Source organism: Uloborus diversus, chromosome 8, assembly GCF_026930045.1.
Source record: "Uloborus diversus isolate 005 chromosome 8, Udiv.v.3.1, whole genome shotgun sequence".
Lineage (NCBI taxonomy): Eukaryota > Metazoa > Arthropoda > Arachnida > Araneae > Uloboridae > Uloborus > Uloborus diversus.
This window is the reverse complement of record NC_072738.1, coordinates 136354731-136426819: the sequence shown is the minus strand read 5'-3', so window position 1 is coordinate 136426819 and position 72089 is coordinate 136354731. Positions and strand designations below refer to the sequence as shown.

General features: G+C 33.0%; 1 protein-coding gene and 5 non-coding genes across 6 annotated transcripts; 5 read left to right on the top strand and 1 right to left on the bottom strand.

Annotated features, from left to right (window-relative positions):
• Positions 1-18295: 18295 nt before the first annotated feature.
• LOC129227946 (neuronal acetylcholine receptor subunit alpha-7-like) lies at positions 18296-60461 on the bottom strand. The gene is made up of 7 exons (XM_054862568.1): positions 60330-60461; positions 41899-42008; positions 40621-40877; positions 35199-35393; positions 24248-24334; positions 21004-21113; positions 18296-18712 (listed from the first exon to the last, which is right to left on the bottom strand). The coding sequence occupies exons 2-7, from the start codon at positions 41907-41909 to the stop codon at positions 18296-18298; spliced, it is 1077 nt and encodes a 358-aa protein (XP_054718543.1). The 5' UTR covers positions 41910-42008; positions 60330-60461.
• Positions 27096-27168, top strand: Trnat-cgu (transfer RNA threonine (anticodon CGU)). Its single transcript has one exon. It is a non-coding gene; the product is annotated as a tRNA-Thr (tRNA).
• Positions 27678-27750, top strand: Trnat-cgu (transfer RNA threonine (anticodon CGU)). Its single transcript has one exon. It is a non-coding gene; the product is annotated as a tRNA-Thr (tRNA).
• On the top strand, positions 28278-28350 carry Trnat-cgu (transfer RNA threonine (anticodon CGU)). The gene has a single exon. It is a non-coding gene; the product is annotated as a tRNA-Thr (tRNA).
• Trnat-cgu (transfer RNA threonine (anticodon CGU)) lies at positions 28873-28945 on the top strand. The gene has a single exon. It is a non-coding gene; the product is annotated as a tRNA-Thr (tRNA).
• Trnat-cgu (transfer RNA threonine (anticodon CGU)) lies at positions 29468-29540 on the top strand. Its single transcript has one exon. It is a non-coding gene; the product is annotated as a tRNA-Thr (tRNA).
• Positions 60462-72089: the final 11628 nt, after the last annotated feature.

The following is a 72089-nucleotide window of genomic DNA, read 5'->3' as shown; positions in this document are numbered from 1 at the left end:
TTAGTATCAAAATGCCCATCTATAAAAATTTGAGAAAAAAAAACACTTGATGTAGTTCAAACAAAGGTTATTAAATATATTCCAAAGGTCTTTGAGTATGTCTGCACCTCGGAGTTAGGTTGACGTAAGGCCAAACACTGCAATTTAACGTTTTTTAGTGCATTGTATGTGAATCGTTTTCCGTATGACTGATGTGAACGTAATTCTAAAAAACAAAATACTTTTTCCCATTATTTACCAGTGTTAAAAGTGCATGCGTCTCATCCTTTGCATGAACCAGACAAACGTTTTCCTTCACTCCTGTAGAGAAGCGATTACGTTACTTACCTCAGTCTGGCTCTGAGAGACAGATATATTCCAGAGCCCATTCGATATAGTCTAGAGCAGAGGTTCAAACACTTTTTCGACTCGCTTCACCCTTTGAAGAATTGGAAAGTTTCTTACGGCACCCTAATCCTTCTTCATTACTTGAGGTAAGTGCGTAGGTGTGCAAAATAAGGTTACCTCTCGGTTCAAATCCCAGTATCAGTCCAACTTTGCATCTTCATCAGGCAAGCCATACAAATTTCAAAAAAATTAATTTGAATTTTGACATCTTTAATTCAAATTATGTTTTTCGTAATCACGTGTTTTTTTTGCGTGTGTGCAGGCATGTGTATGTAGACGTGTGTGTTTGTGTCTGTGTGCAGGCATATGTGTATATGTGTATATGTGTGTGGGTATTTGTGTGTGTGTGTGTAGGTATGTGTGTTTGCGTCTGTGTACAGGTGTGTGTGTTTGTGTCTGTGCGCAAGCGCGTGTGTGCGAGTTTGTGTGTGTGTGTAGGTGTGTTTTTGTGTCTGTGTGCAGGCATGAGTGTGTGTGTATATGTGTGTGGGGGGTATGTGAGTGTGTGTGTGTAGGCATGCGTGTGTGTATGTATGCGTGTAGGATATGGACGCAATCTGGAGAAGAATTTCGCTAGAGGAGCAGCATTGTGAGGCCGGTCGACTGTGGTGCTTCAGAGGGAAGCGGGGGGAAAATAAAATCATAGCATGCCAGAAACAGACAAGCGAGAGCAATAAACAATCGTGATTAAAAAAAAAAAAAGATTTCAAAAACATTCGAAATATCAAAATTTAACTTCAATTGTTTCCCAGCAGTTTTAGCAAAGAAAAGCCTTACTAAAAACATAGACCTTAACAAGGGCAAATGCTCTGGGAAAAGATTACTTCACATAGAGCAGAAGCCAAAAATGCCCAAAGTAGCATCAAACTAAAACTAATTGAAAGCGTCTTTAATATCAGTATAAATATTAAACCACATTTAAAAACATCGGATGGCCTTATTGGTCTAAGTAACTTTATTTGGCACTCACCTATCATAAATATATTGATAACAGGAACACATCGCGGTACCCTTGACCTCTTCCTACGGCACCCTAGGGTGCCGCAACACCATGTTTCAGAACCCCTGGTCTAGAGGAATTTGTATTATAAGTATACTAGTTGTACCCGCACGGCTTTGCCCGTAATAGAAAAATTAAAAGGTCTTTTTATTCGCCTGTATATTTACAAATAATGTATGGTGAATTTTCCCGCCAATTGGCTTGTGCCCATGTTATGATAATTTCGCAATTTACTCGTCCATTTTATGATAGTTTTGTTCTTAAAATTGGAATAGAAAAAGAGCCACATCGAATTTTCCAAAAATCGCTTTGAGGTGCACACCCCCACGCTACAAACTAACTTTGTGCCAAATTTCATGAAAATCGGTCGAACGGTCTAGGCGCTATGCACGTCACAGACATCCTACAGACATCCAGACATCCTCCGGACAAAGAGACTTTCAACTTTATTATTAGTAAAGAAAAAACAAATGGAGCCAGAATTTAACAAGTCAAGTGAGAAAAATAATCAATTCGTGATTGTTCAAAATTTTTGGATATTTAAAAAAGAATACGCCTTAAGTAAGAAAAAAAGAAGCTTACTGACACTTCAACTACACTATTTTACTGCAGCAAACGTTGTACATTATATTTAATGGAACTTGCGTGGATAAAATCACTATAAACATTTGTTTATTTTTCAGAAAAAGTATTATTTGTGCTATTTTTCTTTTTGAACCTTACTGTTTCTTTCAGGAAAACACGTTCGAATCTTCGACCATCTTTTCAAAGATTCCCGAGATAAAGGAAATCTTATTAAGTTTACATACCAAGTTCAAATAAGTAAATAAAGTTCAAGTCAAGACTGCAAATCTTTGTTTAGAGTAAAAGCAAAAATGCTGTGTGTTACTGTTAAAAAAGTGTTTGACGCAGGAAGAAATGCTTTGTCCTTTTATATTCTTTTGTTAATGGTTTCTTTATGCATTTTAAGGTTTTTTATGTACCTTTATCGCATTGATTTTAAATATTGATGTTGTTTTGGTTGAGTTTTTTAACAGAATACTTCTAGCGAGGTTTAATATTTCATTATATATATTATTTATTTAAGAAATAAATATCTATAGTGTTAAAAGAGTTTTCTTTTTTTTTTACTATTTTGATGATAGTGAATGCTTTAAATTCTTGCAAACGCTAAGCGAATTCTCAGAAAACACTGATTTATAAGTATGCAGTATAATTCTATGCAGTTGTATGCATGTATGTTTTCACGTAGGCTGTTATCGGTAAGTCCCCACGCTTACTCCGCTACGAGTCAAACACCTTACCGATCAGGTCAATACGGCTCATTTTCGACAGAGAAGGTCCTTGATAAAGATTGATCCCAGAGATATGGCACGTTTGCTGCCAGTTCAAGCACAGTATCTTCGTGGTCAAGATTTACCAATCGAAGTGTAACAGTTCTTACTTTCCGAAATGAGGATACTGTGCAGATGTTGCGTCACGTGTTCTACTACTCCATATGTATGTTGTGAGATTTCCTAGTTTCTCTTTTGTTTGATACGAAAAGACGGAGCACCCACAATTAGAGTTTGATTCACTGAACTATTTGTCTTTTGGTCAGGCACCAGAACAGTAGATACCCAGGTGACAAACTTCGTTTCAAAAATGTTTTATAACGGATGTCAACGTTGTGACGACCATTTTCAAACTTGTAATCGACACGTGTGTTACCTGGATCTGTGTGCTATCGTAAAACCTTTTCGTTGGCTGAAGAAGGCAGTTTTGCTGTCTCTTGTGTGGTCAGGGTTGACGATGAATAATGTGGGTAGGAAACTTCAACATTTTCCTAAAAAAGATTTTTCTATACCAAATAAGCTTCAATAAACGCAATAAAGTGTCAGTCATGACTTTCAGAACAAACAGAGCTATGGTATGACCAACGAAGAAGTAGAAAGAGGAACGTCGAGTTTACAGGCGGAAACGAACGCATCTATTAGTTTTCAGGGATGCCAGCTTTTGCAGATGTGTATTGTAGTGTATTAGTTAGGAACACGAGCACCAAGTTTTTTTTTTATATATTTTCCTTATGCCTGATAGACTTGCCTTTAGTTACCAGTTGCCAATTCCATAACAACCATGGACATGCGGTACGCGGTTGTCGCATCACGTTATTTTCAACTGATTCAATTGTGTCTTTGGTGAAGAGATGCCTTGGACGAGCGTATTCATGCTCAAAATGATCCAGGATAATTTTTTTACATTAGCTCAACGCTAATAGCTGTTATGGACAACGCAAGGCCGCAGTTCAATAAAAGGAAAGCTTGAATACGAAGTGATGGCGGATGAACTGGAAGTGCAAACGGACCGCTTCGTTTTGTACTCAAAAATACAAATGAACAGATATAGTAAATCAGAATGAATAGATAATTTGAGCAGGATCTCTCTCATTAAAGAATGCGCGAGCAGTAAAGGTTTTACTGCTAGCGCGATCTCGCTGATCTCATCTTTCTTTTCTTCTTCTTTTTTCTTTTTATTAAATCGGTCTATTTGAGCTTCCAGTTCTTCCGTCTTTTTACTGTAGTCAATCTATAATAGCTTTCCTTACCCCTGTTGTATCAAATGGAATAGTTTAAACTGAAGTTTTAGCCAATCGAAAGTAAACTCATAAGAACCAATACATATTGGAGAAAAAAATACGGGGAAGCCATACTTAAGCTCTCAACGATCATTGATTTTCTTGAAGAGTTGCTTTTCACTAGAAAAATAATTAAACAAATCTCTATCAACCTAATACTTTTCGTTGGGATTATTCCACCGTTTAAAACAAAACGAAAATAATCAAAACCAGATATAATACATATCTGAATGTTCAACGAGTTTAATTTCTTTACCCTTTCCAGACAATAGTCAACAGTTTCAGCGTTTAATCCCCTAACCAGTTATTATTCCTTGAATAAAGATCTTTTCATTTCCTTCAATGCATTTCTGATAAAGGGAAAGTATTTCACTTTTCTGCCATTATCCAATTAACATCGTTTAAGTATTATGTAAATTACTCTTTTCCTTTTTATCTTTTGACACAATTTCCTTTACCCCTGTTCATTGAAAGGGAAGAACAGTTCGCGGGGAATTTAAATGTTTTGAGAGCAAATGCCCCTGCTAATAATGAAAAATGAGGAAGAAAAATTACCCGCTATTCTTAGGAATTAATCATTGCGTGCTTGGAATATCTCTCCGTTTAACAGAAAGAGCTAAAATTCTTCAGGCACATAAGCTGTACTTAGTGAAAAGACTGTATTCAAAGGATTTGTTTTACTGTATTACTGAGAATAAAATGAAATAAAGGTATAGTATGAGATGATGACGTATAGAATTTTGTACATTGCAAAATAGGTTCTGCAGTTTTAACTTCATTTTATGTCAATTACACAAAAATGACAACTAAGTTATACTTTTGTAGCTCTAGAATTTCTCAGGTTTTGTCAAAATAATACTTTAAACTGACTACGTTAAAAAGTTTTACAAGGCTATTTAAAAAGGCAAAAAGCGGAAAGTAACGGTTTAAAGGTGTTTTTTTTCCCTTTAGGTATTACAGAAAAGTTGCGTCTAGGACAATGCAATCACTACTGTTCCCAATAATTCCATGAAATCTTCAGAACATTCAGTTTATATTTTGTCTTCTGGAAAAAATGAAATTTCGAAGCTAAATGTGTATTTGACACTGTTTGGAAGTAGTATTTGTGTTTAATGGTACCTAGCTAAATCTATAGTCATGCAGGTAATAAAATACTCAATAAACGAAGTTATTTCATGGCTGATTGAGTGACTCAGTAATAATTTTTGCACATTCAGAAAATATTCTGTTTGTGCGAAAACACATACACAAGGGCACTAATCGTTGTAAAGGTAAGATCAAAACAAATGTAGGTTTTTATTTTTAAACATAAAATATACCTACTTTTTTATTTAAGCTTTTAAACATTTTTATACTCCAGCTCAGCAGTCAATTACTAGCTTGAGGTCAACTACTGACCATTCACCCTTTTTGATTCAATAAACTTATTGTTAGCTTTTTTTTTTTTTGTATATTTAGAAAACATTCTAATTGTGCGAAACACACACATACGCATTAGCTCTGTTAATTATAAAGGTATCAATAAAATAAATTTAAAAAGGACGAAAAACTAAGTACACAGTAAGAAAGTTTCTACTACGAGCAAAACTATATTGAAAAGATAAAATCAATTTGAAAAACTTATCTCATTATTATTCAGTTGAGCTCTATGATAGCTGTAACTACAAGTAACTGTAAATAAAAATATACCTACCATAGAAATAAGTGCAAAAATTTGTTTTTAAACTTTAGAAGACCTCCTGAATTTTGTATTACATTGCAAACGTAAAAATGAGACAAATTAAAAGTTTTTAACTAAATCTAATTAGGTTTATCCTTTCATGGCATAGTGTGGCCACTAGTCCTATCATTTAATTTTAATGATGTAAAATCTTCCATAAACGTGATCAAGTGAATAGAGATCAGCTTCATTTAAAGACTTTTTTCATAGTTCCCATTCACTATATTCCTCTTAGGAAATGCAAAGAGCGCAGCTGAACTATCCTAGTGCATATGAATTTATTTTATTTTCCTTTGGACGCAGTGAAGATTTTGGGTTGAATAAATAAGTTGACAGCTATTGGTATTTGATCCGTCTCAGCTCTTGCGTAATTTAATAGCTTTGGAAGAGTACACACTCACCATCCACACACATATGTGTAGGTATGTGCTTTTGAACGCGTGTGTGTGTGTTTGGGTATCTATGCTTGGAAATGCTACACACACACACACACACACACACACACACACACACACACACACACATATATATATATATATATATATATATATATATATATATATATATATATATATATATATATATATATATATATATATATATATATATATATATATATATATATATATATATATATATATATATATATATATATATATATATATATATATATATATATATATATATATATATATATATATATATATATATATGTTGAGCTTTTTTTTCAACCCGACCACGCGTGGATATGTGCCTAGGAACGTGCAGACACCCGAAATATCCATTTTCCCCGAGTTAATTACAACGAGTTTTTTCGTGACGTCTGTATGTACGTATGTATGTGCGTATGTGCGTATGTGTGTACGTATGTCGCATAACTCAAGAACGGAATCTCCTAGAAAATTGAAATTTGGTACGTAGACTCCTAGTGGGGTCTAGTTGTGTACCTTCCTTTTTGGTTGCATTCGTATTCCCAAAGGGAGTTTTTGCCCTTTTTTGGGGGGGGGGGGGCAAAAACTCCCCCCCGGGAGTTTTTGCCCCCCCAAAAACGCGAAATCATTGTTAATTTCGATGTAAAACTCACGTGGTGTTATAATTTGGCGAACTTTTGGCGATATATCGCTTGTCTTTCGGTCGCCCAGTTTTGTCGCCAACTCAGCGACAGATTTTTTCGATTTTTTTTAAAATCTAATTTGAATTCGCCCATTGTTTGTGATATTTAGAGAGTAAACTATTGAATCACATTAAAATTGCCAGCAATGGAGAAATTACATTAAATTGGAGTAAAAGATATCTTGTGATGCACACATCAGCTCGTTTTCTTTTACACTGCAATACATTTGAAGCAACGTAGTTCTTACAGTCAAAGATGAAATTGTGATATTTATTTTATTTTATTATTATTATTTTTTTTAATTTTAGGGAACGTTGTTGTGAACCTGAAAATAAATAATCTCTCAATACAACTAATAAGTCAAATTTGAATTTCTTTGCAATTTTTTTTAACTTGTTTTTGACCAGGAATCAAGACATTTTGGGGAAAACCGTTCTTTATTAAATTAGAATATATGCGACTTGTAAAATAGGCGAACGGTCAGTCTGAATACTTCTGACAATGAATTACTGACGGTTAAATGATGAAATTGGGGAAGCTGTTTTAAAAGTATGTGGGGAATGTGAAAAATGCGGAAGAGCTTAATTTTCGTTTACCAGTGTAAATTGCGGGATACGCAATGAGAGAGTAAACTTAAGCCTATCTAGGGTAAAACTTTAATAAGTCAATTTGTATCCCTTTGCTTCTTAGTGCCTCAAGAGTATCTTAGTGTGTGGTTAGAATGGGGTCGTTTCCGAAATTTTAAAAGTATTTTTTTCTGAAATAACATGCTTAAAAACAAAGGATATGGCCATTTTTTAAATAGTTTGACTAAGTTAAATATTAAAAAAAAAAAAACTTTAATCGTTCATTGTTTATGCATCTGCCGATAACATCACAAATGATGAAATGCCATTCACCGAAGCCATTTGCAGAGCACAATATTTAATTCGCTTCTTTACTCACATGTGTTGGCAACGATATGGTTAATAGCAAGCGTAGAGCGCAATATTTAATTCGCTTCTAGATTATCATAAGGTGGAAAGGCGGTAGACAGATGCATCAAAGTACGTCATTTGTGACGTCATAAAGACACGTCTTATTTTCAAAATCGGACACTTCAAAAAATTAATTAAAAATGAAGCGTTGGGAAAATGAAAGTATTTTTCCTCGCTCCATGTTTTTTTTTTTTTTTTTTTTGCTTATTCTATCAACTTCAACGACTAAAAGTAGTGCTTCTGACTGAAGGAAACAACCCCATTGAAGTAAGTTTATGAAAACAAAATGAAATAAGAGCAAAGATAATAAATAAATAATTTATTTAAGCTCTGAATACTATATTATTTTTTTCGTACTTAACATTTCCAAATAATTGTGCAAGTAATATTTCAATGAGCAAAAACATTTACAACAAAACACATATTATTACAACAAAAATTGCGTCTAAGTGCACCTAAATTTTTACTTAACCAATCAGGTCTTTAACGAGAGTTAAGGAAAAAAACCTAAATATATCTTTTAAAATGCCATGAATTATACAAAATAAGGAATCATACATACATATATAAATTTTCAGTAACTGCAAAAGTACTTTGGTAAATCTTTCCCATCACTTCATCATATAAGTATATAATATTCCAAAGTGTTATAAAAATTTCAGTTAACATTATAGTTTAGGTATAAGTATATTATGCACCAGTACTTACGAGGTTTTGAACATATACATTTGACTACAAGTTTCTTCTTTTCTCTAAGTTTTAATCTAATTATGATATATAATACTTCATATATATATTATACCCATTATATAATAAATATATATGATTAATTCTTTATAATGTTACTCATATTATAAATGGCAGACATCAGCATTTGTGCATACAAAAACATTAAACAAGCGTATCAACAATCGATTGCTTAATAAGTGAAGAAACCAAATTCTAAAGCTTTTAAAATCTATTTTCGTACTCGTGATTATTGAACATATTTGTTTAAAATTTAGGGTTTTGTATTTTCTTGAAATTTTCTAAGCTAATGATTTTGTATACTGTGTACTGTAACTAGTGAGCTTCATGCAATTAACTAATAAAACGTTATACTATTAACGTTTACCCTACAATTTCATTTCACACATTTTTTTTTTAAATTGTTCTTTTCATTACTTTTTTTCATATTAATCGAGTTAATGTTTCATTTGTATTGAAGATTAGTTTATTGTTATAGGAAGAGGTTATTAAAAGTAATTAAAAATCAAGTTTCCTTTTTTTATTCCGTTTTTGTTGATATTGCGTCAGGCAGAGTCATGTAGGAATTTCATGAGCTTAAGTCGAAAAAAAAAACCTTTAGGTATTTATTTTAATTACCTTCTGAAAGCTCTCTGTAAAAAACAACTTGTGTTTAAATGAAAAATAAATATTTTGGAGACCGTATAGATTATTTTTAACAAATCTTTGGGGCTTTTTTTTCTGCTTTTTTTGTTTCTATTTCATGAATGCAGGAGCTAGAGCAGTGTTTTGTAAAAATTGCTGAGATGTAAGTGTATTAATTTTATCTGTAGTGATGAAGCGCTTATTCTTTGATTCCTAAAGTTTCCAACCCGCTGTAAGGTTTTTAAGCCTACTGAAAGGTTATAAATACATTTAAGGAATATGTATCGAAATTCAGATGCAAAAGGATGATCTATAATTGGGTTGTTTTCGAAATTTTAAGAGTATTTTTTTCTGAGAGAGCAAATTAAAAAACATAGGATTTAGCCCTTTTTTGAACAATTTGACAATGATTAATATTTTTAAACGATTATTTTAATCGGTGTGCAGATTCAATTTCATTTTTTAAGCTTCTGCACATGATGTCACAAGGGATGAAATGCTATTTACTGATGCCATTAGCGCAAGGCGCAAATTATCATGTCTTGGCAGCACGGTTGTCAGCAATATTTTGCGCGCCAATGGAGTAGCGCTTGGTGGGTAAGTACATTACCTGTGCGTCATAAAGATCACGCCTTATTTACAAAGTCGGACATTTAAAAAAAAGTAATTAAAAAAAAACTGTTGGGAAAATGAAAGTTTTTTTTTGTCTCCATGGTTTTTTTAAATTATTTTATCAATTTCAGTTATTAAAGGTAGTACTTTTTACTGAAAAAAACCACCCCATTATAATAATGTGTATATTTCAAAAGCTTTAGAAATAAGCTTCTATCAAGCAGCACTATCTATTCTTTAAGTGATTTATAAAAATGTTGCCTTAGAAAGTTTAACAAATCTAGATGCTTTCAATATTTAACGCAATGGACATTGAGTTATTTTCACACGAGCAGTCACAACACATTTGGCACGGGAAGATTACAAATTTTTTTATAAACTGTCATAATGCAAATCTTGTTTTGTGTGTTAGTTTTATCTGCGGAAGTACTTTTTTCTCGTGCTTTATTTCAATCCTAAAACCACTGAAAATAACATCATTCTTATGCAATATTGAGCAATCTTTAAATTGATATGCTCATTACTCAGGTCAATTGTTCAAGTTTCATGAACAATAAATTACTGAAAATCATTCATATACTTGCTAAAATGATATGTAATTCTACAATGGTTTTGTTCGGAATGTTTTATTATGATAGTAAAATAAAGTTCATTGTAAGAGTATGTTAAATCCTTACTCTAAATTTCAATTTTAAAGACTATACGAAAATCATGCAATCATTGCATAAAAAGTTGAAAAGTAAGCAACATAAAAAGCACCATATCAAAACTTGACACTTGGAGGATATAAAGGCAGTACTGTAGTTGGGGGAAAGGATAACACCGTTTCCCGAAATATATGGTTTGATATTGCAAAAGGGATGCAAATTTTAAGTAAATTTGTTTGAAAAGAGCATTTTTAATTTTAATTAATATATGTCTTTTTTAATGAAAGTAGCGCATAAGTATTCTTAACTCTCCTCTTTTGGCCAAACATTTTTTTTACCACGAATCCCTTAAAAAAGGCGCCCTCACCCCCTCTTCAAAAAAAAAACCCCTCGTCCTTTAACTACAGTACTGGCTATAGGGACCATGTTGTTTTGGCTAATTATCCAAATTATCTCCACATTGTCATTGTTTGGAGATAAATTTCACTGCATTCAAATAAATCACCATTAAAGGGTTGCCATTACTTTTAAACAAGCGCCACCTATTTTCTATAACAATTACAGGTATAGAATTAGGCGCAGTTCGTAGGTGTTGGCGTAGTTGGTTTCATGGTTCCTTTAACCGAAAGAATCCAAGGTTTAGTCGTTTCATCTGTTTTACCATCTTACACAATGTATACTTTGATAAGTAAATTACAATGTTTTGTATTCTATATGCTATGTAACTATACAATCCTACATTCTGGCATAAATGATTATTATGTACTAATTTTCTATTCAAATATTTGAAATTAAATTTCTAGTGCTATACTACGTGCTTAACATATATGATCCAAGAGCATCCATCATATATCGTTTCCAGCGACGACTAATATATGTTTTTTTCTCTTCTCAATGAAATATTTGTATTGCTTTTAAAATCAGCATTCTTTAAAATCTTTTTTATTACAACTCATTTTTCTAAAGTTTGCCTTCATGAATAGACACATTCTAAAATCAAAATATCAAGAATAATATCTAAAGGGATCTCATTGAGAATAATATTTCAAGGGACTTTATGGAAGTTACATCTGAGCTAATATTTCAGATGATGTAAAACTTCGTTTGGATATTGCATTTTACATTTGTCGATCAAAATATCCAATACTAAATGCCCTCCAAATGAAAGTTGGATGAATTGATTTGGAATATTAACAAGACATGGTTTGGTGAAGTTATTGTGAGACATGTTTACCAACTTTTGGGTAACGGCTATTAGAAATAAATTTGTTTAATATTACAAATAGTTATGTCGAAGTAAGTGGCAGAGCAGGTAGAAATACACAGGGAAATTAACTTTAAATCACACTTTAAGTTATATTTATAATTATCTTGCGTTTTTAAAAACATGACTTGATTGGTACAACGCAAGCGAGAGACAATATATATTTTATTTATTTAGTTTTTGAAAAATGCAGCGAAAGCAGTCTGTTTCTTACAGAGCATTTCGTGAAACAATAATAATGATGAAATAAATAAATAAATGAATAAATAAAACAGTAAAAGCTTTAAAAAATCAGCATCAGATTATGTAGTTCGAAACACAACAATACTTTTCTGAAATTTCAAAAATGTGGAAATCCTATCTTAATATTAAAATCAATATTTCTTTCCGAAAATTTTACAAATTTACTGCTTGATTACAGATGTGACGGGAAAGTGATCAACTGGTTTATTGGCGGAAATCATCGTACCTGAGTGATTTCATACCAACTCAACCAATGGATGTTGCATGACCGACTCGGATTTCCTTTAAATTTGGTACACAGATTGATGATATAGAGGCATAAAAAAGTCCAAATTTTTAGGTTCCTGCTCCACTTATTTTTTGAGATACGAGTCCTCGAATTTTGTCCACCCGCTCAAAATACCAAGAAATTGGTGTCATATATTTTTTTTTAATTAAAAATTCTACTCATGCAACATATAAGTGTTTGGTATGTATGAAAATTAGTCACTAGGCATTCAAGAAAAAAGTATTACAATGTTTAAAATGAAAACGGTTAAGGTGCAGTACTCTTAGAAGTTACTACCACAAAAATTTGATTTTGCCGAATTCGCTGAAATTGAGATGTTGATTCCAAAAAAAGGGAAACAAACAGATGGTTTACTCACTTTCTGGTAGTCTACTGGTGTTCCCTATAAATAACTACACAATAAATTATTTGGGTTTCACACTCCTTCTTGGAAATATTTATGCTGAAAGACAACCCAAAAGGCAAAAAAAAAAAAAAAAAAAAAACGCAATTTTGATCATTTTGGCAGCCATTTTTCTCCTAAAGGGAGAGCACTAGGAACTTATCTCTTTTTTTTAAGTAGGCTACTCATATGTTAGCTATTCAAAGGAAAAGAGTTTACTTTTGGTTATTATTTGCATAAAGAGATATCCCGCTGATAGCATAAGCATGTTTTGCTCGTAATACCATATGCTTGTGTTCGTCCCATCAGACTTTACAATAAAAAAAAGAAAAATAATGCATTTATTAATTGTACTATATCTGGAAGAATTTTTAAAAAAAGTAACATTTTACTGCATATAAGGGAACCGGGACGTTTCATACGTTCAAAAAATCGATTTTTCAATTTATCTGCATAAAATAAGGGACACTTCCCTGATTCCAAAAATGTATATATTGTGTGGGTATCAAATTCCGAAAGCTAATTAATTTACTATTTAAAATGTAAACAAAAAAGCCACGCCCCTTTTAAAGGACGGTATCTAGATTGAATGTTGACAAACAAGTTTTCTTTCATCAAATATTTCATCATTCACACAGTTACTTTTATTCTTTTTTTTTCTATTAACATAACGTTAACTTAGAAAATGCCTCGTCGTAAGCAGTTCTGGAAGCGTATCGCATGCTTACCAGCATTGTCAAGGTCAACACGTTGTCTCGTTTTTCAGAAAATACATTGTTTAAAACTTTAGGTACGCTTGTATAAAATTCATATTAATCAATGTATGATTATAAAACTTTGTATTATACCATATACAAGCATTTTGCATGTGTTAAACATATTTTTACTTTTGTTTGGGTATTATTGTATTTTTAGGAGGTTAATTTTAGTGAAAAATATCGTACTTTTTCGGGATTTTATGAATTACTATATTTTAACATGTTTTGCTGTTTTTAATTTGAAGGTAATTGAAAAATAATAGGCTTAGTGTTTGTAAGCTTTTGCCTGTATAGTGTTGAAGTTTAGAGTGATTTGATTCAGAATTGTATTTGCTAAGCGTACCTATTTGCAGTCATAAATTTTCAAATTATCGTGCAACTATATATTTTCTATTTAATATTCAAAAATATATTATTTAAGGAAAAAAAATATTTGTACTGGTTTACAATGAGAAGATTATGTTATTTCTATACACAATAGTTTTATATAAATAATAAAATGACTTTTATTACTATAGTAATATAGAGACTTATATTACTATAATATAATAATAGTAATATAAGTCACACTTGATTTTAAAACGAATAAACACCTCGTGATTTGCAACTAAAAGTTTAACTCTTTTCGTTGCCGAGAACGTCCCGGTTCCCTTAAAAAAATATTATAAAGTATTATAATATTTTTTTTAAATATAATAATTATAAAGCAACTAATATTTTTTTAATGAGTTTTAAAAAAGGAATTATAAATATCTCACAAGCAATATAAGTTGAATTTAGCAAAATATTGAAAATTGATACACAAATAATTTTATTTAGCTGCAAGCGTAAGTTCCTGTATTTTTTTTTTCTTCTCTACAGCAGATACTTTAATCTGATTAGATATGTTTGCAGCCACAACAGATACCAAAAGCATAGATTTACTAATCGGAATAAATTTATGGTATTCTCTTGTACACTCATTTGTTGCGGTAAAAGCTACTTTTTCAGAAAGCACAAATAGGATTTAGAAATAAAGAAAAATTTGTAAAGCATAATGAAAAGAACGAAAAAAAACTTATTAATTTCAGACACTTAAGGATTATGGTTTTAGAAGGAAATATGCTACACAATAAAGCATGATCTACTTTTGTAAAATTTTAAATTTCACTTTAGTTAAAGTTTTTATCGTTCAGTTCCTGTAGCATCTTTAAAATTACCACTTCAGCAATGCTTTACGCATTTGGTATAGTTTACTAGAAACAGCTGTTAGATACAACTGGGTGAGCAGTTTTAAGAAGGGTTCTTAATTTTCATTCCGGATTGATAAATGGACCAAGACTAGCCTAGCTGGGCCCAGAGCCTGTTTCTTGTCGTCACTTTTGTATTTGAATAAAATATATTATTGTGAAGGCAATTTTAAAATGATCAACTTTTTCTTCGCATCTGAAGGACATGTAGCAAACACAAAAGAATTGCTTTCTGAAAGACTAGCTTTTTCCGCAACAATTGAGGCTACAAGAGAATACCATACATTTATTCCGATTAGTAAATCTATGCTTTCGGCATCTATTGTGTCTGCAAACATATCTAATCAGATTAAAGTATCTGCTGTATGGAAGAAAAAAAAAATACAGGAACTTACGCTTGCAGCTAAATAAAATTATGTTTGTATCAATTTTCAATATTATGCTAATTTCAACTTATATTGCTTGTGAGATAAATATTTATAATTCCTTTTTTTAAACTGATTTTTAAAAAAATATATTTAGTACATTATAATTATGAATACAAATTGTTCAGTTTTGGGAAAAAAAAGTCTATTTTCTGTTTTTATCAAATGTTGTATATTGTCTATTGTTATAAAATACAGAATTTTTTTAAAATATTTTTTTAAATGCAGTAATATGTTATTTTTTTTAAAAATTCTTCTAGACATAGTACAATTAATAAGTGCAGTTTTTTTCTTTTCTATTAGTATAAAGTCTGCGGGAACGAACACAAGCATATGATATTACGAGGAAAACATGCATATGCTATCAGCGGGATTTCTCTTTATGCAAATAATATCCAAAACTAAACTCTTTTCCTGTGAATAGCTAACACATCAGTAGCTTATTTTTAAAAAATAAACAAGTTTCTAGTGCCCTTCTATTAGGAGAAAAATGACTGCCAAGATAGTCAAAATTGCGTTTTTTTGCTTTATGGGTTGTCTTTCAGCTTAAATATTTCCCAAGAAGGAGTGTAAAAACCAAATAATTTATTGTGGGAACCAGTAGACTACCAAAAAGTGAGCAAACCATTGATTTGTTTCCCTATTTTTGGAATCAATGTCTCAACTTCAGCGAAATCGGCAAAATCAAATTTTTGTGGTAGCAACTTCTAAGAGTACTGTACCTTAACCGTTTTCATTTTAAACATTGTACTATTTTTTCTGCAAGTCCGGAGTGATTAGTTTTCATAGATACCAAACACATCTATATTGCATGAGTAAACTTTTTAAGAAAAAAAAAATTAAATGACATCAATATCTTGGCATTTTGAGCGGGTGAACAAACTTCGAGGACCCGTATCTCAAAAAATAAGTGGAGCAGAAACCTAAAAATATGGACTTTTTCATGCTTCTATGTCATCAGTTTGTGTAAAAATTTAAAGAAAATCCGAGTCGGTCATGCAATCAACTTTTTTTATTTTGGTTGAGTTGGTGTGGAATCACTCACCTATTAGTTTGCAGTTACAGTAGCTCCCAAAAGTGTTCGCATACCTACGACTTTCAATGAAATAGGACCCTATCCATTGGTTAGAATTAATCTTTCGGAATAGGTATTTAATTGATGTATGATCAATTTTCAACAAAACTACATGAAATATTTTTAAAAAATATTAAAACTTATTTTTTTAAAAATCAAAAACTAAAAAGTGCTGGTAATTTTATGTCACAAAAGTTTACATACACTTTAATAAATGTCTATATATCATTGAATAATCTAACTTTTTATTTAAGTTAGTATTTAATAGAATATCATGCAGTATCAGCAACTCCTTTTAAACGTCTGGGAATAGATTTAATTCTTTTTTTTTCTTGCGTAATTTCTGAGTAAGTGCTCAATCACACTTCGAGTTTTGCTGTTTCTAGCTCTATTTTCGTTTCAGTGCCGTATTTTCATAATCTAGACTCCAGATTTCTCTAAATATGTTACATAAGGTTCAAATCTGGAGATTTATGGGGTGTTTTTCAAACCTAGGATAATTTTTGTGGCACTAGGCGCAAACGTTGAAAACCGTGTGCTTTTTATCGTTATTTTGATCAAAAAAAAGTTGTTTCCGATTACCAAATTTTTAGCTAAGAGTTTTAAATTGTTTTTTAAAATATTTAAATGAACGGCATGATTCATTATTTCATCAAAAAATTTAAAAGTACCAAGTCCTGATGCTGATATGCACCCTCACACTAGAACACCTTTACCATCCTGATTAACTGGTCCAACTTAGTTCTTAAGATTAAGTTCCTAATTTTTTCTTCTATTTGAAATTATACAACAATTTAACCAAAAATGTTGAATTCATTTTTATCTGTAAGAAAGACATAATTCCAAAACGTTTTGAGCTTATTTATCATTGATTTTGCGACGAAAAGCGTAAGCTTTCTGTTTTTCGCATAGACAAGAAAATTTCTGCGGGAAGAGGTCTCATTTAATCCAGCTAATCAGAGAACTTGGCGAACAAATTTAGATGAAAATTAAATGTAAAGAGTTTCCCTTTATTCTGCAGAAACTTTTACAGAACTCAAATGTGTATTTTTCATAAATTTTTTAACTGTAAATCTTCGATCACGCTTTGTCAACTTTGCTGGTTGACCTTTTCTTACCTTGTTTTCGGTCCGATTCTTTTCTTTAAAGTATTTTATCAAGTCTTTACTATAGAATGGAATAAATTAACTAATTTAGAAACATTTTAAACCAGTTTACCGCTACAGTCAGGAAAAAATTCAAATTTTTAACAGTGTTTGTGGTTTATTACGAATACCAACCATTTTAAAGTAATAAGCACAATATTATGGACTATATAAACAAAAAATAAAGCCAAATGATATTTAAGGGTCAACACAATGCAAAAATAGTAAAAAAGCGACATATGATAATTTCTATCATGAGTTAATTAGAAAATATTTTTGTGTACAATAACTTTTGTGGCGTATTATTTCTCTGTCTCTTCGTTTTTTGACACATTTCAAAAAGAAGATCCGTTAATATTTTTTAAAAAACTACAGGGTTTTATTTAGAATGACATAGGAATGATGTAAAAAAATATCGGACTTCATATTCGAATTCAGTTTCGCGTTGTTTTGATTTTACTAAAAAATTTCAAAGTGGGCGAACACTTTTGAGAGCCACTGTATGTCAAGTTAAGCCTTTTGTGTTTACAACTCTAAATTAATAGAACAATTCTTTTAATTTTGTTGTTTCCATAGAAACTCTTTTTATTTCCACTGATTATCAACTCGATGAAAACAATTAATAAATAGAGCACTCAGTGGCATTATAAACAAAGTGCACCAAAATCCCATCGCTATTTTCTCTTCTCCCCTGTTGGATTAATTAAGATACACTTGTCCTTACTTTTCAATTTCAACGCCTAATATGGGCAGACAGTCTCTTATATTCCCAAATAAAACGGACCTGTATGAGAGAATTCTTTAGTAAAATACTTATCATTAAGAACATTTTTTTCATTATTCCTAATAACTAGGAAGGTTATGAATAATGTAGTTTGATTTTTTCTTAGATTATATCTTTTGAATACACAAATGCATGGAATTTCCACTTTTTGAGTCTTCTAGATACCACATAGCTTAAAAACACTTAAGTCTTAGGATGCCTGACTTGGATCACTCATTACCATCAGCAGCATGTGCGGTTTGGGCTTCAGGGATCTTTCTCAAGCTACGAGGTGCGGTGCTGAAAAAAGGCAAATGCAAGTGGAGAGCACCGTGAAGGCTGTGAATACGATCAAGCACACCCTGTCCACCACCATGGCGGCGTATTTCCACTCAGAAATGATGTCGCCGGTGCGATCTTCCCGCCTCATGCGATTCGTGATGTAACGTATTTCGCGCAAAATGGCGGTCAGTTCTTTGCTGGTAGTGAAGCACCCTCGGACGGTTGCCGGCTGCTCTTCGGAGGCTAGGTATTCCTCGTCTATGTCGAGGACGTTGGCCAGAAGGCTCCTGGAAGACCTCTGACGCATTTCTAGTTCTTTTTTGGAACCGAAGAAACTTCTGCGTGGAAGAACCTTCTGCGCTGGACGCTGCATTCTGAGAATCCATGGAAGCCAGATGAGGAACAAGCTTCTTACCTTTTCGGGGATAAAAAGGACTTATCAGATTAAAATCACATGTGCCATTACTATTTTCTTAATATTGTCTGGTTATTACTATTGTCATTCCTCTTCTTCTTCTTCTTACCATTATTATTTCTTTTGTTATTAGTATTAACATTAATGTTATTATTACATTGCTACTGTTTTGCTATCTTAATTAGTACTGTTAGTTCTACTAGTAGTATAAATATTATTTTTTTATATTGTTATTGTTTTGTCATTATTATTATTATTATTATTAGTAGTAGTAGTAGTATTTATTATTTATTATTTATTATTATTATTATTATGACTATTGTTATTAGTATTGAAATTTTTTTATTATTATTGTTATTATTATTATTATTATTATTATTAATATTTTTATTATTATTATTAATAATATTATTATTATTATTATTGTTTTTAGCATTAGCATTAATATTATTATTACATTGTTGTTGTTTTGTTGTATTATTACTGTTATTATTGTTGGTAGTAGTCGTAGTATTAAAATTATTACTATATTGTTATTGGTTTGTCATTATTATTACTAAATATTATTATTATTACTATTATTATTATTATTATTATTTCTAATGTTATTGCCAACAACTTTAATTTGGATGAACATGGGCCGGAAACATTAGGTTCTACTCTACTTTCTGCACGTACCTTCAAAATCAAATAAACCTAAACTGTTACTAAATGTCAGTGTACAGTGACGTATATTCTTCTAGACAAGTTTTAACGTGAAATAATTTTTCTCTTTTTCTGTTACAACGCGTGCATCTTAAAAAATCGGAATCAAAGTAGAAATGGGTTAAATTTAAGCAACTCGTTTTTATTCAAAGGTAATATTTTTATTCTTGATTTAGTTAATAACATCCCATTAATGCATTTTTTTTTTCGAGTCAATGGTTGTGCAAGATAGATAGTAACTAGATGATATGTATTTCCCATTTATAAACTATTACTTGCGGACTTAATTTAAAGTCAAACAAAAATCAAAAGAAACAACAAATTCTTAAAACGAAGTAATTACAAACTGTTACAAAGTGTGTATGAAAATAAAGAAATAATTCTGTAATAACGCAATGGCTATTCTTAAAGGTTTTCTAAACCTTAATGAATGTAAACGAAATCCAATCTTCTGTTTTTAAATGTGCATATCTTATTTAAAATATATTAAAAAATTAATTAACTTGATTTCCTTTTTCCAAACAGGTATTCGACTTGTTTTCATCTAGAACAGTTTTCCCATAACTGGCTGCACTTTATATTAAAATAAATTTTGCGGAATACATGTTAGCCTAAAATGTTGCTAATGTATTGTTCAATATCATTATTCGATTATATATTAATGGCGTGGGAAAGCGTGGAAAAGGAAGGAAATTTACAAAGTATTATATTGTTATCATAACATTATTACTATTTTATTAATAAGAAACCAATGTCTGACAATTTGGCTCTAATGATGAAAAAATCGTTTTTGAAACTGAATGAAAATGATCTTTCATTTGGTAGACTCCAGAATATATTTTTCGATCTGTAATAATGAATATAACAATGGATAAGCATCGTGGACTACCGGGGCCGCAGAGAGCCACAATGGGCCACTTGTGAGTTATGTCACCAGGCCCCTCTTGTCCCCCCCCCCCATCCAAAAAAAAGGAAGAAGAAGGGAGATAACAAGAAAAAAAGAGGGTAGAGAAAAGAAAAAGGGGGTGGGCGAAGAAAAATCAAAACTGCTTACTGGAAAATAAAGAAATCTATTTTAAGTGCCGGTAGGTTGATTTGGCTTCACGTCGGGCCTGCAGACATAATGGCCCATGGACTGCAGATTGAGCATTATTGATCAAGAAGAAGTAGAAAAATAAAGAACAGGTGTTGAATTTTTTTCTTCTTCCTTAGTCTCTTTTAAAGGTTTACCCCCAGTTTCGCTGGCATTTAAAATCCCCCCTGAACTGTATTAAAAGGTATGTTTGAAACTGAGAAACAAGGAGGAGGAACTTTTCGTGTCCGTGAAACTGGCGGGACACCACTTTAAATCTGAAGTAATAAAAAGTAACAATCTCGCTGGAATAGCATTTTGCTTATTTTCTGCTAAAATAAAATGAGATTATATATATATATATATATATATATATATATATATATATATATATATATATATATATATATATATATATATATATATATATATATATATATATATATATATATATATATATATATATATATATATATATATATATTGCTTTACAAGGTTAAATAAATGCACTTACAAAAGGAGGCATTTCGTGTGTGTCTGCACTTCTGTGATGATAATTAAGTACCACCACAGTCATTACAACGGAAAATGCAACCATGATCATAATGCAAGCAAAATATGTACCTGGAAGAAATTATTAAATAGTTTTTTTTATTACGCTAAAGGAAATGAAAATAATAAAGGTAATATGAAATTTGGTAATAATAATTGCAAGAATATACTTAATTACAATAATAACAGTATATTTAGACTTCTTAATTAAATTGTTTATAACTAATAATTATCATACAAAAAAAAATATTTAACTTTAGTCTTACAGTGGATTCTCTCTATTTGAACACTCTCCAATACGAACACCCTGATATTCTTAACATATTTTGATGGTCCAGGGGAACACATATGCATTATCTATTATCTGTCTATGATGAACAACCACTATAATCTAAACACGTTTGTTCGGGTTCAAGAGTGTTCAGAATACATTTAGTCCACTGCATCTTTTTTACTTTTTGAAAAAATTGCCCCATTAAAATAGGTGCAAAAGTTTTTAATAAGTGCAAAGCGAGTTGAGTCAGACGTAGTTGAGTCAATTGAGATGTAAACTTAACAGAAAAAAAAACACACTAAGCTTTTTTGAAAAAACTCAATGACTCATGTCTTAAAAACAAAAAAAAGTATTATTAATTACAGCAAGCATTTTCATAAGATATTAAAAGCAGTATAATTTTAAAAATCATATTAAAATTATTTTTTGGAAATTCGAAAACAAACGTGCACTTTTCAAATTTTTTGGTTTCTGTATAATATGCTGTATTACACTGATGAGTCAAAACAGTATTATCACCCAGTCAATAACGTATTTTGCCACCTTTGGCCTGCAAAACAGCTACGACTCACCTTGGCATGAATGCCACAAGCTCTTGGCAGACGTCTGGAGATAGGATAGTTTGTACCAAATGTTAATGCAGAGATCAAGAAAAGATGATGTATCTTGACATGATAGTTTTTCAGCTCTGAGTTGCCTTTCCATGAAATACTAAACGTGCTCTATATTATTCAAATCTGGTGAATTTTGTGGCCAGGGCATTAATTAGAATTCTTCATAATGCTCCTGGAATCACTCCAGCACAATTCTAACCTTGTGAAATGGGACATTGTTCTGTTGGAAGATGCCATTTCCAGTAGGGAAGATCGAAGTCATGTAAGCGTACACCTGATCTGCCACAATGTTCAGATAGTCCACAGCCTTCATTGTATGTTCTTCCACATTTAAGGGTCCCAGAGTCAGCCAGGAAGAAGTCCCCAAAGCAAAATACCACCTCCACCAGCCTGTGTACTACCGACGGTACAAGACGAAAGCAACTGTTCGCCTGGAAGACGGCGAACCAAGACACGACCACCACGTGATGAACGAGAAATCGCAAATTTGTTAGACCAGTTAACTCTTTTCCAGTCATCCAAGGACCAGTCCCGATGTTCTCTGGCTCACTTTAGGAGAAGTTGGCGATGACGATTGGTCAATAGAGGCATAATGTCCACTGAACTATGTTTTTAGAAACACTTCTACTCGCACCTGCAATGTACTGAGCTGTCAGTTGATCAACTGTCTGCCTCCGATTTTGCTTTACCAAGCGGCCTAGTCTCTGATTTCCCTTATCTTTGATAATGTCTGGCCGTCCAACACCTTTTCGCCTACTGTTGTTTCACCGTTCTTTTTCCACTTCGCATAAGTACTGACAACGGCAGATCGTGAACAACCAACCGTTATTGCAGTTTATGAAATACTCGTTTCAAGTCTTTGGGACCATCATAATCTACCCTTTTCCATTAACTTGCAAAAGAAAGTGCTCGAATGAATGCTGACTTTCTCCAGCCTCAGTTATATACCGATCCAACTTCATCACGTGGTCTCCACGTCATCCAGACGAGTTCATTGAAACAGTTAGGGATGGTCATAATATTATGTCTCTTCAGTGTATATGACTAGAAAGACGTAAAAGGAAAATTGTCTTTAAGCTACGTTTCTTAAAAAACATTAAGTGTTAATTTACAAAGTTAAAATGTTTGTAAAACGTATGCATTACTGAATAGATTATTTTCTTCAATTATCTATTTTCATTTTATATTAAAAATACTCAGAATAAAAAAAAAAACTGACATTATTATTTTAATGACTCATGACTATGAAATTAGAATGCACGAGATCCTATATGCACTGAAAATTTTTAAGTACTCTTTGTGCTTCAAATTTTGCTCCAATTTGTGCTCTAAGTGTCCACTTTAAATAGATGATTATCTACTTAATGTGGACACTTGTCTCCTTTTTCAACACACTTGAAAGCACATTTTTTTAAAAAAAATTCTCAGAAATTTCTCAAAAAACTTTTCATATCTTTTATTTCGTTTTGAAATCTTAGAACTTTTTAAGGAACGCATTTGAGAAGATTTTGGGAAAACTAACACATGTTCTTTCGATTTAGAACACTTTGTAGTTTACACTTTGGAACGTTTTTGGAAGACTCGTATTTTTCCATACATATGTTACAATTTTTAGCAGCTTTTGCTATTAACTTTCTAGTCACCGAAAAGTCCAATGCCAATTCTTCCTCCAAGGATGGCCGCTTTTATAAAGGCAGTAGTGGTGCCATTCAGAAGTTATTCATTGTAACAAAATTTCTACTGGTATCAAATCGAGGGATTCTAACAGTTGATAATTAACGATGACTGTTACAATTATGTTGGTATGAGGAAAAGTGATAGTTTCACAAGGGTGCATAATTGTGTTCCCTATCAGTTCTCAAATCTGTTCTGAATATGTACCGGTACGTTCCCCTAATATGCTCTCAAAGAGCACATTAGGGTAACGTGTTTAGAGGACCACATTTTAACGAACATTCAGTTGGTCCACATCCGTAACAGGTCCAAGCACATTTCAGTACACTTTCTTTCTGCAGCACATCTAAAACGGCTTTAAAGCACATCTAGAACGCAATTTAGAGCACATTCAGATAATCGTGTGCACATTCTGAATTACAGCAATCCAAATGGGAACCCAATTTGCACTGAAAATTTGCAATGTACTGTTTTGCTGGACAACACGTTAAAAAATAGAATGATGAAAAACTTTAAAAATGCGCTGGATAATGACGCATATTATGAAATGATGTAGTATGAGACAAGCTCTAGAGAAACCTTTGATATAATCTAACGTAATAACAACTCTAAACTAAGTGAAGGAACATAAATAAAGTCCAAACCTATTAAAGGCACCGCATCGGACGTTGGGGGCATGGTCTCAGCCACCAGAAGAAGGAACACCGTCAGAGAAAGAAGAATTGTTACTCCTGAAAATAATAACAAAATAAATAAAATAATGCATATTGATGTAAAGAAAACTGCAGTTGCAGGACTGGCCAAAGCAAGCTATGCTTTTATTTGATAGCATTAGATGTTGAAGTTGATAAAGTTGAATTCATACATTTAGCTGCATTAACTGATAATTTTGAATTCGGTTTGTTGATTCAATTAACTGAAACATCATTTGCTTATGACATTCAGGAAAAGAAAAACTTATACTGGCCAGTTCCGCGACCGCATTTAAAAAATTAAACAAATAGAAACATATCACTCTCCCAGGTGGTCTTAATCACCAATCTTTCGAGGGCACTGGCTGTTTGTGCCACTGATGCTTCGTTACAAATAAATTGTAAAATCATTTGCTAAAAACAAAGCTCTGCGCATGCTGTCGAAGGTAGCTGGCGAAATTCTTTTTTCTGTCGTTTGTTCGCAGCTCACTCCGGCCCGCCAATAGCCCACAAAAGAACACTGATTCAAAAAATTGAAACACACTCTTTGGTTGATTTTAGTTTTCTTCGATATTTTCCCGCTCAATATAGTTAATTTCTAATTTCAATACCTTTTTAAATTTGCATTTTTACAATAAGAAACTCAATCTTTCTTTTTTTTTTTTTCATTTCCTCTTAAACACTTAAGAAGTTTTAGTTTTTTGAAAGAGGTTGCTAGATAAAATTGTGTGACAGTGGCGGTAACCAGAGACTCCAAAAATGGTTTTACCAGTAGTTCTATCTCTAACACTGACCACGAGAATTTCAGGAGATTGAAGGGTCAGTTTTGTGAATACAGATAACTAAAAGTGTGTACATAAATCATTTTAAAACATCTTTTATCTCACTTTAAACTCTGAAATATGATCCCTGGAGCAGATTTTTTTTTCAGCATTCTGCAACTGTTACGTAAAATTATAAAACTTATAATTTTATGCAACTGATTAAAAGTAATTTCAATTGTTTTTGCTAACACATAGCAACGCTTCTACCGCCATGCCTCAGAGGTTAAAGAACTGGTTAGAGCAATGGTCTCGTAAACCAGGCGTCGTGAGTTCAATTCTTACTAATGGCTGAAATGTCGTAAATTTAATGTTTTTAATTTGTAAGAATGACTCTGGAAATACGTAAAAAGTAGTCAAAATATTGTGTCTTTTTTTTTCTTTAATCAGTACTCTCTAGACAAAATATTTACTTACGACCGTCCAATATTTAACCGACGTAAAAAAGGACCTTATGATTTCGTCTTGAGGCTTTTTATGTATGTTTTCGTATTTCTCCAAGAATACTTGACCGATTTGAAAAAATCTTTTTTTGTTTGGAAGGGTATAATTCCCAGATGGTCCCATGTTAATTTTGTCTGGATTTGATGAGGAGTCACGGAGAAATCTAAGAAACTTTAAATTTCATACGCGTTGTGGCTACGTAGATCAACGTAGACCTACTTTCGTCAGCTGCGTGAATGTCACAGGTCACGTGGTTTTGGTGTGAACGGTGCATTGTCCCGACGGAGGAATCTTGCCTTGAACAATATTTAATTCTTTCGTGGGGTGTTTGATTTTCATAGCGCAGCCTGTTAATTTTAATTATCGTCTTACTAATGTATTTATTACTCATATCGCAAATCAGTAAATTAAACGCATTTTGCTACAAAAATAGTTGAAAGAATTAATTTGATATATTTTTTTTTTGCTAATAAATAACTTAATTTAGTCATAAAAGCTTTTTTTTTTTCAATTTTAAATATTTCAGTTTTGAAATATATATAGTGTTTAATTCAAGGGGAATTAAAGACGACACCCCCCTCCCCCCGACGATAAAAATTTATGTTCCTTAATAAACATATCGTAACTGGTATCCGATTTCTGAAGTTCGACAAGTATTCTAGATTTAATGTTTCATGACGCCGTCAATTTAATTTTTAGTTATTTATTTCAAGTTCGGGAATGGGGTATCCTGGAGAAATCGAGGGAAATTTTCGAATTTCTAACTCGCGCTTTGTTGTTTGTAAATTCAAAGCGTCTAACTTAGTGAAACGATTTTTATGGTTTTCAGTTTGTAGTTTTAAAAAGAAAGAATGGCTTTGGAAATATAAAAAAATAGTAAAAATATTGCGTCTTGTTTTTTCTTTGCTCAAAATTTCATAAACAGAGTATTTACTTACGACCGCCCGATTGCCATTAAAAGAATTGTTTTGCTTAGAGCACTGGTCTCGAAAACCAGGGGTCTTGAGTTAGAATCTCATTGGCGTGTATAATGTTGCGAATTTATCGAGTGGTATTTTTAAGAGGCTGAAAAAACGGCAGCATAACAAAAAGGGGGAAACTAATAAAATTCCCGTGCCTTGTTGTGCCTCTACGTAGAATTTGCCTACACATAAAAGATACTTATTTCCGTTCAATTTTCGTTTCCTCAACTTTTCTTAGTATTTTATTTCTATACCGGTAACAAGCTTTTTTTTAATTGACAAAAATATTAGTAAATTGTGTTTTTTTAATTTAAAGTTTTACCTCTTTGTATAAAATATCGCATAGAAAAAACATTACGCGGATCATTTATCAGTGTCCTTTAAAACATCACTCTCCAAGGTTTTTACTTGTAATATGTATTATACACAAATTAAAAAAGTGACATGATTGTTCTGCATATTATAATACCTGAGTGTTTTTGATATGTAAAGATATTTTAAGATCATTTATGATTTTATACAATCGATTAAAAAAAATTTCGATTGTTTTTCGTAATACATAACGACGATGCTGCCACCATAGCTCAGAGGTTAGAGCACTGGTCTCGTAAACCAGGGGTCGTGAGTTCGATTCTCGCTGGTGGCTGACTTATCGTAACTTATGTGCTTTTCGGTTGTTACTTTAAGTATGAAAGAATGGCTCTGGAACTATAAAAAAATAGTTAAAACATTGTGTCTTGCTTTTTTCTTTGCTTAAATTTTCCTAAACAAAGTATTTACTTACGACAGCAAAAATTTCATTATGAGAATAATTTTTGAGTTATTATATTTATACGGTTTTCTAGAGTCCGTGCTTTTCTAGGAAGTAGTATACGCTACATGATCTTCTTTATTTGTACCTTTAGTATTTTATGTAATAAAATATTGCACGCTTCTCAGTTCAGTGGTTTCGAGAATATGTTGAAAAACACTAATCAATTGTTTTTGATGTATTTGGGACCATGGAAAAGTAAAGGGTGTTAAAGGGTTGGCACTACAAACTACAGTATTTGAAAACTCATTTAAAAATTAAAAGGTTTAAGATATCATTTCTTTTTTTTTTAATTTTCTTCAAAATTTTTTTGAATATCTTTAAGAAATCGTTAAACCAAGCCTGCCACCATAGCTCAGAGGTTAGAGCACTGGTCTCGTAAACCAGGGGGCGTGAGTTCGAATCTCGCTGGTGGCAATAATGTTGCGAATTTATCGAATGGTATTTTAAGGGGCAGAAAAAGCAGTAGCATAACAAACGTGAGGGAAACAAATGAAATTCCCGTGCCTTGTTGTATCTCTACGTAGAATTTCCCTCCACTGAAAAGCTACCTATTGCCGTTCAGTTTTCGTTTCCCTAACTTTTCTTAAGATTTTATTTGTTTATATAAACTGGTAAGAAGTTTTTTTTTTTTTTTTATTGACAAAAATATCAGTAAGTTATGTTCCTTAAATTTACAATTTCATGTTTTTTAAAAAATATTGCAAAGAAAACATTACGCGGATCATCTATCAGTGGCCTTTAAAAGGAATTATTACAACACTCTCCAAAATTTTTACTTGTAATATGTATTATAGACGAGTCAAAAGAGTGACATGATCGTCCTGCATATTACAATACCTAAGTGTTATTTATATGTAAAAATATTTTAAGAACTATTATAATTTTATACAATTGATTAAAAATGCTTTCGATTGTTTTTCGTAATACCTATCGCCGATACTGCCACCATAGCTCAGAGGTTAGAGCACTAGTCTCGTAAACCAGGGGTCCTGAGTTCGAATCTCGCTGGTGGCTGCAATGTTGCGAATTTATCGAATGGTATTTTAAGGGGCAGTAAAAGCAGTAGCATAACAAACGTGAGGGAAACTAATGAAATTCCCGTGCCTTGTTGTATCTCTACGTAGAATTTCCCTCCACAGCAAAGATACTTATTGCCGTTCAGTTTTCGTTTCCCTAACTTTTCTTAGTATTTTATTTCTATACCGGTAACAAGTTTTCTTTTTTATTGACAAAAATATTAGGAAATTATGTTTCTTAAATTTAAAATTTTACGTTTTTTATAAAATATCGCAAAGAAAATATTACGCGGATCATCTATCAGTGGCCTTTAAAAGGACTGATTACAACACTCTCCAAAATTTTTACTTGTAATATGTATTTTAGACAAGTCAAAAGATTGACATGATAGTTCTGCATATTGCAATACCTAAGTGTTATTTATATGTAAAGATATTTTAAGAACTATTATAATTTTATACAATTGATTAAAAAATCTTTCGATTGTGTGTGTTTTTCTTAATACATGATGACGATACTGCCATCATAGTTCAGTGGTTAGAGCACTGGTCTCGTAAACCAGGGTTCGTGAGTTCGAATCTCGCTGGTGGCTACAATGTTGCGAATTTATCGAATGGTATTTTAAGGGGCAGAAAAAGCAGTAGCATAACAATCGCGAGGGAAAGTGATGAAATTCCCGTGCCTTGTTGTATCTCTACGTAGAATTTCCCTCCACAGCAAAGATACTCATTGCCGTTCAGTTTTCGTTTCCCTAACTTTTCTTAGTATTTTATTTCTATACCGGTAACAAGTTTTCTTTTTTATTGACAAAAATATTAGGAAATTATGTTTCTTAAATTTAAAATTTTACGTTTTTTATAAAATATCGCAAAGAAAATATTACGCGGATCATCTATCAGTGGCCTTTAAAAGGACTGATTACAACACTCTCCAAAATTTTTACTTGTAATATGTATTTTAGACAAGTCAAAAGATTGACATGATAGTTCTGCATATTGCAATACCTAAGTGTTATTTATATGTAAAGATATTTTAAGAACTATTATAATTTTATACAATTGATTAAAAAATCTTTCGATTGTGTGTGTTTTTCTTAATACATGATGACGATACTGCCATCATAGTTCAGTGGTTAGAGCACTGGTCTCGTAAACCAGGGTTCGTGAGTTCGAATCTCGCTGGTGGCTACAATGTTGCGAATTTATCGAATGTTATTTTAAGGGGCAGAAAAAGCAGTAGCATAACAATCGTGAGGGAAAGTGATGAAATTCCCGTGCCTTGTTGTATCTCTACGTAGAATTTCCCTCCACAGCAAAGATACTCATTGCCGTTCAGTTTTCGTTTCCCTAACTTTTCTTAGTATTTTATTTCTATACCGGTAATAAGTTTTCTTTTTTATTGACAAAAATATTAGGAAATTATGTTTCTTAAATTTAAAATTTTACGTTTTTTATAGAATATCGCAAAGAAAACATTACGCGGATCATCTATCATGGGCCTTTAAAAGGACTTATTACAACACTCTCCAAAATTTTTACTTGTAATATGTACTATAGACAAGTCAAAAGTGTGGCATGATTGTTCTGCATATTACAATACCTAAGTGTTATTTATATGTAAAGATATTTTAAGAACTTTTATAATTTTATACAATTGATAAAAAATGCTTTCGATTGTTTTTCGTAATACATAACGACGCTACGCCTCCATAGCTCAGAGGTTAGAGTACTGGGCACGGAAACCAGGGGTCGTGAGTTCGATTCTTGCTGGTGGCAGACATCGTAAATTTGGTGTCATTAGTTTGTCATTTTATGAAGAAAGAATGAATCTGAAAATATTAAAAAAAAATAGTTAAATGATTGTGTCTTCTTTTTTCTTTGCTTAAAAATTTCCAAACAAAGTATTTACTTACTACCGCCTGATTTTCATTAAGAGAATTGTTTTTGAGTTATTTAATTTATACGGTTTATTAGAGTCCGTCCTTTTCTATTAAGTAATTAACACTACTTGTTCTTCTTTCCTTGTGCATTCATTTTTTTAGAATAAAAATATTAAGCGTGTCTCAGCTCAGTGGTTTGGAGAATATGTTGAAAAACACTATTAAATTGTTTTTGGCGTAATCTGGACTATACTAAAGTAAAATATGTTAAAAGGTCGGTACTGCAAATTACAGAATTTGACAATTCATTTATATAACGAGAGGTTTAAGATATCATTTCTATTTGTTTAATTTTCACTTGAAACTGTTTCTAATATCTTTTAGAAAACATGAAAACACTTCTGCCGCCATCCAAAACGTTCCTGGCATTTGAAAAATATGTTCTACTGGCAGAAATTGGGCTCATCAGCTGCCTATTTCTTTAAAGGAATGTTTCTGAATCGTTTTTACAGTGATTTGCTGATGATGTGCTTAATTACTGTCCGTAACATATCTTGCAAAAACCATAACGTTTTCGCTAAATGTCTGTAACCTTACTGGAGAATTTGAAAATCACTTCGGTTGAAATGCCAGTCATGTCTCGGGAACCTTTATAAAAATGAGGTAGGTTTAATGTTTTTGATTAGAACCTTCCCGGTTCACCAAGCAAACACCAGTAGCATTATTGCAACAATAGCCAAAGTTGAGAAAGAATTGTAAGCTAGAACCAAACATATCTCTCGCCTGCATTTCTAGTATTCCAAAGCCGTAACTATCCAGCGACTCATTTGCTCTAAATGAGAGCTTAATCTAACTGAGCGGGTCATAAATGATTTACTTAATAAACACGCAAATCATCAAACTGATAGCAAAAATTATTTTTCACAACAGTGAAAAGTCTGCATAAGTCATCAAACTTTTTTCGCAAAAGTACTTCATTTTATGAGAAAATAGATGAAAAATCATTGTTGCTTTTAGATTTTCCTTTAAAATCAACAGAAAAATTTTCTTTCTTTTTTTTAATCTCTTTTTTCGAAAAGAGCACTATCTTCGCTCTTTTGTGAAATGTGTCACTCTCCAGTAAAAAGGCTTTCTTTCCTCCTGGCTGTTATAAAGCGAAAAAACGAATAAACTTAATCGAACTCTTCCTAAATTTTTGACCTTTATTGAATGCCACTTTGGTTGAGCGGTGGCTTTCTAGGCCCAAATATTGAAAAACCTACAAAGTATGTTTTTACTGAAACATGAGAGCGATCCTGAACAAAATAAATATTAATGCTTTTTTTTTCTGTTAAAAAAGGGCAATTCCAAAAGATTCGGACTCTTGTGTCAACAACAATTTGAATATTAATATTTATCACAAAATTGCTTTGAAATTGTAAAGAGCATGCGCATTTAGAATTGAACTATAAAACTATAGAACTTTTGTTATTTTTGTCGTGTGTCAGCTAGGCTTGCAATTTGGGGTACGCTGCTTCCTTTTTCCAGCTGTACAGTAATTTAGTGCGAATTCCAAATTCTACAGTACACTTTTGCCATAAGGACCCGTTTATAGGGTAGGAAACCATTCACAGTCCAAAAACGCAAAGAAAGGACAGGAAAGAGAAAAGACGTCCATGCTCAAGCATGGGATTCGAACCCGAACCTTCCTGTCGCCGTCAGACTTCTCTGACCACTAGAGATGTGTCGTTCTTGAACGAACGGATCAAAAAGAACGAATCTTTAAAATGAACGAAAACACTCGTTCATCTAAAAAATGTACGACCGTTCTTTTGAACGGTGAGAAGTCTTGAACATTTTTAATGCTGTACTTGTGATGAAATCCCCCCACGTTTTTGAGCTACATTCATCTTCAAATTTTGGACTCTCAAACAATCTCAAAATTCCATGGCGTCTCCCGAAACTTTGTGATTGTAGGAATTTTTTTAAGCAGAAAAAAAAGAAAGAAAATATTATGAGTCGATAGCAAATTTTTACTCATGTATTTTACTTTTCAAGAAATTTAGGTTTTAATTGGGAGAGAATTTTTTCCCCTCACCTCGAAACAGAACTATTATCTCCAAAATTTTAGTTCTATCATTCTCATCATTCCTTGATTTCAACTTTAAATACTTGGACGATCTCTAAAAGCTGCTGTCTTTAGAATACACTAATTGATCTCGAGACCAAGTGAGCCTAAATTTGCTTTTCTATGGCTTTAATTTCGAAATTTTCTAAGTGAGAGCAACCTTTTCCATACTGCTAAACAAATGCCACGAAAGGTAACTAAAAATTGCATTTTGGGATTTCAATTTGGAAACATTTTCTGCGGAGATTAGCTAAGGATTTTAGCTAGGATTTTAGCTTGCCTAAAAGTGGCTTAAATGACCTTTTTTAAGGCCTCAATTACAAACGATTTTCGATGAGACTCCCCCCCCCCAACCCCCACGGTTAATATTGTGACTTCTGCTTTAAAATGAGGTTTATGGTGGGAGATGTCATGAATCTTCTACCCCTTTCTCTAACACGTACGAAAATAGCTTAAAATTGGATTTTTAGAGCCTTAACGGCAAAATATTTCCAAGAAGAGGGAGATTCCAAGCACCCTCACTCTCACTTTAATATCAGCAAACATTGCCTAAAATGGCATTTTTAGGCTCGACAGCAGAAGAGCTAGAAGAGCACCCACCAACTTTCCTAGAATATTTCGGTTTCTAGGTTTAGTTTTCATATAGTATTTTTGGAACCCTGACCTTTCTCCTTATATCAACAAAAAATTCTAAAATGCGTTTTTAGGACCCTAATTAAAAAAAATACTCGGAAATTTCAATTTCGAAACATTTTTGAGAGAGATTCTTAAAACCATACTCCTCAATTAACGTCTCCAAAGATAGCGTAAAATTGACTTTTTAAAACTTCATTTTAATAAAATTTCTGGGGAGTTTGTTCAAAAACTTAAAAACACATGCAGTACAATATATTCAATTCGAATATACTCGCATTGTACTTGGTAATACATTGTATTTGGAACTACTTAAAGGTATGTATACAGTAATGCAGTACTATAGCTGGAAAAAAAATGTGAGGAACGCACCGCTTTCTTTTGGGTAGATGTCATGGTTGACTGATGTTTATTTTTGGGCCAAACGGTCAGTTTCGACAATTTACGCCAGATTTTATTAAAAAGGCAGACGTTTTATGATTACAATATTTTTGTTAAGTTTATGCATATTTCTCGTACATAGTTTTAATGAACATTTCTTTATTCTCATGTTTCATAATAGCCTATTTCATATTTCATTTCTTTTTTGTTATGTAGTTCTCTCCTTTATTTATTTCGAGGTTTAATTTTTTAAATGTGACCTAAACACATTAAAGTACACATTCAAAATTATTTTTTGTTTTATATTCACCTGTGACCATATTACACTTGGACATAGTATGATATTTCTATTTAGAATTAAAAAAACTCTTTCAAGTAAGTTCAATTTTGATAACTTTCTGACATCACAAAGTTTATTCATTTTGTTACATAGTAAAATTTAACAACTTAATTTTGTGACATGGAACCTGTTGAAATGGAACCTGCAAATTTTGGATTGCAAAACATATCTACTCATTCTGCAACGGAGAAAAATCTTACAAAATGAACTATAATAGCTTTATACATGTAAACCTGATAGATTTATTTTTCATAGGCATATTTTCTTACTTTTAGATAATTTTAGTCATTTTTCCTCCAAAGAATATTACTGATTTAATGAAACATTTCGAATGTACGTGGGTAAATCGAGCAGATAGATCACCTGTAACCTTTTTTTAATGAACGAAGTCGTTCAAATGAACGAGTTGAATGAACAGATGAAAAGAATGAACGATCCTCTGATGAACGGATCATGAAAAAGAACTAGATTGCCCACCTTTATTGACCACTAAACGAGGCAGGCGGCACCATAAATCTGTGAAAGATAATAATGAAATAATACAGTTTCGCACACATTTTTAAACTAATATTTTATTTGGTTTTAATTTTAATGATAATTCAACTCAGTTAAGTTTTATTTTTTACTTTGATTTTATGATAAGTATTTGGAAAAATACTCAGAAATATAGTAGAGCTAATAAATTAAATTATGCAATTTCAAAAATGACAACAGCTGTTTTTTAAGATTGGCGACTAAAACAGGAGTAACTTTACACTGTACAAACGATTCAGAAACGTTCCTGGAAAACAATGGGCAGCTGATGTACCCAATTTCTGCCCGTAGCATATCTCGCAAAAACTAGGAACGTTTTCCGCTAAACTTCAGTCATCTTCCTGATAAATCCAGAAATCTTTTTGTTTAAAGCCAGTCCTGTCTCTGTAACATCAGAGTAATGTTAAGTAGAGATAACATAACAGCTTGGCACCCTCGTGGTTGATCAAGACCGTTCCAAAAGCAGTATTGCAACCACGGCCAAAGTTAAACCAGAATTGCAAGTACGTATCAAGCATCTCACTTGATTGCAATTCTTGCAAATCTATGTAGTCCTTACTTATCTTTTCAACAGAGAGAAGTCTGCACTCGGACAACTTGTAGCAATTCAGGACACTTTTTGACACTGATACTTGATATTTCCAGGAAGTGGATAAAAACCATTGAAATCCTGAAATGTTACATGGAAATACTCAGTAATGTTTCGGATTTTTTTACAGCGTATTTGTGAAATTACGCACACTGTTATAGTGTTTAAATTTCTGAAACACATTAATAATAATACCAGCATCATTCCAGAATAAAAACAATTTAATGATTCGCAGTTTATTTCTTCAGAGAGAGAGCCTATTCTAGAAAATTTGAGTAGTGTCCCTTAATAATTTCGTCACCCACTGTACATACAAGCATATGTCACATAATATCAATCGCTTGTAATACTCAATTACGCTTTAGTGCTCTGAATATCTCACCTAGAGTCAGCTTCTCTCCGGAATCGGGTGGCAGTGTGAATCCGAGCAGTGCCATGGAGGATATGAGTACACATGGAATGATGAGGTTGAAGCCGTAGTAAAGCGTCCTTCGACGAATGTGAATGGAGAAGGTGATATCCACGTAAGGCTCAGGACAGCACGAGTAGATTATTTCATTACGCGTGCCTGGAAGTTCTGGGAGAAAAATGAAAAAGTGTAAGTGACGCTGCTTTTTGAAAAGGTATTGTCTGCTTTGTTTTACATTTAATATCAATCAATTTACTATCGTCTGCAATGTTTTATATATGTTTGTTTTTTGTTTAGTTCAATTATCGTCTGCGCTATACATTTTTATTTACTTATTTTTATTTTCTTCTATATCTTAATATATAAAAATGGAGTTTGGTAAATTTGTTCCCTAAGATCTCAGAAACTACCCGGCAGATTTGGCTGAAACTTTCACCGTTTGTTCAGTTTGGTACTGGGAAGGTTTATAGACCAGTTCGAAAAAAATCCGATTGATAGTTCCCTTTTTATTCCAATTTTCGCATAAATGCCCCAATATGGGGGTGGAAAAAAACGTGCACATATTAACGTTATATGTCCATCGAAAGCGCCAATTTTTCTGCTGAATATATCATCTGTTCGAAGTTTCTAAGTTGTATAAAAAACGAGTTATGAGCTTTTTTGTTCCCTGTTCGTAGGCTTTCATCAACATAAGTCATTATTTAGTGTGTCATCTCAACTCCCAAGAATTGTTGTATTGTTGAATAATTTTGCGTTTCTTCTGCTTTTTGAGGCTTTTCTCAAGTCAAATCTTAAAGTAACGTTTTTCCACAAGATTGGCTAAAAATAAATGGATTTGGCTGATCATTTTACTTTTAAACGGAACTAATGTAATTAATGGTTTATTATTATTATTTCTGCTGATTGGACACTTGCTCACTATATCCAACCAACCAGCAGAAATATCGCCAGAATTTTTTCAAAAAGATTTCAGTAGCTAGTGCATTTGGCAGTTTTTTCCACTGTCGCTGTTTTTGAGCCCAAAGACTACGTAATAATGTTTCTTCCATTAATTTTTCTTTTTGCACGATTTCAAACAATCGCCAAATTTTACTACTTATTTTGGAAACATTTCGGATGAAACCGTTTAGCGCCATTTTATTTTGACCAAAAGTATCTCAGCATCTGGCAACAATATTTCTATAATAAAAATTAGTAAGGAGGGGGAGTATTTTCGAAAGTGTCCCAAAATAATTCCCGCAAATTTGGTAAGATTTTAAACCGCACCAAGTGCCCACAAAAATTGAAATTTCCCAAAATAACTAAAGCAAGTGTAAGGGGACCACGGGCGGCTACATTTTTTAAAACAGTTCGTACATCAATAGCCATACAGAGAAGGTTTTGGATTTCAAAAAAAAAAGTACTAACAGATAAATCTTTTTAAACATGTCAAGTTTAATTTCATATTTCGGAAATTCTTCAAATTTGTATACGCTAAAATTTCGTGTTTTCGTTTCTAAATGAATACTATTTTGCTCTTTTTACTTACTGCTACTTTAGTTTTATGAGTAAGGAAGAAGCTAGATTTTAAATCACGTCAAAAAGGTGTGTTTTAAGTTCTTTCACTTAAAACAGAAAACAAATGCAAGTAACGATTGTTTCTCATAATTATTGCTGACCCAGGCAACGCCGGGTATTTTTGCTAGTCTAATATATAGAAGAAAGTATTGGATTCGTGCAAATTTTCGATTTTCGAATTTTGACGGATTCGAACGTTTTGAGGTGTGCTGAGCCCATTTCGACTATTTTTGGAAAATGTCTGTCTGTCTGTGTGTGTGTATGTATGTGTGTGTGTATGTATGTGTGTGTGTATGTATGTGTGTGTGTATGTGTGTGTGTGTGTCACGTCTGTGTGTGACCAGTTTTTTGTGGCCGCTCTACAGCAAAAACTATCGCATGAAATTGAACGAAATTTGGTACACATATGTGACCCTATGTGAACTTGTGCCCATTGGTTTTTGGCGCGAATTCCTCCAAGGGGGGTGGAGCAATGGGACGTTTTTTGAGTTATGCGTGATTGCTATTCCTCAGGAAGTAACTGGCGGAATCAAATAAAATTTGATCTATATGGAGCAGGTGCTGATTCAATTTTGGTGTCAATAGCTCAAACGGGGGTTGAGTTATAGAACGTTTTTTGTCGTGAATTGTGACTGCTGTATCTCAAGAAATAACGAACGGAATGAAACAAAAAAATTTTTGACAAGTAGCCCTTAGTGGGTATAAGAGCTGATTTTATTTTGGTGTCAACAGCTAAAAAGGGGGTAGCGCAATCGCCCGTTCTTTTTTTCCATTGTGAGTGCCCTATCTCAAGAAGTAATGCTACGTTCTGTTTGAAATTTGGAATATATGTGAATCCATACGTAAACAGGCTTTGGTTCAATTTTGACTCCAATCGCTCCAAGAGGTGTTGATTTTTTTTTTTTTTTTTTTTTTTTTGCGAATAAAAATAGTTTTATTAATGCAACAATAACAAAGATAAATCGTAATAGATTGTCGTCTGCGTATTTCTCGTGATTTTAATTGTATGGAAATGATCGGAAATATTATCTCAATGAATTAAAAATTTTAACTGTTGCCATCTTATGTTTTTTAATAAATAAAATATTTGTAATTAATTCAAGTAAGGCTTTTAAAGTAACCTTCAATTTTCGCTCTTTGCTTTGCTTTTACAATAATTCAGACATTGGGATGGTCGTCAAGTTTTTGAATGTGTCATTTTGTTTTTGTTAGGAATATTGCTTCCTCGTCAAGCATGGGGAGGGATCAGAAAAAGGAAAAATATAGAAGAAAGTTTCGTGATGGCCACAACATACTAGTTTTGTTATGGCAACGGAAGACTAAATAAAATACATTGATTGAAATATTTTGGTGACATGTAAATGTTTTATACGCCCAACGTTGGCGGAAATTATAATTTATACTTTTTTCTAAAAAGGTAATTAAATAAAAGTTTTTTTTATTTTAAAAGTGAAGGATTTGATTGATGTACTCAAGATCAGAAAAACATTTATTCATTTAAATCCCAAAGAATTGGAATGAAGAGACAGTAAGGTATACAGCATAATGAGATAATTTCCATAATAAGCATGCCTACATATCTTTATCCATGCATTAAATAGTTGCTTCAAAGTTACAGTAAATGGTTTTGGCGTTTAACTAATCTAATGACAATAAATAACTCGTTTTAATTTATGTTAAAAATCAAACTTATTGGGGCCTCCTTCATACTAGGTAATCCAACTTTCAAACAGACGTGGCGGTTATTTAGAAAAGGGCGGTTATTAACCCATTAATGCCGGTTTCGAAAAAAACAATAAACTGTGATAATTTTATTAGTATTTATTTATTTTATGTCTATATATTATAATTTTTTTCCCGGTTGGTATATTTTTGTACCAACCGGCATGAATGGGTTAAGAAGAGCATGGTGTACCCGGCACATCAATCACACCCGCAAAACAACTTTCGATGAAAATGCTAGCTGCCATGTGCCGGCTGTGACGGGCACACCAGACACAGTTAACTGTCGTGTGAAGGATGGCACGCGTTTCCTCCATTTTTTTTTACTTGTTGCACTTTCTATTAACACCCCCTCCCGTTCGAAAGTTGATTCAACTAAGTTTCTTCTTGTGAATGAGGCCTTAAGTCAGTCAAATATTTACATTTTTTGTGCTTTTGTTAAGATTATTTCTATAATGAACCTGCTATTATAACAACTTATGACTCTTTAAAATTTTTAAAAAATGATATTATATTTTCCGAGCAAATTAGGAAAGGTAAAACTTAATAGCAAACAACTTTACAAACTGTAATATTATTTCTAAAATGTTTTTTTTCTCTCTCTCTCTCTCGTTTTTTTTTAATAGGAACGTCATAATTTCCTGAAAACATCTTCAAATTTCATTAATAAGATATCGTGTTAAAAAAAATTCTCCCGCTTTTGGTAAAAAATATACAAACAATTCACACTTTGTCTGTTTTTTAAAGAATCACAATTAAAAAAAAAAGAATGGATTTGTCTGGTTATATAATTTAATCTTCCGCACACAACATTTAATAGGATAACCAGATATTTCAGTCGGTAGATTGTCAGATTTTCTATTGGACGGTTCAGAGATCAAGCCTTCTACCAGTCTGCTTTTTTTTTATTTTTTTAACATTTTTGAAAAAAAAAAAAATTGCATATGGCGTTCTTACGCAGCATTTTTATAAGAGCGATAAAAATGTCAAGCTCTAATGCTTCATACGGTTCATCTAGTTAAAATTATTGCAATTATAAGCTTTATCAAGAGACAAATTTACCAAAACACTAAAAAAACAATAATTTCACAGAAATAGCAACAATTTTATAGTAATCACGTACTCGTTAACCAATAAGTAACTTTAGACTGTTGAGAGTAAAGTATGAAAGGGGAAGTAAATTAACTAAGGTTCGCTTCAAAAATGACCGTTAAATAACTCGCTTAAGTCGCTTAGGTGACTTTTCGCAAAATATAGCCAGTCTTTAAGAACTCATATTTCAATAACGAGGACACTAGGGCTAAAATCGTATGCTTCCAAATCCATGTGCTCTTTCAATTGCTCACCAATTTCTATTGCGGGCATTAAAAATATTAGAAGAGAAAGAGGGGTTAGTGTGTGACACGAAAATTCGATTGCAATTGTCAAAATCATAATTCAACTGATTATGCATAATTACCGATAATGCTTATTTAATTGTTACTTTAATTGTTATATAAGTCATGTCTGATTAGTTTATGATTTGGATTCGATTATATCAGTTAAGCTATTCCAGAGCAGAAAATGCAGCTATGCTGCCACCGATTACATCGTTCATTTGGAAAAAGAGTGCCACAAAACACATTTTTTTCATTTGCGTTTTTTTTTTTTCGCTAAAAGGCCTTCAAAGGACGTTATCTTCTTTGGAAAATAATAACAGACTATTTGTTCGAATATTAACCACTGGAGAGCTCAGCAAACTTTTTTTTCTTAATGCAAATTGCCTGAAGAGTTCAACTTCAAACGCTTCTCCAGTAAAATTTCATTTCTTCGTATAGTGGTACTCTTCTTCTCAATGAGTGATATAGAATAAGGTTTTACAAAAAAAAAAAAAAAAAAATACAGTGATGTAATGACACAGTAATTTTTCTTGCACGATACTTGAAATTAACTTTTTTTCCGTAATATTTTTCATAGTATCTCGACTTGAAAGTTTTTACAGGCTAGAAATATCCAAAAAGAAAAAAAAACTGTTGCTATCTCACTCTACCCACTCCTCCCCTAATATAATAATTTTCAAATGTTAAATTCACAAATTACTTAAGAATTCAAAAATTCAACTCCATTTGTTCCTCACCGATTAATTCCCATTCACCATTGGTGATGTAGGTGGACAAATCACCCCCTTCTTCGGAAGACAGCCTAAGGTCGATGTGGTTCCCATCGTATGTCCAGGACCCAAACTTCATGTTGCATTTTTGGTCATCGAAGGGGAACCACGTGATATCTATTTTACACGTGCTCTTGAAGATACCTGGAGGGATGTAGGTGCAGCTGCCGTTGTTTCGAACGACTACGTTCGTGTGGTAGGTGCCGTCAAACTTCTCGTCTGCGCTGCAAAAAAAGTGCACAATTACAATTCGCAATAACGTTTATGTGCAACTATCGTAAAACTTGTTCTTATTTGGCAATGCAAAGTCTGTTCTGTTAATTTTATATTAATTATTATTTTTCCACTAATGAAAAATGTTTTTTTATAAAATGAATGTTTTTAAAATTTAAAGTAAGCAGTAGCTCCAGACTTTTTTAAAGGCCAATGAAAACGATGAAAGGGCGTTATAAAAATGTGCATTACTTGATCAACAAAAATAATTCATATGAGGCAGTTATAAGCAAAGAAATGAAAGGCACAAAAGTAAAAATTTGGATTCTTTGGTGAAACTTTCTTCTGTTTTGGTGCAAGAGATAGTACCAGTAATCCCGCTAGGTGTTACTTTAAATCATAACGTTGAAAAAAAAATCAATGAAAGCCTACCTAGGACCGAAACTTTAAACGCGTTTTAGTAAAAACGTGAAAATTCCCACGTACATCCCTTTGCTTCTCACTGCCCTTTGCTTCTTATGAGGTAGCGAGAACCAAGGAATGTAAGTGCCAAACATGAAAATTTGGAGATAACCAGTGCAAATGGTAGGTGAACCTTGTAAATGCAAGAAAGGGTACTAGTAGCCCTTGTAGGTGCTGCAATGCGACGGGATTCAGAAACACTTTTAAAAGAAAGTCTGCTTGGGATTGAAACTTTATGTCCACTTATATCCTTTTGCTTTTAACTGCTTTCATATGTAGACTGGTTTTTTTTTTTCGACTTCAATGGAAAAAAGCATAACTTTTTTTTTTTTTTTTGTAACGCCATTCTCCAAAAAAAAAGTGATTTTGTGAAAAAAAAAGAAGAAAAAAAAACATGCTGGAATAAGTTTCGTAACATGCACTTTTAAAAATTACGTTGCTTGGGTACAACTCTGGCAAGAATTGGAACACTTACAGAGTCGCTATGAACAATAAACCAAGAAATAAGCGACGAAATAGAAATAAGAAATACCATTTATATTTAAAACATTTGCATGTAGAATATCTGACCTGTTATACATTAATACATCTGGCTTCCATATTCTCCAAGGAGGTATTCTAAGGTCCTTAACGCCGCCATATTCGCTTGCATTCCATCTCAAATTAACGTCTACCCATTCCTGCATTAAATAAACCATAAACACGTATTACTTATGGAAGGTATATATACGACTATATTTATGCAAAACATCCCTTTTAAGTTTTACACATCGCTTTGAGGACATGCCCAAGAAAGAGATTGCAAAATGAGAAAAATAAGAAAATGATACAAGCTTTAAACTATATAGTTCATAATTTATGTTTAACTATAAGCTAAGTTCTCAGTTAAATATTAAACAAACTAATAGCAAAAGCATTAGTTTGGTCTATTAAGATAATTAGCACTTTCAAAACGGATACTGATTATTTTATCTTTCGCTTCCAGCTTCGTTTATTAAATATTAAGACGTTAAATTTAAAAGATGCTTTCATATTTTAAAAACCACCAGTTTGGAAAACACTAGTTTAAGTGCAATGAACAATTTGTTAATTAGAAACAACATATCAATCACTTGGAGTAAAATTTTAAAATTGAAAACGTTACCGAATCTCGCTTGTTGAAAAACTGGCATGCTCTTTTTTTCGAAGCGAAAATCATTATTTTATGTACAGGTAGATCAAAATAATGGAAACATCTGTGAATAAAAGTGACATTTCAGACTGTACTTCGTAGGTAATAAAGAATAAAACTAGATGTCTGATTTTTTTTATTAGTAGCAATGTACATATTCAGGTAATATATGGTGGCTCGATTGATGTTCTGGAAGTCTTGATTTTTTTTCAAGCACGTGAAATGACCGATCTCTTAAATTTTAAAAGTGGCCAAATTGTTGGAGCACGTCTAGTTGTAGCAAGTGTAACTGAAACAGCTCTACTTTTTGGCGTTTCCAGAGGTACGGTATCTAAAGTCATGACAGCATACGCACAGAACGGTAAGACAAGCTCGGCAAAGCAAAATAGTAGGTGGAAAAAGAAGCTCAGTGAAAGAAACCGACGGGTATTGAAGCGGATTGTAGTGTGTAAAAAAACGAACAATAGCAGCAAAAGTGACCACAGTGCTCAATCACCATCTGGGTTCACCAGTGTGAGTGATTACAGTCAGAAGGCACCTTTATTATCAGAACATTTACAGCAGATTAGCGATTCCCAACACCAAACTACACTGTAAAAAAAAATCCGAAACGTTACTGAGTATTTCCATGTAACGTTTCAGGATTTCAATGGTTTTAATCCACTTCTTGGAAATATCAAGTATCATTGTCAAAAAGTTTCCTGAATTGCTACAAGTTGCACGAATGCAGACTTCTCTCTATTGAAAAAAATATTTTTAGCTCCCAGTTTAAAGATTAACTGATAGCATTTATAAGGTGTATTGGCTTCAGTTCAACTATGGCTTTTCCATGCTGGTTAAACTTCCGAAGGGGAGCGGATAAGTATGGATTACATAGCTTTGCAAGAATTGCAATCAAGTGAGATGCTTGATACGTACTTGCAATTATGGTTTAACTTTGGTCGTGGTTGCAATACTGCTTATGGAACGGTCTTAATAAACCACGAGGGTGACAAGCTGTTATGTTATCTTTACTTAAGATTACTCTGATATTATAGAGACACGACTGGCTTTAAAAAAAAAAGATTTCTGGATTTTTCAGGAAGGTTACGTTAAGTTTAGCGGAAAACGTTCCTGGTTTTTGCAAGATATGTTACTGGCAGAAATTGGGCACATCAGCTGCCCATTGTTTTCCAGGAACATTTCTGAATCGTTTTTACAGTGTAGTCTCAGTGTTTCCATTATTTTGATAACTACCTGTAGAATAGAGGCATACAGTGAAGCACCTTTTATACGTTTTTGAAGGGACTGCATGAAAAAAGCGTATTAATTAAAAATGTATAATAGGCATTCGTTAATATGTATTAGATTCGCCGAGGACGAATTAGAACAACGTATAACTGGTAATAACGTGTAAAAAAGAAATGTAAAAAAGGTGCTTCACTGAATTAGTTAATCACATAGGGTAAGTCTGGGTGATTATGAACAGACTTGATTTCTTTCAATTTGAACTTTGTTTGTACCCCTAATAAAATACAATTAAATGTTTTGACGGATTAGGCTCACTGTAAAAATTTTTTGAAAGGTTACTGGTTATTTCTGTGGAACGTCTCGGGATTTCACACGTTTTCACCTATTTCCCCGTAAAATCAAATATCTTCACAAAAAAGTTTCCTGAATCGCTACAAGTTGCACACGTGTAGGCTATTCACTGTTGTGGAAAATATTTTTAGCAACCAGTTTAAAGATTGCATGAGCGTGTTTATTAAGTGTATCGGCCTAAGGTTGCCTACGGTCAATACAGGTTGACTAAGCTCCTATTGAGAGCGAAAAAGGTCAATGGATAGCTACAGCTTTGCAAGGCAGAACTTGCAGGCAAGAGATATAGTCAATGGATAGCTACAGCTTTGCAAGGCAGAAATTGCAGGCAAGAGATATGGTTGGTTCCCTCTTGCATAGCTTTGGCCGTGGTCGCTCTGATTTTTATGGAGCATTCTTGGTAAATCAAGAAGGTTCTAATCAATAGCATTAAACCTACGTAATCTTCCTAGAAGGTTCTGGAGACATGACTGGGTTTAACAGGGGAGTTTTCGCATTTCTTCAGAAAGTTTCAGGGTTAATTTCAGAAAGGGTACTGACTTTTAGCGCAAAACGTTTCTGGTTTTTCCAAGATATGTTACTGGAAGAAGTTGGGCACATCAGCTGCCAATTATTTTCCAGGAACGTTTCTGAATTGTTTTTACAGTGATGAGTTTTTGATTTTACACTGTAAAAATGGTTCAGAAACGTTCCTAGAAAATAATAGGCAGCTGATGTGCCCAATTTCTGCCAGTAGCATATCTTGGAAAAACCAGGAACCTTTTCCGATAAAAATCAGTAATATTTCTGAAATCAACCGTGAAATTTTCTGAAGCATTGCGAAATCTCCCCTATTAAAGCCAGTTATTTCTCGATAACCTCCTAGGAGAATTAAGTAGGTTTAATGTAATTGATTACAACCTTCCTGATTTACCAAGAATGCTCCAGAAGAATTAGCGCAACCACGGTCAAAGTTGTTCAAGACAGAACCAAGCATACATCGCGCCTGGCAAGCTGTAGGTAGCTATTACATTGACGGTTGTCCCCCTCACTGGGAGACAGTCAAGCTGGACGAGCCGTAGTCGACTTTAGGGCGGTACACTTAATAAGAACGCTCATTTAATCTTTAAACTGGTTGCTAAAAATATTTTCTACAACGGTGGAGAGTCTGCATGCGTGCAACTTGTAGTGATTCAGGAAACCTTTTTGCAAGGATACTTGTTTTTACGGGGAAATAGGTAAAAATCTGTAAAACCCCAAGTCGTTCCACTGAAATAACCAGTAACGTTTCGGAATTTTGTTACAGTGTAAAAAAAAACTTTAAAAAAGAAGAGAAAACACCACCTCTTACCTTATTTACTTAGGCTATTAACCTTTTTGGCTACTGATACATTTCTTATTCAACTTGGTCGTTATTGTTATCGCGCTAGGCTTTCGCCGTTCGCGAATGATCGTACCATGACACACTGCAACTGTTTCCAATCTGTGAGCACCGGTAGCAGCGAAAAGATTAACAGTTGCACTGCAAATTCCCAGTACACATTGAAAACATGTTTAGAAAAAGTATTCCAGTTGCCTGGATATGCACTAAAGTTTATTCCGAAAGTGATCTGTTAAAAAGAAAGTGCGTGGAAATGTGCTCGACATCTGTTCTGAATGTCCGGAACAGATTTCTACTTAGACATGGTATTATTTTTAGTCATAATAATGTGCAAAATGATAAAACTAATTATCTATATTTTAACATTTCTCACTATTCTACAAAAAAAGAAAAAAAATGGGTCAAGTATCTCTAGTTTTCCCTAGAACAATAACATAACTTATCTCAAAAACTCAAGAACTTAATTCAACACAACTCAACAACTTCTGTATTTTTTGTTTGAAAAAAAATATGAATAGCTTGAAATTAGTCTTCTCAAAAATGGCTCGGGCTGCTCTAACAAAAAAATTACAAAAAATTCCAGATACTAATTATTATCAAGAATAGCCTATATTATTATTAAAAAAAAAACTTGTAGTTTGATTTATCTTTTACCAGGCATTATCCATTTACATACAAATACAGATCTAAAATTATTTTTATATATACAACGCATTTTTTAATAGAAGTTCATAGCAGCTCATTTCGCTAAATAAAACAGCGTATCAAAATATATTGATACAGGCGTCCCTCGGTAATGCACGGAACAAAATTTGCGATTATTATAAAAGGAATTCGATTCCATATTGAATTAAATACTACACGGATTCGATATTACACGTATAAAAGTCGAATTGAGTAGTACTACACGGTTTTATGTAACACAATTTAAAAATATAAAAAAACTTAAAGTCAGTTTTGTTTCAATTCACTGTTAACCCTTAACAGGGAAGGTGCGGTCTCACAGACCGCTCAAAAGTTCATCCCAGCACCCCAATTTTTATTTTTAGTCCGATTGAGTGGTTTTTCCCAATAACTTTTTGTTTTGTGACCTTGAACATATCCCTTGCTTATCAATATCTTTTGGCAAGTGCATCTGGTTGAAATTTCATTGCATTCTTTCGAAGCGGTCTGTGAAACTGTACCTCCCCATCAGTGCTAGAATTTTCGGCCGTAGCAGACATGGCTCTTCACGTTCGAACCGCAGATATAGGTTCATTTATTTTATCCGCGTGAAGCAGAAGAAGAAATGCAAAATATTCTAGATGAGGTTGACAATTGTTAGAAATGTTTACAAGGATGTTCTAAGGACAATAAAGGCTGAAATATTCTTAGAAATACGACGCAAAATACTAATAGATAAAGGGTTGTCAAAATTTTTCCGTAATCTCATCTAATCAATTTTCCGGTATTAAAATGTCTTGTATATAATTAACAGCTAAAATAAAATCATTAATTGCTAATAGAAATATTTTTATCACGAATATTAAATTATTTACTGCAACATATGATTTCTCTCGAAAAATCTTTAGCATTAGTTAAATTTCCTCGGTAAAGGTATATTTCAGTTCAGAATTAAAAAATATTTTTTGTCTTGCTAACAAAAGTACAAAAAATATTTAAGGGAATTTACATTAATTTATCTTAATTACACAATTTTAAAAAAAAAGAAATACAGTAGAGTGGTCTCTGAGACCTCACATCCCCTGTTATGTAATACTTTTTCACCTCTCCTGTTACGGGTTAAAGAAACAAAAAAAAAGAAGAAAGAAAGAAACTCATTGAACTTAATTCGGCAAACGATCAATAAAAAATGTAGCAATCGAATACCTCTATTTTATATTTTTGTTGTTGTTGCTCAAATAAACTTATGTTATGCAAGTATATAAATATAAACAAAATAATAATTTAAATAAATATATTTAAAAATTCCGTGTAACAGGGTTTCGATATAGAACTGTACAAATTAAACGTGTTATACGAGGGACACCTGTAACTGTCTATTTATGATGTCTGTCTTTGCACATTCCATATTCCTTTCATAGTGCACCTTCCTTTACATGCTGATTTCATTATTGTAGATCATTTGTATTCTTGCTGAACATTCTCTTTATCCATTATCGTGCAAAACAAAGAAGTAAATTGAGTCAAATTTTCTCACTTACAAAAGGTGGTATTTTAAAGTGATGCACACTACAATCGTGGAATGAGCCTGCTCAAAACAAATTGAAAATCTTCCATGCAAATAGAATGAAATTAAACGCTTCCCTGCTCTTTTGTCATTTCCATTTTGAACTCAATTTTGTATGTTCTCTGATTCCAAGTTAGATGGTTTTGCTGTCTTATGAATAATGAATGGTTTTCGACCGCAATTTGTCATTTTTTATTCTAACGATTTTTTTGTTCTGGTTACTATACAGAAAAAGAATATTGCTCAATCGTAATGAACAGGGATTTATTTAGTTGAGATGAAATCACTTTTGATTTTAAGGACTATTTGAAGAATCCAAATTGAGAAAAAAGGAAAGGAATCGCTTTGGTGTAAAGATATTTTTTAGGTATGAAAAACTAACAATATATTTAAAGTAAGACAAAACAACGTAAGCAGAAGCACAAATTTGTAAATGTAATTTACAAATTTGTGCTTCTGCTTACGTTGTTTTGTCTTACTTTACTGTTCAGCACAAAGGTATTTATTTATCTTAACAATATATTTATTCAAATACCAACTGCATCGATTCAAAATAAAAATAAACTGTTTCAGAGAAGTGTAACATTTAAAGTTTGTCAAGCACAATAATAATGTCTATCAAAAGCTGAAATCTAAATTACATTAAAAAAAAATATATTAAAGATTTTAACATTATGATTCTAAGTCAATACTTCGTTTTAAGAAAATATAATTGAAAATTAATTGCAAAATGTATCCTTATATATTATTTCTGTAGCCTGTTTTTGGTTTCTACGCGAGATTTTTCTCAATTCTTGATCGATTTCTTTGATTTACCCCTTATTTTAAAGCTTATCGTTCAGGCTACTGACAAAAAATAGACCCATGATCTAAAAATTGTTTTTTCGGGCAAAAAAACTTGTTTTAAAAAACCAGAATGAGGTTTTCGGTTAAATTTATAACTTTAACTTGCACTGTTACCAACAGAGCTGAATAACTTGATCGGCAGAGCGTTCAACTGGTAACCAGGAGAATGCGTGTCCGAGCCCACGTCCGGACAATCTGCATCAAAAAATTAGAAAAATATCGCGCATTGCATAAACAATGAATAACAAATATGAGGGAGTACATAAGGTAGAAACGCTCCTAGCTGTTATGAAAACTTGATGCAACACGAAGCTAAATTGATACTCAATCGTAAGGGTTTTTTTTTTTTTTTTTTTTTTTTTTTTTTTTTTTTGAGCTTTCGTTCCGGGAAGAAAATTAAAGCATAATGTAAGCGATAATATAAGTATCAGGTTTAAGATTTCAGACTACATTGGAATTGTTTTTTGTTCAGTAAAATATAATAAATCGTATGTTGAAATATATTCTTCTAATGAGTTTTTGACTCTTTGTACAAATAAATCAAATACTACCTCAATTTAAAGGGTAATATATATATTTTTCTTCTTTTCGCAAGAAAACAAATTTTTACTACACATTTTTACTACATTTGAAAAGCTACGCTTAAAAAAGAACTTAGTTTAAATTATTTTATATTTAACCGTGCTGTTAAATGATGAACACGTGCTGCCATCTAAGTTAAAACTGTTCAAACAGCCTGCGATAACAAATTGTAAAAGTTTTCAAAAATAAAAACACTTCTCGGCAAGAAAAAAAATTTAAAATTACCTGTGATTTTTTTTTTCGGTAGAGCGTTCAGCTATAAACTGTCTGAACTTCGGGCCAGCTCGGGCTGTCCGACATAATAGCAAATTTACAGTTAATATTACGCATTACATGTACTCATAACATACAGCAGATAACACACGTAATAAAATAAATGCAGTGCGAATGCTATTTAGTGTTTCGACTCCTTTATGCAGGCTACAGTTATCATTCAGATAAGTTGACTGCTAATCGAAGGGTGTTCTTCCCTTTTTTTTAAGCTTTGACTCCCTCCAGACCATCGAGCATAATGTAAGCATAAAAAAAGTATTAGACATACCTCAAGGGAATCCTTTTTGTGCAAAAAAACATTTTCATTGTATGCTGAAATGTAGATTTTTCTAAAAGCAGTGTTCGAACTTTTGTACAAATGAAAAAATACTACGCCAAATTAAAACTACGAGTTTCACCCAGTAAATCTTTAATTATTTATTCGAATACGATACAAAACATTAAAATTATTATCAACTTTATTAGTAAGAAATCATTTTCTACTCCTCTGCTTTCGGCCGAATAAAAAAACATTTTGTCTACGTTCGAAAAATTGCACTTAAAAAACGGACTCAGTTCAACTGGTTTTCGTTTTGAAATTTAAGTGTTCGGTTAAAAGAAAAACAAGTGCGGGCATCTAAGCCCTACAGGTTAAAGAAGCCGGCTATGAGAAATTGTTGACTATTCAAAAATAAAAACACTTATTTTCAATCGAATTTATTACTTCTCTAGAATTTTTGTTTCAATCGCTACGTGAGATCTTCCTCATTCTTTAATCGAATTAAATTTTTTACGAAAATTTTTAAATCGTATCATGCTGGCTAATGACATAGGCTAAAACATACTCTAGCTAAAACATAGACGCATAATCTTATTATATTTTTTTCGGCAAAAAGCTTTTTTGCTGTGTTATATTACGCATTCCTTCAATGAATAGCATTCGAAAAGGAAGGCTCAGTTGCTAGGTTTGTTGCAGCGTCGTACTGTTAATCAGAATGGCGCCAATTCGAATCCGTACCAATAGATATCTATTTAATGTTTCTTTTTTTTTTCCGTCAGATGCTCACATGGGCAGGACTGTATTTGCCACAACCTGTTTTTTCACATGCAAAATTACTGAATTTTCACATGTCACTCAACCACACTTTTAATGATATTTATATTTGCATTGAAAATACGTACAACCAAAAGGTGAGCGATGATCAAATTATTACAACGTTGTATTTAACGAGGTTTTGTTGCTGATGTCTTCAAATTACATGCCTTCTCTTGTGCGCTTACTTTTTTCGATTTTTCTTCGTAATAGTCTTTCTTTGAAATTTTTAAAGAGCGAAATGCCTTATGAAACGATTCGAAGTACAGTGCGGAGTTCCGCACGGGTCGACTAGTATAGGTATATTTTCTACATTTTGCAAGTGCTTATAGAAATAAATTCTTGAATTTGCAATAACAACTGTCCCGTTTACGCGTAGCTTTAAACATATGCGTGACTATGAATGTAATACACTGGCAAGTAAAATCTGATTAGTTGGATAATTTACTTTTTTTTTACGGAAGTCAAATTCGATTTTGATCATGTTCCTTTGCATCGCCGGAATTATCATGTCAATATCACTTAGTTTAGAAGCACAGACTATAAATATCATGAGGCCAAACCTTGCTGCGGTAGCTTAAGGCATATAAAATAGGATTAGACTTTACGTGTTTTGTGTGCTTTGGCGATGACAAAATGAGTTTGGTTACTAAATTGGGATTACTATATCTTGGTTACTAAATCTATATTTTGGCGAATTTCATGTTTTTTAACTCGATCGACTGTCATCGGATTTGCGTTTTTTTCCCCTTATTCAGCAAATTATTTTTTTTTCAAAGTTATATAATAGCTTGCTGCGAATGTTCGATTGCATTTTCTTCCATTAATTGAAAAATGTTAAAATTCAAAGTGTCCCACCTTGAAACTAACTTTAAAAAAATCTCAATGTAATAAAAAATATTCAAGCATTGCCATAAATTTACTTCAGTTTCCATGTAAGGATTTGCAATACTTAAGTTTAGCTTATTAGTTTTAAATACGTTTTCATACAAAGAAATATTAACAAAATTATATGCAACACATGCTCAAATAAAGAAGTTGCCAACATAAAAACTTAAAATGGCTATTGGTTAATTGCTCTAAAAGTTTTCCAAAGAGAGGTATTGCCATCAATTGAGAATTTTTCCAAATTTTTTGCTTCAAATTAATTTGATGATAACGTTCAGAATTTCCCTATTTGCGTTTTTGCCCTATCAGGCAAATACACAAATAGGGAAATTCTGAAAGGAAGTTGAAATAAGAAGCAATCGAAAGAGAATATTGAAACATTTTTTGAAACAAATGTTATTTGCCCTTTTGATCTAATAAGACATTTTAAAATTATGTTACAAGGAAGCCAAGTAGCTTTGTTTCATAAATGTATTAAAAGGATTTTTGAAGTCATAAAAACTATTTTAAAACGCTTATAAAACGTTTAAACTTTACGCGTGCTACCAGGGTATTCAACGTTTGAAACTTGAATCACTACTGCTCTGATACATTTATCTAATCCAGCGGTTATTAACCTTTTTTTTCACTACGAACTCCTTCCAACATCAGAAAGTAATTATCGAACCCCTTGTGCAATAAGTGTTTAGCAACAAGCCAAAAAAAAAAAGCCACACACACACACACACGAAGTTTCGAAGATTTTTTATAGTTTGATGTTGCTCAGTAGTTAATAACAGTAGTGAAAACATAATTCCAAAATTTTGTGCAAGCCTTGATACAAATTCAAATCATAGCTAGAAAATTAATGCAAAACAAATTCGATAAAAACCAAGCCCATTGGTTATTTTTTGTTGAGTTTCTGTCAACATTTTAAAGAATCAAAATGGAGCAGTTTTGAGTAAAGAAGCTCAAAGTTGAGCTTAAATATCCGACTTATAGTATTTCAATAGTTCAGCATTTAATTTGCTTCTGTATTTATCTCTGTATATTTTGAAAATCCTTTTTCACATACAAACGTATTCCAAAAGAGTTTAAAAAAAATCTTTAACCGACACAGCAACTCATTTCCTCTATAAAGCTGAAGGCAGAAGTAAATCAAAGAATCATGTTTAAAAATACTTTTGTCACCATTGTCTCAGATTAAAGAAATTATATTTTCCTAAGAGTAAAATTAAAACCTCTAAATTTATACCTACTTGAAAAGGACTCAAAATAGGTCTTCAAAGACCAACATTTGCATCCAAGAAGTATGGAATGGGCAACAGACAAATGAATAAATTATAGTAAAACGCGATTGAATTTCATCTAAAACAATCCTGTTAAAATTCCGCTATTACAATTTCATTTTTGCAAAACCCATTAAAATCTTTCGCGAGCCCCCAGAGGTTCGCGAACCTCCGGTTAGGAATCGATGACCTAAGCTGTCAATCTTGCAGATCATATTTCCAAAACAAATACAGTATATTCACAAACTTAGTTGATTCAGATCTTGTGTGAAAAACGTATAACATGGTTTCCATTACACTATATCAAGAAAAAAAATCATATTTGCATTACTTATGGTGTTACCTTATACCGAACAGAAGCAAAATCTTTCCTTTTGTTACAAAATTTAATTTGAAAATCTTCTGGATTTTTTTTTAATGAGCGAGATTGAATATTTAACCCAAAGCATATGCCGAAATGAATAAAGCTCCTTCAAAGGATCAATTCCAGAAAAAATTCGTCCGGTTGAATAAATCAATGCTGCTTCTTTAATTTCAAGAATATCCCAGCATTTGACAAGAGATCATGAAACTGCTGGTTTGACAGCTAAAATGAATTAAATATTTTGATTCTGTTACTTCTTTTAAAAATTGAAATGCCAGATTAAAATACATATCCTCTAGCTCAATAGGAGGAAAATCTATTAGATTCCATTCCAGTTTGAAAAGTGTTTAAGAAAAAGTATTAATGCAAAAGAATTGCTTTGATTTCAGCTTTAGAACTTATATGTAACTGATTGTTTTGTGTCTCAATTGTGCAATCGATAGTCTGTGAGTAATATAATTGCTATAGATTGGCATTAACAATGTGAAATGTTTTGTGATTTTTTGCCTCAGTTAGTGTAGAAGTCCAAGAATATTAATCGGATAAATCGTTGTATATGACAATTACTTTGATTTTAGCTTTGGACACTGTTTAAGTTTTTTTGCCTCAGTCATCGTGGACATCCAATAATATTAATCGGACCAATCGTTGTATGGTACAACTGCTTTGATATTAACTTCAGAGACTTATGTAACTAAGAAAAATAAATACCTTTGTGCTGAAAAAAGAAATAAAAAATAGCAACGTCAAAAAGCACAAATTGCAGATTACTACAGGCACGTGTTTTGCCGTTACAAGGAACGCCTTTTTCAATGCAAAAGGAATGAGTATATAGATGTTGACGTAGTTATTTCTTACTTTACTTATGTAACTGTTTGTTTTGAGTCAGAACTGTGCAATCGGTAATCTGTGGGTAAAATAATTGCTATAGTTTGGCATTAACAATGTGAAATATTTTTGTGATTTTTTTTTTGCCTCAAGTCGTCGTGGAAATTAAATAATATTAATCGGATCAATCATTGTATAGCACAGTTTATTGCAAAATGGAAGTTTCAATCTATGTGCAATACACTTATTATAATTAAGAATCAACCAGTGAAATATTTTATGATATTTGGCCTCAAACTACTTGAGATTCCAAGAATACAAATTGAGGGCAATCATTACAACAGTACAATTTATCGCGAAACGAAAGGTTTAACCGGTGTGTATCATTATTACTTAACTTGGGTATTTATATTTGCTTCAATCTTCTTGGGAGCTCAAGAATATTAATCAAACTAAACGTTGTACAGTATAACGTATCGGCAAATGAAAGTTTTTAATCTGTATGCAATAGAATTACTACAGTTGGTGTAGTTGGTCACATTAATAGTGCGAAATATTTTGTGACTTCAAGGCTCAATCTACTTGAAAATCCAAGAAAATTACTCAGATTAATCTTTATACGATAAAAAAAAACGCGAAATAAAAGTCACATTCGAGAACATTTATAGGCGTTATTTTATTTTGCAAGAAAATTTGCCTAATCCAAGTGAAAAAATTACATGAACTTGTTTTTGACGAATTAACGTTTTCTGCGATCAAAAACTGCCTAAAAGTTCCAATTCTATAAAATTTTAGTTTGTCTCCCTAACTCTTTTGATTAAATTAATTGCTTTATCAATATATTCCACACCTAAAATCCAGTACGTTTGTGAGTTTTTACACTAACAATGTTCTTTGAAATATTTTTCTTACGTACTCAAAAAAAAAAAAAAAAAAAAAAGCCAAATCCATACTTACCAAGTTTAACCAAACATTTGTTGTTATTATTTGACTTTTTTCTTCCTGCAAAATAATAAATTATTCTAATTATTAGACTGCTTTTGTCGGAATGAATGTACTATATATATAGCAATTGCATAAAGACTACGATATACATGGTATGATATGCGCACCCTGCAGCTCACATCGCTTTCCAGCGACGGTGATGCGTTTTTTGGCTTTAATCGCAACGCAGGTCAGTCGCCTCCCAGCTTTCGAAATGGCACCATTGGCCTAAACAGTAACCCTTATACGGTGATTCGTGACACATGCGATGTGGAAAGTTCGTCAGAGCAACTCAAAGTGATCAAATTTTGCTTCCGGTTTCCTCTCCAGACGTTTTCAATGCTTCAGCAGGAGTTTGGGACTAAATATCTGTTGTATTGGAAACTAGAAAAGTGGCATGAGGCCTTTTGTAAGGCCGAGAAGTGATGACTGACAAATCCCTGTCTGCACGCCCATCGTCAGCCCGTACTGCAACTAGTGTGTACATTTTTGAACACAAACTGGCGTTTGAGTCTCTACGAAGTTGCAAAAGCCCTGGACTTATCGGAGACAACGGTGCAAGGAATTGTTATGGAGGAGTTGCACATGCGGAAAGTCTGCACGAAACTTGTGCCGGGAGTTCTGACTGAAGAAGGTCCGAGTCAACGTTTCCGGGATGCCACAGCCTTCCTACAGTCCGGGCTCTTTGCCTCATGACTTCTCCTTGTTTCCACGTTTAAAATCAGCGCAAAAAAGAAAGCGTAAGACTCCATCGATGACATTCAAGCGTGTGTCAAGGCAAACTTGCAGATATCCCGGAACAGCACTTAAGGGATGCCTTTGAATCCTGGTAAACCTGCCTACATGCATTGCTGCTGGAGGTGCCTATTTTTCAAACCATTACTCAGTTGTGCCGATCAGCTCAATAAATCTGTCTTTTTAAACGAAGGCTCATTACATGAAGTACACCTCCAGCTCAGTCATTCCATCCGAGGACGGTGGAGCTGGCGGTGTACTTCATGAATTTCTGCCTTAGTCTTGGCTATAGGGCGGTAACTTACAGAAGGCTTATTACTTTTAGATCCTACCATGTAAAATTGCATTAAGAAAAATTAGATTCAAGAACTGAAAATGGATATTATACACAGTATCTATAAGGTTTTTTTCTGGAAAACCTGAAGGTATTTTAAATGTGCGAAGAAATTAGTCCGGTTTTTAATTTTTAGAGAAATTAAGTTTGTGAAGAATAATTATTGTCTAAAAAAAAAGAATGATGATTAGTACTTGGCGGTTCTCAATTTGTTTATTGGCTAAAGAATAGTAATATAGGTTTTATCACTATGCTTTAAAAAATCAAGAACGTTGAGGTATTTGTGTCAGATTTATGATATCGAACACTTCAAAGCACGTGATACATCAGTTTGAATAAGATGCATAGTTTGCCATGTCATTGATACATAGTGTACATAACATGTAACTGTTTTAAATCTGTAGCACCTTCATGTGTGGATATGTATTTTTATCCGATCTCTCATTCATATTTTCAGACAGAGCCTAAACATTTTAAACAGTTGGTACACTAAATTAACTAATACTAAGATAGCATTTATGTCGTATCAAAAACGTATCCGTGCTTCAAAGCACAGAATTCTGTAGATCTAGAGCATCCAGATTTTTTTTATGAAGTGGGGGGCTGGGAGTTATTACACCCCTGACATCCGTGAAAACTTACGTATTAAAATTGGTAGCCTAGGTTAAAACTCTGCCAAGGGAAGGTCAAGCGCAGCATCTGCCGAAATTAGTTTTTGAGATATTTGAAGAAACGTGTTTTGCAATAGGGAAATTAACAATAGGGAAAAGTTGGAATTTGACGCTTTTTTCGTAATCAGACCAAACTAAACAATTTTGGAAACCAAAAAGCAGGCTTGTACAATGAATCCAAAGTACAATAGATGATAAAAACGCAAAAAATGAAAACTGAAGAATTTGCAGATACTGCGTTTTACCTTCCCAATGCCAACTGCTCTGCAGACTTCCGTGTATTGTAATAAAACATAGTTACGAACCCAAACTATTGGAAAATTCTACTGAACTACTAGGTTGAAACGCCACATTTTATCAACATAAGCTTCACTTAGCAGTTTCTCGCGTAATTTGGCACCAAATATGAAGAAAGCTAGCTGCTATATCTCGCCAAACCTAAATACAGACTGCTTTGTTAACTGTTATCAAAGCAAGATAAACATCTTGCAAGAAGGAAAGTAATTTATTTTTAAAAAAAATAATGGAAGAAACGCCAAAATTACGAAACTTTAGGCACATAAAAACAGAAGAATAACATCTATTAACAAAATTAGAATTACAAAAATGTGGTACAACTAGCATTTTATGAGCTAGGAATCAAAACTTTTAGTTCCGCTCAAATGAAATAATTTCTGATGGCAAAGCGTCTGTACACATAATGAATATTCATTATAGAGTTTGGATTGGATTGTAAAAGAGTATTTTTACTACTTTCACTATTTCAGGAATTACTTCCATCAAACAAAATCAATGAGAATACACAAATTTCAAAAGGAGGTTGATAAAAAAATCATCTCTAATGAATTTGAAACCGAAACATTTACCCGCTAGATTTTTCACAATCAACTTTAGACAAGAAATCCAGCACACATTATCTAGCACCCAGAACCTGGCATTCATTTACATCATCTTGAAAATTCGTGATGGCAAAAAACATTATTTGAATTCAAAATGTCAAAATTTAAATTGGTGTTAGGGACTAGCTGCTTGATGCTGCCATGCTCTAGTAGATGAATGTTGTGTGCAGGATGCTGGATGTTCTTTTTTTTTTAATATACAGAGATTCTTTTTTCTTTTTTCATGTCATTTCTTATTTTCTTATTTTTTTAAGCAATGACGAATTGTTTATTACTGTCACATGATCGCAATTGACGTTCCTTTGATTTCTGGATTCAGACTTGTGCCAGCCTCAATGGTTCCAGCAGGTGCAGTTTAACTCCTGATAGTCCTAGACCTCCACCAGCAGTACTGTCCACTCCTTCCGCTATTTCTGGACAATGGTATCCTTGTCCTCCACCCACACGCAAACACAAGCTCATACACACGCACTCACGCGTCTACACCAACATGCCTGCACCACACTCCTATACCCCCACACACTTGCGTCTACACATCTACACGTCTACGCACATGCACATACACTCGTCTACGCATATGCACACACACACACACGTCTACGCATATGCAAGCATGCACACGTCTACGTACATGCACACGCACACACACGTCTATACACATGCACTCACACACACACACGTTTACGCACGTGAACACACAAACACGTCTACGCACGCACACATACACACACACGAAAACATACACACTAGAGGAGGTGCCTACATCCTAGAGACGCACGCCAGTACACATACATAAGCATCTACACAAACGCACACAGACAAGCCTACACAAACACATACTACCGCCTACACATGCACACATGCCTGCACACACATCCACGCTTGCCACTGCCCAGGAGGAGGGACATGCTCGCGAAGATTTGTTGTGTACTGGATGCTTTTGATTGTGTAAAGTCGCGTCGGTTATAAACTGTCGATTCAGTGGGACAGAAGCCATTCGTAGAAACAAGAAACTCAACGAGTAGGGTACTCTTGCAACTCGTGATTGCGAAAAGCATAATTTGAATTCAAAATGTCAAAATTCAAATTATTATCTTTTTTTTCTTCTGTTTTTTTTTCTTTTTTTAAGTTTCTTTCTTTCTTTTCAATTTTCGCACAACAGTGGCTTTTTATGTGCCATTTACGTTTATTTTTCCTGTTTTATAATTAAAGAAACAAAGAAATTTAAGAAAGTGTAGAGTAGTGTTTACCATGTTTACCGTTTTAAAGGGAGTTCAGTAAAAAAAGAACGTAATATTGGAGCGGTTTACTGGTGTAATGCCGGCTACATTTGAATTTTTATTGATTTAAATAATTATAAAATTTAAACAAACAAGTTAACAGTGAACTTGCAAATAAATTCTAGAAGACTTCCATGATTTTAGTTTCGTCTTTCATGATTTATAGTTTTGAAACAAAGTTTACGAAACTGTTGCAATTTTGACGAACATGGAATTAATAAATGGAATTTTCACGTGGTTGCCAAAACTAGAATAATAAATATGACAATAATAATAACAAAAAGAATAATAAGAATAATGATACTAATACAAAGTCCAGTCACATTAATGTGACCACCACGTACTTTCCACGTCAGAGTTAAATAACCAATCACAGAAGGCAGGTGGCAGCACAGTGCAGTTGAGCGTATATAAAGGGTGTGCGAGAGCTTCGGAAAACATTTCAATCGTTGGCGTAATGCAGAAACGAAGCGATTTATCCGACGTCCAAAAGGGCATGATCATTGGCTTTCGGGCCAAGGGTGGAAGCATTTCCGAAACGGCTGAGTTTGTGAACTGTTCGCGTGCCGCCGTGGTAAAAGTGTACCGTGTATGGCAAAATGGGACTGTCCAAAATCAGCGACGTGGCAAATGTGGTGCACCACGGGCCATAGATGACAGAGGCGAACGACGGTTGCGGAGATGCGTTCGGGCAGATAGACGGGCTACCGTTGAGCAACTGACCACCAAAACGAACCAAGGGGCTACCAAAAGTGTCTCCCAAACTACTATTCAGCTAACATTGCTGCGTTTGGGCGTCCGAAGCAGACGCCTCGTTCGTGCACCTATGCTGACTGCTGTTCATCGACGACGAAGGCTAGAATTTGCACGCCAGTACATCAGCTGGACGTAAACTGAGTGGCGACAGGTAGCATTTTCAGATAAATCGCGTTTTATGCTCCATCGGACAGATGGACGTTGGCGTATAAGGCGTGAAACCTTTGAAAGGAACCACCCTGCAACCATTGCCGGAACGGTCCAAGCTGGAGGCGGGAGCATTATGGTCTGGGGAATGTTTTTCTGGCATTCTCTGGGTTCACTGATCATTGTGGAAGGCACGATGGATCAATACAAGTACGCATCTGTCCTTGCGGACCATGTCCACCCCTACATGCGCATTGTTTTTCCTCAGGATGATGGCATCTTCCAGCAGGACAATGCGAGGTGCCATACAGCTGCCAGTGTGCGTGCGTAATTCGAAGAGCGCCAGGATGAGTTTACCGTCCTTCCCTGGCCAGCAAACTCACCTGACTTAAACCCAATCGAGCATCTGTGGGACCATCTCGATCGAGTTGTTCGCGCCATGGATCCTCAACCGCGTAATCTACAGCAGCTGGCCACGGCATTAGAGTCGGCATGGCTCAACATCCCAGAGAACACCTTCAGGGACCTAAGTGACTCTCTTCCTGCACGTCTCGAAGCAGTCCGCTCTGCGAAAGGTGGTTATTCTGGCTTTTGACAGATGGTCACATTAATGTGACTGGACTGTGTAGTAATAACAATAATAATAATAATTATTATTATTATAATTATAATAATAATAATAATTATTATAATTATAATAATAATAATAATAATAGTATAATTGCTAACACTTACTACATCTATTATTTGCTGCAAAGTAAGACCAAAACTCAATAATAAAGGCTCTGACTCGTTGGCAACTGGTCTTTCAAGGACGTTGTACGTTGTCAATAAGTCGTGCAGTAAGCGCTTTTCATGGGGCCCTTGCATTGATTCTGAAAAATTAAAAAGATATCGATCTACATTTGAGTTTCATCGCACCTCAATCAAGTAATATATTTATGCAGATTTCAAAAACGCTTAATAAATTTCCAAAACGAAAACGAACGGATAAAAAGTAAGCAGTTGTAAAGAAGGCTAAAGAAAGAATAAATATCAGATCCAAAAGGTATGCATCCGTTAGGTATTTTTTTTTAAATTTAAACATAAAAAGTTAGCATATCAATTAACAACCATATTTTTAAAGTGTTTAAATAAAACGTAAGCTCTTACTTTAGCTATCTATGCATAATCCTTTTTAACCGACTTCAAAAAAGGAGGTTATGATTTTGTCTGCGGCTAATTATGTATGTGCGGTTTATTACGTATGTTTCGTTAGTATGTATGCGGCTTATTATGTATGTCGTTTTTATAACTCCAAGAATACTGGAAAGATTTGAAAAATTCTTTTGTTATTTGGAAGGATATACTTTCCTGATGGTCCCATGTTAATTTTTTTCTGGATCTGATGAGGGGTCTTGGAGAAATCTAAGAAAATTTAAATTTCATTTTGAAATATATTTAGTGTTCAATTCAAAGGGAGTTGAAGACAAAAATCTTTCCCTTTGACGATTAAATTTATATTCCTTAATAATTATATCGTAACTGGTGCCCAATTTCTGAAATTTGACAAGTATTCTGAATTTAATATTTTATGACGCCGTCAGTTTAATTTACAGTTATGGCAATACTAATTAACAGACTTCGGAAATTTTTTTTATGTACTATGCTCCACGATTACTAGAAGACGCCTGGACCGATTAGGAAAATTATTTTTCTGTTTAAAACTGCATACTTCTCCCAGTCGTCTAATGGTCTTCAAGTCCGGGTATGAGGGATCCTGGAGAAATCGAGGGAACTCGTCAAATTTCATACTCGTGCTTTGTTGTTTGTAAATTCATAGCGTCTCAATAAAGAAAATGATTTTTATGGTTTTTTTTTTGTTTTTTGTTTAATGGATAGGAGTGAAAACTAACTTAGGTTCCAAACATTGCTACCTTGCTTCACCATTGTTGTTCTTTAGAAAAAAGTTATGGGCAAAAAACAATAAACTTCATTTAATTTCAACTAAACGATCTAACATAAAATCCATTGTTAAAGAAAGTGCCATAAAATAAAGGTACTTTCTTTATTTAATATTAAAGAAAGTACCATGAAACATTAATATTAATCAGGGGTGCTCCCTTGAAGGGGGTGTTTGAGGGGTATTTTTCCTTTTTAGGGGGGCTGTTGCTTTAGGGGAGAACCCCCTTCCTAAATATTTCCCCTGTCTTAATCATTAGCAGTCATATCGAAAAATTTGAAAACAGTCTCCTCTGAAGCGAACAGGAAATTCATTTAATATCATTGTTCTAGTAATATTTTGATCTTCATATGTACAACATCACAGTAGATACTCTGTTTCTAGTGTGGTATTGATCTATAACGGAGCCAAGTAAAGAGAAATGTGACTTTTTTCACGAGTTACGGGACACGTATTATTGTGAAATATATAATAGTTAGGAAAACCCTTGATATTTAAATGGTTCTAATTAAATTAGCGCAGAAATAAATCCTTGAGAGGATTTATTTTTTGTTTTATATTATTATTAACAAAGATCAGTATTTAGCTCATCGTATAGAATGTTATGCGCGCTAAGATTTTTACTTTTTTTAACCGAATTCAAAAAAGATGTTCTCAATTCGTCGGAGTATTTTTATGTATGTCTCCCGTAAACTCAAACACGCATAGAACAATTTGGATTTTTTTTCTCGTTTGAAAAGGTATATACTTGTGATCCCATGGTCATCAGGTCAGCATCTGAAGATAGGATGCTTGAAAAATCAAGAAAACTCTTTAAGTTTTATGGGCAAAGTTTAAAGGATTTATGTTCTTTTTAGTGACTCGTGAATTTGTTTTCGGAAAGCATATTTTGATAAAATTAAACTAATGATGAAGACAGTTTTCTTTGTAAATAAGTGCGCATTTGAAAAAGCATTTCTTCACAGACATCGTATATAACTAGATAGGGATATAAATAACTCATCGTATAGTAATTAAAATCGGAGTTTATTTTATAATTAGGTCTTTAGTTGATGTTTGTACTGGAATAGTAAAACAAATTTGATTTATACGTGTAGGTAGTAAATCGGGTGGAAGTAGACCAATTTTTTTTTTAATTTTTTTTTTTACTTAGTTCCTTTTTTTTAACGTTTTTCCAACACTGACACATGTACACTGTTTTAGAATACTCCGTACACTATAAAAACAATTCAGAAGCACTCTTGGATAATAATGGGCACCCTATATGCACAATTTCTATAAGTACTATATCTTGCAAAAAACAAATATTTTTCGTTAAGTTTAGTAACCCTCCTGAAATTACCCTGAAATCTTTCTGAAGAATTCAGTAATATCCCCGGTTCAGTAATATCCTCGGCTACGCCCGACAATAATAGTCGTAACAATATTTATTGTAATATCAAAGTATCATATTGATTTATTTTAACGACTGCAAGATAAAGAAATTTGCTAACCCTTTGAGAATCATAAGACATGCATAGAATGTGCACTGTAAAAAAAAATTGTCATTTTACCAGTAATAATGGATGTAATGTTACACGAGTTCAGAAATGTGTAGCATCATTGTTTTAAAAACACAAATTGTTGGAGGAACCGTGCACCATGGTTTCAATAGGTTTCAAAGATCATGCGTAAAGTTCAGAGTTCGCGCAGAACAGGTAAACTCTTATTAGGAAAACGAATGCCGTCCTTGGTGGCGAGCGGTAAAAGTTCTTGCTGTGTGACTTGTCTGAGAATCGCATTCTGGGTTCGGACACCACTCAGGTCATTTCCTCTCTTAGTGCAGTACAGATATCTTGTTTGTGCATTAAAATAAATAAATAAATAATTGGTGTATATTGGTTGGTTAAAAAGCATGAAATTTATAGAACAGTCATATGAAAACTTAATTTTTGCTTATGTGGAACTTTTCAAGCAATTTCTCTGTAAGCAAACAGAAAACTCCGGTCCAACCTCACACAGAAAGAAGTGAGACGTTACGCTATAGTTACATTACCATGGTGTGACCATCCACAAGCGATGTGTAACTTTACACCAGTTATATCAGTTACTAGTGGTACCCGCACCGCTTTGCCCGTATTAGAAAATTAAAAGGTCTTTTGGTTCGCCTGTATATTTACAAATAATGTATGGTGAATTTCTCGCCAATTGGCTTCCAATGTTACGGTTCCTCGTTATAATAACTTGGTAATTTATTCATCCATCTTATGATAATTTTGCTCGGAAAAATGTTCTTAAAATTGGAATAGAAAAAGAACAAAATCGAATTTTCGAAAAAATGCTTCGAAGTGAACACCCTCATGCTACAAACTAATCGTGTACCAAATTTCATGAAAATCGGCCGAACAGTCTAGGCGCCATGCGCGTCACAGAGATCCTGACGACAGACAGACAGAGATCCGGACAGAGAGGCTTTATTATTAGTAAAGAAGAGAAAGAAATTACTCCAAAGCTGTGCAGGCACCAATTTTGTGAAGTAAGTCTACAGAAAATGTTTTACAGTGTAGAAGTCTGAGGAGTTAAAAATCAACAAATTATGTTTGTAGTATACTTGGGTATATAGCACAAAAAGTTTAACTTTTGTCAGCCGTTATCGTTCTAACAAAGAAAGAAATCACTTCGCAAGTAAACCCAAATGTGTTTCCACAATCTGTGTTCAAATGTGGCTCTGATCTAAACTCAAATGTGATCCCAAATTTAAATTTAACAAATTAATCTGAGCAGAGTGCATTCAGTACACTTTTGAAGCAGAAAGAAAAGGCCAACGATTATTTATTTTCTTTCTTGTAACTACATACGTTCTTTTTTCTGTCTTTTTTTTTCTTTCTGAGGAGTGAGGTAAAGATGCCACATATCACTATATCGCCTCTTTCAAAGAGAGCACTATCCTTTAGAAACTGTTATGAACATAATTTACATTTTAACAAAAATGATCGACAAACTAGAAAATGTTTCTGCCGTCAAAGCATTAAAACACAACACACTAGAGCTAAGAACAGTCAACTGCACCTGCATTTTGCGTGATATGTAACTTTGAGTAATATGAATCTCTTAAAAATATATTTAATTCATACAAAACGTTATTTTTCAAATAAAAGCCTTTAAGTGGAAAATCTAAGAAATGCACAATGATAATCTTTCGCTTTTGTTTGGTTTTCTCATTATTTTGGACACAAAGAATTTCTCTAAAGCGTGTACAAACTGAATAGTAGTTTTGGAAATGCTAACAACATCCTGTTTCGTTTTTCTCTAGTTATTACATTTCTGCACATAATTTTAGAATGCAGTTAAAGTGTTTTAATTGTTTGTAATTACGTATAGTTCTATTTCGCTTTCGCCACAATGTTTGCTGCGGAAATTTACTGCTGGAAGAAAATATGCGCGTGTAATTTTTAAAATTTACTATTGTCTGCCTTTGTGCTGTAATTTCATAGGTTTAGGTTCCCCTAGTTTCAGGCCCAAAACTAAAGACAACTTGCATAATCAATAAAATATTCCGTAAATAGAATGAACATTTAGTTGCAAACTGTTCTAAAAGGAGAGACATGAGACGGAGCTCAAAAAATGCTCTCAAAGGCTTTCCCACAAATGTTGAAATAGTGTGTTTAGAAGTGTTTTGGGAAATGTAGCAAAAAGTACACTTTAAAGTATCTCAAAAAATAGGACAGGTGCCCATGATAAAAAAAGGCCTGGTGATTTGAAATGTATACAAAATGGTTGTTATAATAGATAATAGCTTCCTTCCAGTTTGTGTGTGTTGAATTTCTCTACTACGAGCTCAGATTGTTCAGACATTCAAAATTAAGTACTATTGCAATGTGAAATTGCAAATAAAAGACGTGCTAATATGTAAAAGCAACAAATATGTACCTCAGAGCAAGACCGATAAAAATATTGATTTTCCGTTTAAAGGGCATTGTATCTCGTTGCCTATTCAGTATCGAGCCTTGTGAACATACACTGTAAAAAAAAATACGAAACGTTACTGATTATTTCCGTGTAACGTATCGGGATTTCAACGTTTTTCATCCACTTCCTGGAAAAATCAAGGATACTTTGTCAAAATTTTCCTGAATTGCTACAAGTTACACGAATGCAGACTTCTCATCGTTATGAAAAACATTTTTAGCTCACATTTTAAAAATTAACTGAGTGTATTTATAAAGTGTATCGGTTTCAGTTCAATTATGGCCCATGCAGACTGATTAAGCTCCCAAAGGGAGCGAATAAGTTCATGGACTGCGTAGCTTTGCTAGAATTTCAGGAGAGTTAAAACTCTTCATTCTCTCTTACACTTCTGTCTCAGCTTTCGCCATGTTTCCAATACTGATTTGGGAACTTTCTTGATGAATCAGGAAGGTGCCATGCTATTATATTATACCTACCAGGGACTAGAGATGAAAACAGTCGGAAAAAAACCCGGAAAATTTCCGAAAAAAAACGTTTTTTTTCCGAAGGAATAAATTTCTACTTCGGAAAAATTAAAAATTAAAAATTAAAAAAAAAAAAAAAAAAAAAAAAAAAAAAAAAAACAAGAATTATTTTTAAGTGTTGTAATCAAAAAATCATAAACTTAATTTCGTACTTTCGTACTTTTTAGTGGAGAAAAATTTTAAAGAAATAATCTTTAAATCTAAAAAAAGCATTCTTTGAATTTTATTTATAGGCATAGCTAACATTTTGATTTTTGATTAGCCCGGATCATTTACAAAACCATATACAATTAAAAGAAGGTCCGGCTACTACTAGTGAAAGGTTTTACGAGATAAAATTAATGTTTAATAGTATTGCTTGAGACTAAGCTGAATTTTACAGACTTAATGTTTGTTACAAGCAGATCATCTATGTTTGTTTTAAGCGAATAAAAAATCATTTAATAACTATTTAATTACTAGAAAATCTCCCGCCAAGGTATGACGGGTGAAAATTGCTTCTCTTCTTCTACATTCAACGAAGCAATTGTATGTTTGGTGATATTTTGATAGTTGATTTTTTTTTTTTTTTTTTGAAATTTTAACCCTCACTCCAGTGGATTAACCCTTAACTCCAGTAGATAGCGTTCATAGTTGACTGCATTTTTGTTTCTTCATTCCTCTGAAATGACAGTCTAACCAGCAAAACAGTTAAGCTACCGAATCGAGTTCAGCCTTGTTACTTAAAGCCTTTCTCTGCACGTTAACCATTACAAAAACATACTATCAAATTATCATGCCGTGGCACGAGTTTTATCGTTGAAACACGCGTGTTACTCGATCATCGGCTATTATATATAAGAAGATGTTAGGATTAAAGGGTGATCTACTACTAGTTGCCTAAAAAGTTTTTAGTTTCAATAGTTGACAAAACCGGTCAAATATTAAACTTATATTGCGTTGTTTTCAAAGCTTTTTTTTCTCCTCAAAACCAGAGTAATTACAAACTAATTTGCTTTCGATAAAAAACAGAACTTTTATTCCGAAAAAATATTTTTCTCAATAGTTTACTATTGCAGTAAATTACTAAACGTTTTTGATCAACCACTAAATTAAGATAATTTACATGTCTCTTCAACGTATATTTATTTTTTTCTATTAAAACATTTGCTATTAGGATGAAAAACTATCAAGGCGAGGGTATGCCAGTCAAGTCGGTAACTAGGGCCCGCCCTACAAACCGGCCCGGCTAGTAATAGCGTAGATTGGAGTGGTTTAAATTCATTGGAGAGGACACTGTGCAAAAATTGACGTGGTACAGTCCTATACTGAAGCCATTGAATATTATTTGTGTGTAATCCTCATATGTAGAATAGCCAATAATCGAGAAACGCTCCTGACGTCATCAACAATGAAACTCGCATCACGGCGTGATAATTCGGTAACATGTTTTGATGAAATTTAAAATTCAGGGAAAGGCTTTATTTTAACGAGGCTGAACTCGATCCGGTAATTTAACTCTTTTACTGGTGAGACTGCGACATTTCAGGGGAATGAAGAAACGAAACAACAATGAACGTTATATTCTGGAATTTTGGGTTAATCCACTTGAGTTAGGGTTAAATTTTCAACTCTCAATACATCTTTAAACAGGTAATTGCTTCGTTTAAATGTAGATTCTCCCGTCACATCTTGACGGGCGATTTTCTAGTTAATAGTAATGTTCAATATTTGGGCATTATAATTTACCTATGGCTATCAAATGTAGGTTCTGCGATGACATAAATAATGATTGCGTCATATCTGCTGTGGGCTTGGCGAGAAATTGAAGAAATATCGTCAGGTTTGTATCATTTTGGCAGCTCATTTTCGGTGTTACAGATGAGCGAGAAATTGCTAAATGACACCAAGTTTGTCGACGGTTAGCTATTTTTCGAAGCTTTTTTTACTGGCACATGTTCATCAACACGGTTACTTGGGATGACGTCATCCACATAACAGCCAATTAGAAATTACCTTTAGACGGACATGCATACATAGATATGGTCGGGTTGTAATGGTACAAATTTTAATTTTTACCGTGTAGAAAAGGTGTTAACTACTGATCGTAATTGATCAATTACTCTTTTTTTTAAGACGTTTAAAATATTTTAAATTTTAAGAAATAAAACTGAAAATAATTAATTACTGTTAATGTTGATGTATTTTTTGACACGAAAAATATAACAAATACCATTTTTAACGGAATTTTGCCTGTGAAACTTAATAGAACTTAAAGAAACTTCCGCTAAAATGCGCAATACTGGCAGTTTTCTCTAATATACGAATGCTGGTTAATACATTGGTTAACTTAATGAACATTATCACATGTTTAAAGCAACATTGTAACGATCAATTTTGATCTGTTGTTCTTCCAAAATACATCTGCATCTAAAAACAGTAAACTGAAATGTCACTTGATATGTTATGCAATGTTTAGTACCACATCAATATTAACGATAACTTTAAATGTATATACTTTTCAACAATTAATAAATTGTTCTTTGCTGTAAGTAAAAGGTGTAAATAAGGTGTCTCCCCAGTTTTGTCGACAAAAAAAAAGGCCCCTCCACCTACTTTTCAGTTTCAATCACACCTTTTGATATATTATAGGGGGGGGGAGAAATTTAAAATTTTGGCGAAACTGGGGATAAACCGTTAATAATGGTGTCTTCCCAGTTTCGCCAACAAGAAATTTCCTTTCCCCTATAATCATACCTTTTGATATATTTAAGGGGGGAAGAAATGTTAAATGTCGGTGAAACTAGGTGTAAACCTAAATAATAACATACAGTGGCACTGCAAACTTTTTTTTCTGTTTTGTTTTACTTTAAATCTATCTTTACTAATAATAAAGCTCAAAGTTTATCTGCATATCTGGATCTATTTCAGGATATCTGTCCTGTCAGGATATCTGTGACGCGCATAGCGCCTAAACCATGCGGCCGATTTTTATGAAATTTCGAACAGAATTAGTTTATAGCATAAGGGTATTGTGCCCCTCGAAGCGATTTTTCAAAAATTCGATTTTGTTCTTTTTTTATTCCAATTTTAAGAACATTTTACTGAGAAAATTATAACATGGACGAGTAATCAAATTGTCATAACGAGGAGTCGTAACATGGGCGAAAAAATGAACATAGCAAATTAGCTAGAAATTCATCATCCATTATTTGCAAATATACAGGCGAACCAAATAACCTTTTAATTTTCTACTACGAGCAAAGCCGTGCGGGTACCACTGGTTGTTTTTAAAAGCGACACCTGAAATCAACATAAAAAAACTGAAAGTAAACTGAAAACAAAACGTTCGTGATAATGAATGACAAGTTTATATTGTTATCAGTTAACAAGAAAAGGAGATTGCACAGCAAAATATATTGGAAATTTTCTTGGGCTGAAAAAAACTACCTTTTTAGAATATAAATTGTAATTTTAAGCAGCTAAATGACTCATCGCGTGCATCAAAAATCCCGTAAGCTAACAATCTCTGAATATTGCGCTTCAAGAAAGTAAACTAAATATCAGACGCCATTATTTTTATGATAAAACTGCAGTGGACTTATTTGTCTTTTACAAAAATTCCTAGACAAACATCCTTTGACAAAAAAACGTCTTTGGAAATTTCTAACATAGATTGAATAAAGAATAGAAGTAGATTTTTCGGTATTTATTCTTGTCTTTTTTTTGTATGTTCCCTATAAAACTTTGTTTTTTTCCCCGACAAAGGAAGAGCATCTTTTGTGTTTGAAGCCATAAAACAGCGCCCAGATTTGTTGGGTAACTCGTAAATAAATTTAAGGAAAGTTTAGTATTGTCAAGTTTTTTTCTTACGTGTTTGTGTTTTGTTAAGGATGACTTAAAAGAACAGTAAATATGGTAACTTTCGACAATATTTACTAAACTTGAACACAACATTTTCCTGATTCAAAATGAAAAAAAAATAGTTATTCGGAGTTATACAGAGTCACATTTTCTTTATTTTAAACCGATACACTCATATTTTTATAATTTTGGTATTTATAATTTTTATATTATTTTGGTATAAAATGAAATAAATGCACGTCAACTATCATGTATACATCCGAAATTAAGAAAAAAATGATTATAAAACCCATTCGAAATGAATTCATATCCTGATTTTGAGCAATATCGCTTTTTGGAGTAATTTGGACCACTTCAGGAAAAGTAACCAAAAGATACATCAAAATTAACCCCTTCAGTCGGAATTATGAAATATTTTACTAAAAATGTTGATATTTGGTACACAGTGTACTATGGTAAAGGGTATCTTATAGACAAAATTTTGAGTTTGTAGGAGAAAAATTAAAAGAGTTATGGCACGTCTAATTTTCCGGACTTATATTTTTGAAATCAATATTTCATATAAAAACGATGAAATACCGAACAAACTTTATTATAAAATGTTCTACAAACAATTATAAAACATAATAAAAGCGTTTAAAACGATTAATTAAAGATTATATATATTTTAAAAAATCAGAGGAAGAAACCTCGCTTTTCAGATGAAAATCCATGGTTGGAAAAATGAGCCACTCTCTATCTCTCAATCCTTATATGTCAGTGTTGTCAACCCCAAAACGAAAAAATTATTTCAAGATTATAATAAGTAGAATGTAAAGAGTCAACTACAAAAAAATCAACTAATTAAATCTATTATTAAATGATTAGCAGCTGTTTAAAGTGTATGTCCGGTATACCGGACACCAGGTCTGAAGGGGTTAAAGTTCAAAATGTGTACTCCCCCCCCCCGAGTCCTTCAAAATACCATTAGATTTCTATCATTTATAATACCGTGTCAAATATGACACTTTGAAGAGAGCGTTTAAAAAACTTCAAAAAAGCTTGAAAAGAATAACTCCAGTACAGTTCAATGAGCAGTGCACAATGCTACCAACTTTTTTTCTACACTAAATTAAAAAAATTTTACTTAATACCCTGGCCAGGATGTGCTGCAATTAATGAACGAGGCGATTGCTAATTGATTTTATTTGACCGTCCTTGATTTTTGGTTCAATTTTCAACCACACCGTCCTCTGTAGGCGCGGCTCCTCCGGTTCTGCACTGTCCGCCGGAATTCGCTTTTCCTGGTCGGTGGCGACCATGTCCTACACACCCACGCGCGCTCATATACTTACACACGCTCGCGCGCCTTTACACATACACTACACACACGCCAACGTGCATACACACAGGTCTACGTACACACACAAACCTACACATACACACACAAAACTATACACACGTAACCGCTCAGGACGAGGGGCAAGTTTGGGGGGACAGGAGTCGTTTCTAGAAACAATAACTCCAATGAGTAGGGTCCTGTAGCAGCTCGTTATTGCGAAAAACATAATTTGAATTTAAAATTTCAGCATCCTTATATATTATTTCTGTAGCCTGTTTTTGGTTTCTACGCCAGATTTTCCTCAATTCTTGATCAATTTCTTTGATTTACGCCTTATTTTAAAGCTTATGGTGCTGGCTACTGACGAAAAATAGACCCACGGTCTAAAAATTGTTTCTTTCAGCCGAAAAACCTGTTTTAAAGAACCAGAATGAGGTTTTCGGTTAAACTTATAACTTTAATTTGCGCTTCGACCGACAGAGCTGAATGGCTTGATCGGCAGAGCGCTCTTTTCGTAACCAGGAGAATGCGTGCACTTAATTAAGTGAATAACCACTATGAAGTAATAGAATAAATGAGAAGGAAACGCTCCTTGCTGATATGAAAACTTGAAGCGACTTTGTGCTAAATTACTTCGGAATTGTACGTTTTTTTTTTTTTTTTTTTTTTCTTTTTAAGCTTTGGCTCTGGTAAGAAAATTAAAGCATAATGTAAGCGAAAATATAAGTAACAGGTTTAAGATTTCAGACTACAATAGAGCTGTTTTTTGATCCGAAAAAAATAATAAATCGTACATTGAAATATATATTCTTCTAATGAGTTTTTGACTCTTTGTACAAATAAAAAAATTGCTACCTCAATTTGAAGGGTAAAATATATATTTTTTCTTCATTTTGCAAAAAAACAAATAGCTTATC

What these genes read in the sequence shown, in the direction of transcription:
- LOC129227946 (XM_054862568.1), bottom strand. An exon ending in TGGTGAATGGGAATTAATCG is followed by an intron (nt 35,394 to 40,620) that starts GTGAGGAACAAA and finishes TTTTTCTCCCAG; the next exon opens with AACTTCCAGGCACGCGTAAT. An exon ending in CACACGAAATGCCTCCTTTT is followed by an intron (nt 18,713 to 21,003) that starts GTAAGTGCATTT and finishes ATCCCCGAAAAG; the next exon opens with GTAAGAAGCTTGTTCCTCAT.